Source organism: Gossypium hirsutum, chromosome A12 (genome assembly GCF_007990345.1).
Source record: "Gossypium hirsutum isolate 1008001.06 chromosome A12, Gossypium_hirsutum_v2.1, whole genome shotgun sequence".
Lineage (NCBI taxonomy): Eukaryota > Viridiplantae > Streptophyta > Magnoliopsida > Malvales > Malvaceae > Gossypium > Gossypium hirsutum.
The window spans coordinates 80,826,710-80,898,798 of NC_053435.1; the positions used below are offsets into that span (position 1 = coordinate 80,826,710).

Below are 72,089 nucleotides of genomic sequence, written 5' to 3' on the forward strand. Positions count from 1 at the left end.
CTTTTGTCCAAAAACTATTTTAGTGAAAAATGTTGATAACTAAGTTTATAACACATTCACTTCCTTTCAATTAAACCCTATACATGCCATATAAACCTTAAAATGCACAATAAAATTTACCGAAGTAATCTGGATAGTGTGCCCTAATGTGTTGATCCGATCTACCGATTTCACGTCAATCTACAAAGAACATTTAACACACAAGAGTAAGCTTATGAAAGCTTAGTAAGCTCATAGGCATAGAAAAATAAATCTTACCGAATATTAGTTTTCCAAAATTCAAATCATATGGACATTTCAAGTAAGTTACTTTAATCATGTAAGTCATAATCTTATTTAAAAAAATTTTACTTAATTGAGCTCAATAATAATAATGATAACATTACATACATTTCTTTTTCCACACGTTACATTTACGACTTACCAATTTGTCCATTCAAGGAACGACTTACGAATTTGAGTACATCATGATTTGAAGCCCGAAGTCTAGCTGAAGCACATAAGTGCTAAACGGAAGCCCGTAGGCTAACTAAAGCAAACAAGTGTTAAACGGAAGCCTGAAGGCTCATTGAAGCACACAAGTGCTAAATGGAAGCCCGAAGGCTAACTGAAGCTCATCAGAGCTGAACTGAAACCCCAAAAGGCTTAACTAAAACTCATATGAGTTAACGGAAACTTGTAAGAGCTAAACGGAAAACAAACACGAGAAATCGTAACAAATGCTGAATCTCAGTTTACTTGGGTAATTTACTGTCAATTCATTTTTTTCACTGAACGATCGTACTCATTTCTTGCGTTCCGTTCCTCCGAAATACTCAGTTTAATTTCGTAAATTTTGTACATAATTTACTTATTTTCAACAATTAACATACATAAATATTAATCACCATTCATAAAATAATATTGAAATTTAATAATTTAACCGTACGAACTTACCTGGGAAAATTCGCAAAAGTCATTCAAGTTCAGGGACCAATCGGCTATTTTCTCTTTTCCACAATTTACTTCGGGTTCTTGATCTATAATTGTAAAATCATTCATTTATTAACATTCATTCCAATTTTACTCTACTTTATAGTTTATACCCTTTAATTCCTGAAATTACACTTTTGCCCCAAATTTTACAATTTTTACAATTTTTACAATTTAGTCCCTGCTCAATTAACCCATCAATTGAGCTAAATTTTCGCAATTAACACTTTATTTATTCATTCTAAGCTACTACAAAACCTTTGAAAATCAAAATTTCAATACCAAATCTTAATTCACAACTTTTTCACAATTAGGTCCTAAAATCAATTTCTATCAAAATCACTTAATAAAATCATCATATAATAAAATAAGAACTTCAATTCCATAATAATTCACCATAATCATACTGCACTTATTCATGGTAACTTTTAAAGTCACCCATAAAATCAAAAACTAATGAATTAGATAATTGGACCTAATTATAAAAGTCACAAAAACATAAAAATTACTAAGAAAAAGTAAAAATTGAACTCACATATGTCAAAATATGAAAAAATAGCAACTTTCAGACCTCCCATGGCATTTTTGCTAAATAAAAATGATGATATCTCTAGATTTTTTCAATTTTCTCTTTATTTTATATGTTTAATTTGCAAAATTTCCAATTTTGCCCTTATTTCTCCTTGTCTTTTTCCTAATTTTCTTGCCCAAACCGTCCAGCCTATACAATTTGGGTCTAATTTCCTTTTAAATTCCTCCTTATTAGTCACTTAAGCTATTTAATCACTTTACCAAATTTTGCACTATTTTCAATTTAGTCCTTTTTAATTAATTGACTAACAAAACATTAAAATTTTCTAGCAAAACTTTAATACTAACTCAATAACACTCCATAAATATTTATAAAAATATTTATGGCTCGGTTTATGAATCTGAGGTCTCGATACCCCGTTTTTAACCCGATTTACCTAATTAATTCTTTTAAATCGCAAAATTCACTAATTATAAAAAATACTTCTATAATCACACTTGACTCATAGGTATTAATTTATTAAATTTTCAACTCACTTTTTGAATTTAGTGATTTTGAATCACTGTTTCCGACACCACTAAAAATTGGGATGTTACATTAGCATTTCATACTGCAATAGTTCATTTTCAGTGAAGTCGGAATAGTGGTTTCGGGACCACAAATCTGAGTCCGAAAAGAAAAAAGTATTTTAATATTATTTTATGGTCTAAATTATGTTAGAAATATCGTATAAAAATTTCCTTAAGAAAATTTTATAGATTACATGTTTAATTGATAAAAGGACCAAATTGCATGAAATGCAAAAGTTGAGTTCTAGTAGCTATAAGTATCAAACAACTATGGAATTAAAAATTAGAGGTCCTTATATGGTAAAAGGACCATTAAGAGGAGTTAATAGATAAGTATGATGATTCATCCATGGAAAATTAAGAAAAAAAAGGATAAATTTGGAAAAATAAAAAATAAAGATGATAAATAATAAAATAAAACAAAATATCATTTATCATCTTTCCTAAAATCAAAATACATGGAAACCTTAGCTAAAAGAAGAGAACTCAAGCAAGCTTACTTGACTTAATTAGGTAAGTAATTTTGTCCCACTTTTAGTAATTTTTATGTTTCCGAGATCGTAATAGCTTAATTTAGCTATCTCGGGAATTAATTTGCAAAGTTATCAAAGTATTAAATTTTTCCATGGATGAATATGTATGAATTATGAAATTTATGGTAGAAAATGAAAGGTTGCTAATAGATAAACAACTTTTGTAAAGTGAATTTTGATGAAATTGTGATTTAGGGAGTAAATTGAAAAGTTGTAAAATTCATGGAAAAAATTTGAATTTTATGAAATACATGGGCTGCTATTGTGACATGTAAAAATTTACTAGGCTTGGAACAAGTATTAAATTGCATGAATTTCATTTTCCGGGCCTAAGGATAAAATCATAATTAAATAAAAGTATAGGGGCAAAATGGTAATTTTGCCTAAGATGTGAATTAGATTGAATTGAATATGATTATATTAAATTGAGTTAATTTTACTCGTATAGATCCGAATAGACCAAATACGGAATTGGATGGAGGAAAGGAAAAAGTACCAGATTAGTATATTACAATTAACGAACAGTTGTCAAGGTAAGTTCGTGTAACTAATTTTTTTATATTTACATGTTTGAATTGAATGGTGTATATGTGAATGGTGTAAATTTCATATATATGAAATTGATGACAGATTCTATAATGTTTGACAAATATAAAGTCCCGTTTTCTATAAATGAAATTTGATGGGTACTGGGTTCCTGTATTGGTTGTGGTCCTGCATATGTTGCGGACACACCACAGCTCGAAAGAGCGTCCCATTATTAGCCCTCTCAAGCTTCCCGTTATATGGTTCCTACAAGCTTCCCGTTAATAGCTCTTTAGAGCATCTCCGATCGATTGTAATCCTGCATGTGTTGTGGACACACCGCAGCTATTATGAGCGTCCCATTATATGGCTCTTCATGAGCTTCCTGATTAAAGGCTCTTTGTGAGCTTCCTGATTAATGACTGGAGTTTCCCGATATGGCCCTCTTGAACTACTCGATATATGGCTATCCAGAGCTTCCCGTTAATGGTTCTTCGGAGCTACCCGCTTTTGACTCGCATAAGCTTCCCAATTATGGCTCTTATGAGCTTTCTGATACACAGCCCGGATAAGCTTCTCGTTACATGGCTCATGTGAGCTTCCCGTTATAAGGCTCGAGAGAGGGCTTCCCAATTATGTGCTTTAATGAGTACTCCTGAATAAGAATTAACGGATGACTGATTCATACACTTCGTGTGTATTACTGTGTATCCATCGATATTTCAAATGGTTCAACGACCAAAGTTTTGATATAGGTTAAGGTGAAATTTTAATGAGATACTTCATATATACACATGAAAACACATAGAAATTTGACATTTGATGAGCTCATCCCTGATTCTTGATATTCACATGAAATACATGACTAACATGTTGATGAAGTTGTGTGTTTAGGCTATTAGCCAAATTGCTTGGTGGCATTTTGTGTGCTTACCTTAAATATAAATGAATGGCAAGTTTATTTCCTTTTATACGAACTTACTAAGCTTTAAAAGCTTACTCTCTTTTATTTCCTCTATTTTATAGTACTCGGAAGCTCATAAAGGTTGGAAGCTGGTCAGAGCCACATCACACTATCCCTTGGACTCTTCGGTATATAAAGCAAACTCATTTTGGTTATAATGGCACGTATAGGTTAAATTGGCCAATGATGACATGTACCTGCTTGGTTGAAACTAGCCATTGGTATGGCTTGTGTTTGGTAAATTTTGATATGTATATATATGACCTTAATATGTTTGATTTGTGAGTATGAAATGGTTAAATGATGAAAATCATATGATTGATTGGATTGAGTTAGCATATTTGGAAAAATATACATATATGTGAATTGGGTCAATCAGGTAAGTTTGAAAATATGGACACATGTGATGATATGTCATACATAAGACTTGGTTTTGGATTAATTTGAATGTTTTATGTTGGTTTAGGAATATGTTAAAATGTCATTGTAGGTGGAAGACAAATTGGATGAGAAAAGTGGCCTTGAAAATGGTTTATTTTCGTCCACAAGGGCAAAGACACGGGCGTGTGTCTCAGCTGTGTGTGACACACAGCCTGGCACACTGGCGTGTAATCTGGCCGTGTGTCCTCTGCATCTTAAAAATTTTAAAACAGAATGCTCAAAATTGATCACACGGCTTGGCACACAGGTGTGTGGCTTGGCCGTGTGACCCCTACATCTATTTAATGCAAATTTTCATGTTCACACAGCCTAGCACACGGGTATGTGACTTGGCCGTGTGACACAATTCAGAGAGTTACATAGGTACTAACACGAGCTGGGACGTGGCCGTGTGCCCTATTTTGAATGCCCACACGGCCTAGAACATGGGCGTGTTACATGGCCGTGTGAGCCACACGGCCTGACCATACGAGCGTGTGTCCCCTACACCTTGGAAAATTTTTAGATTTTCTCTTAGTACCCGGTTTAGTCCCTATTTGTTTCTAATGTATGTTTTGGGACTCAATGGCTCAAATAAGGGACGTTAAGAATATTATCTGACATGATTGTTAAATAATATGATAAATATGAATTTTGTAACACCCCAAATAGTTGGTGTTCGACTTTTGTAACTTTTTGACACAAATGTGTATTTACTTCAGTGGTTAATTATTCTAGTTGTGTGTGAGAGGTCCCAAGTTCAAGTCAAGACTTGGGAAATTTTTGGTAATTTTTATAAATAAAGCCTTAACCTGGCCTAAAGGGCTTAAGTTTAATAGTTAGTAAAAGGTTATCAGAATGAGCCTACTGGTCTAATGGTTAACTAGAATGTTGTTGTGTTGGAGGTCTTGTGTTTGATTCTCTGTGATGGCAAGGAGTAGTATTTTTGCTTTAAGGTTGGCCAGAGCCGTGCTGAACTAGGATTCTAAGTGGTAGAGGTGTAGTGGAAGTTGAGAGAGTGATTGGGTTGCAGTGGATAACTGAGAAGTGGGTGGTGTGATACTGTGGGTAGTGTGTTTGAGTAAATCAGTTTTTCAAATTCTCTCTTCAGAAAAATTGATGCTTCTTCCTCCTTATTATTGTTCTTTTCTTTCTCTGGCATTTTCTCTTCCCCACTTGCTGCCAAAATTCCTTTGAAATTCCTTTCGCTTTTTGCTTTCATTCCGTTTCTTTTTCCTTTGCGACGTAAATCGCTAGCGGGTGGCAAGTAGTATATTGGTTGGTATTGTTCTTAGAAGATGGTTTTCATTTTTTGTGAGTCTAAATTTCTGATTTTTGACAGTAGCGTATCATGTGGAGTAAGGCTTTCATTGTATTGTTTCATAATGAATCAATTCGAAGTGTTGGGGTAAGTTGTAATCGCTCTATGGTTGAGTATTCTGGTTTCGGGTTTGGTTATAGTTCAATTGTTAAATAATTAATTGAGTGGAAATTGGTTGAATATAGGTTCAAGAAGGCTCGGGGATCGATTCAGCTTTAATCGAAACCAAGTGTGTACTCGATTGCATAGAAAACAAGATTTTAGCAAAAGCCGAAAACCTCACTATCAACGCCACACGGGCGTGTGGTCGCCAGTGTGGTAGGCCGTATGATGGACACGGGCGTGTGATCGACAACGTCAGGCCGTACGAGCAAGACACGGCCGTGTGATGGCCAGGTAGGCCATGTGCGACACACGAGCTAAACTAATTTGGGCCGTATAGGCCAACGGGCGCATGGGAATTTGGGTCAGGCCGTGTGATCCACACGGGCCAAGGCCAATCTGGGCGTGTGGGCCCTCATTGATTGCTAAGGTTGCATGGGTCACCCAAGTCGACTGTGAACCTACTGTAGGGTCGGTAAGCATTACTTAGACCATTATCTGTGTGAAATTGACTATGTGAATTATTTACTGAGCATGTTATGAACATGTAAACTAAACGGTATGTGTATCTGTTAGATCTGTGATAGCATGTCATTCCATCGTATGTTGCATTGCATTGGGGTGGGTGATTATATTTGGAGGAAGTGTACTGAAAGGCTCTTAAGCCTAATATACTGGCAGCTCAACTGCAAATTACTATTTTGTGTCGCATTCGATACTACCTGGAATGTAAGGATCGGTGGGTTGATTTAATCCCCACATGGAGTGTAGGGTTGGACGGAGATCGTATGTAGAGGCTAGTTGGGTAGGGCTTTGTTACTAAATATTGCATGACTGCAACTGATATTGTGATGCATTAGGCCTAGGCTCAAACTGTTACTGATACTGAACAGGGCTTAGGCCTAGGACTGTTTTGATTGTGCACTGTGATTTGCTATTGTTTGTTTTTCTGTGGGATTACACACTGAGTTTACGTAAACTCACCCTTTTGTTTAAATGTTCACAGCTAATCCCTAGATCTAGATGGATCGGTGCGACGGAGAACTCGACGGTGACCACGGTTTTGGACTGTTATAGATTTAAATATGATTCTTGGTTTTATTTCTGTTTTATTTTTATTGATTAAACTTTTGGGTTGTAAATTGGACTTTTGGACTTTTGGTGGTCTTGGGGCTTTGTTTTCTTTACTTTGTGGAATTTAAACTGCTAGTCAAAGGAAACCTTAGTTTTCAAAAGAAACAAATGTTTTATCAAGAAGAAATACACGAATACTTCAACTGTTTTAAAAGCTTCCACAATGAATAACATTTTTAAACCACCGACTGAATGAGTAACACGATTTAGAAGCTAATAAAGAAAAGTATTTAAATGGATAATGGTTTTATCGAGATGGCACAGTTTTTCAAGCACCTTATCATGTGGCATCGCTAGATTCAGCCATAACGTCTAGGCTAGTTTGGAGTGTTACAAATTTGATCTGTTAATTTTGGTAATGCTCTGTAACCCTGTTCTGACGATAAATACGGGTTAAGAGTGTTACACTTACACTACCAACACTGGCTACAAAAGTTACCTGAGGTATCAAATTACTTTGCTTCATTTGATCTCTTCCAAAAAATCCAAGCAAGCTTGTAAAACGACTGCAAGCATATTTCATTTTCTTCGATGGAAGAGAGGAAAATAATTTAGTCAAATTTCATTTACTGAAATCCTACAACTCTGAATCAACCTTTTTCTTTTCTTTGCAAATATCTTTCATCATTTGTGCTCTTTTTGATAACACAAAAAATTCTTTCAATTCAAAAGCTCCCATAAGCATCTAAAGTTCTTTGTTTAAACCTCCCTCAAAACAAGTACACATGTCAGCCTCTATTGAAACTATTTCATGGGTGTATTTACTGGGCCAAATGAATTCTCTCATATTCAGCTATTGTCTTGTGGCGCTCTTTTAATTCAAAAAATTCTTTATTTTTCTTTTCTAAATATTGCTGACTGGTGTATTTCTTTCAGAACTCAGCCTGGAAGAATTCCCAATTCAATCGGTCTTTCGATACTAGTACCGTCAACGTTACCCACCACTAATATGCCTCTTCTTTCAGTAACGAAACAATGCACCTTAAATAGTCTTCAGTAGAGCCCAATAGTTCATCCAATACCATCAGTTTGTTTTCTAACCAATAGTTAGCTCTAACAGGATCGTCATCTATTTTACCGCAGAATTTCTCAACCCCACATTTATGAATTTTATCAATAAGGGCATATGAACTTTTACCTAATTCAAACCTTGGGAGATAAGGGATATCTAGAAAGGTACAAATTAGGATGGAAGTTGTTGAGCCACAAGATTGGATCGCATAAAATCAATGAACCACTCGATCATCATATAGAAGAAGGCATCACATGCCTCACTTTCTTACCCCTCAAAGGCAGGCACACCCTGAACAGCCTCATGCCCTGAGACCAGACATTACTGTCAACTTCATCTAAAACAGCTCGGTTGGATTCGAATTACATCTTTTATCTATAGGAAAAATAATCAAATTGAATTAAGAGGCATCACACTATCACAAGTTATAAGGTGGCATGTATTTTTAGACTCAATACATGCTACATTCAGTCTGAGAATCGATTTAAACCATAGCTCTAATACCACTAAACATAGCACTCCTAACCAAGTCTGATCACCAGACTCGAGCTAAAAGATGGCACAACTAATAACAGAATATATAAAATTTGAAAACACATTTAAACTTAGGAAATTACATACAAACATCACAGATAATCATGTTTCACATCAATCATAATCAAATCAGGTCTCAAACAGGCTTACGAAAGCCCCTAAATCAAATCGAACATATGCAAGGACTTAACTGTAAACTAAAAAAAGTATAAAAATCTTAGAAAATAAAGGTCACACAATCGTGTGTCCAGGCCATGTGATAGACTGTGACCGTCGTGTCGTCAAGCCATGTAACTAATTAAAATCGTGTAGAAAAGAGTCATACGATTGTGTCATCAGACCATGTAACTAATCGAAGCCGTGTGGACCTAGATGCAAAACTTTTAACTTAAAGTCACACAGCCATGTTCCAGGACTATGTACTAAATTAAATACCGTATGAACAACACCACAAAGGCGTGTGGCCTGCCCGTGTAACTTTCTAGAACCATGTGGACCAAAAATCAACTTCTTTCAGAGGTCACATGGCCGTGTCACTAGCCCGTGTAGAGAAACACGATTGTTTGTCAGACCATGTACAGCATAAAATGACTTTACATGCAAGTTACCTAACTCAAGTCATTCCCAAACCCCAACCAATGCTTATACTCAATGATATACCTATTCAAACATGTCAAAACACACTTTAAAACATGGCTTAACCTTCTAACCAATATGCCTCAATGGCACTATTTCAACATCAAAACTTTTCATGCATTGAACCTAAATTTTATACCAACACATAGAATTTAAATTACATCCATTAACCTTACAACATAAACCAATTATGCCTAACATAACCAATACAAACATCCATTTCATTCAAACCAATGCACCTAAATATATACCTAACATCAATGCATACTTTCCATTTACACCATTACCATATCAAGCATTATAAACTTAACCATTAGAGCATGATCAAAGCACCATATACATACACACTTATATATATACAAGGCTATCAACTAGCCTAAATTTAACTCTAACATTCAAGTTGTAATGCCCTACATTTTATAGAATTGTCTCTGTAATTATTTGAATTGAGTATATGCTTTAGTGGTTATGTGTTCTTGGTGTATGTGAAAGGTCCCAAGTTCAAGCCTTAGTCTTGGAAAATTTTGGTATTTTGATGAATAAAGCTTTACTCTTGTTCAGTAGGCTTAGGTTTAAATGCTAGTAAGACTATATCAGAATGGGCCTGCTGGTCTAGTGGTTAAGTGGAATGTTAAGTGTCTGGAGATCTGGAGTTCGAATCCCTGCGCGAGCAAGAGATTTATTTTGTTGCTTGTACCGTGTGAGAGTTTGAGATGGACTCTAATACTGATAGTGAAGAGGTTGATAGAGAAAATTAAAGAGACTGGATAGAGAAAATTAAAGAGACTGGGATAGGGAAGTTATCAGATTTCAGTTCTTTTTCCCAAAAGTTGTGCTTCTGCCGTTTTTCCTCTGCAAAATTCTCCCTTTCCACTCTCTTTTCTTTTTCTCTCCCAACTGAAAATCCCCTATTTCTACCAATTTTACTTCTCTTTAATACTAGTTTTTGGGTCATTTTCCTTCATCATTACTCATTTCTGTATTTGGACAAACTCGATAAGTAAAGGGATGCTTTTGGTCTCATTTTTTATTATTGGGATGTTAATAGACTGTTTTCTGTTTAGGATATAACCAAGGTGCTGTGGATTGCTAAAACGGTACTTAGGTCAGCGAGGAACTACCGTTGATCGTTAGAGGTTCTGGAGTGCTTGTGGTTGCGTTAGCTTCAAAACAATACCAGGTGTGTACTCCGATTGCACAGAAAATGAGATTCGACGAAAGCCGAAAAGCATTCTGTCGATGCCGCACAGGCATGTGGTCGCTCATGTGGTGGGTCGTGTGGAAGTACACGGGCGTGTGGTCAACAAACCAGGCCGTACGCACGCAACATGGACGCAACGGACACGGCCGTGTGAAGGCTGATAGGCCGTGTATGAGAGACGGGGTCGATCAATTGGGCCGTGTGGGCCACTTGAGCATGTGGGTCCATACGGGTGATCCACATAGGCGTGTGGGAATTTGGGCCAGGCTGTGTGATCCACATGGTCAAGGCCAATTTGGGCCATGTGGGCCACACGGGCAGGCCACATAGGTGTGTAAGCTCATTTTTCTAAATTGTTCTGAAAGGTTACACGGGTCGCCCAAGACGACTGTGACCTATTTTAGGGTCAATAAGAAATACTTAGATCCCTGTTTTATGATATGATATTGTGTTATAAGTATATATTCATGTTCTGATTTGATTATGAGTACATATCTGTTAATCTGCATTACAACATGCCATTCTCGTATGATGCATTGCATTGGGGTGGGATTGATGAAGTGAAGAAAGAACTGAAAGGCTTCGTAAGCCCGTTATTTGGCAGCTAAGCTGCGTATTTATGATATGTGTCGTATTACGGTACTCTATGGTGTGTAGGGTTGAATGTGTTGATTTTATCCCCATATTTGGTGTGTAGAGATGGGTGGGTCGATTTTATCCCCACATGGTGTGTTGGGTTGAATGGAGATGGTGTGCAGGGTTGGTAGGCATATTTTTGATATTCTGATCTGATATGCATATTATGTCTGAGAAGGGCTAAGGCCTTAAGTTTTATCTGATTTTGTTTCCGAGTAGGCCAAGGGCCACACTGATTCTATAAAGGGCTCAGGCCCGGATTATAATTGTATTCTGCTTTTTGATTATGCATGTGGGACTGTGGGGATGTACACACTGAGTTTATGAAAACTCACCCTTTATTTGTTTATCTGGTCAGGTAATCTCCAGCAGTAGGCGGATCGGTGCAGTGAGGACTCAACGGTGACCACGACCACAAACATTTTGGTTTATAAACTTTCTACTTTTGTTTACTCTTTATTTGTTCGGGAATTTTGATGTACTTTGGACTTAGACTTCTAGTTTTTTTAATTTGGGTTTTTGAGTTATGAACTTGGGTTATAAATTGCAACGTCGAAATATGGTTTTCCTTAAATAAACTAAGAGTTTTCGTAAATAGAAACTATTTTTTAAAATAATAGAAATGAATGGGTTTCGAAAGCTTTCGCGATAAAGAAATGTTTTCAAAACAATTCGACTATCACACGTTTTTCGACTAAGTGAAAGATTACAATTGGAACGGTTTTATAAAACGGTACGATTTGTTTAAAACACTCTCATGTGACATCGTTGGATTTGGCCATAACGTCCAGGCCGGGTTTTGGGTGTTACAAAAGTAGCCATTTACACACACATATCAAAGTAACTATTTCATGCCTCATACTTGCATAAACACATATAACCAAAACACCTATTTACATGCAACTTATAACATATCCTAAAATGTTCAAAAATCTACCGAGCCATTAACGGATAGTGTGAGCTCTGACTTGATTCCAACTGATTGTACAGTTTCTGATAATTTACAAGAAATCAAACAAAGTAAAAGCAAGCATACACAAAGCTTAGTAAGTTCATACAGAATTTAACATAACTTACTGGACATTATTACAACTTAAGAATTGAACAAATATAAATAGATACAAAACACGGTATCCTTTAATACCCTAAGAAAATCTACAAATCTAACCAAGTTAATTCTTTCACAATTAAAACGTAAAACATGATTCATGCTTTTATACCATATACAAAAAAAACAGATATGGTTCATATAATACTCATTCACTTTGTAATTAAATCGTACTAACATTTCCATTTCATAAGCCCTGTTTAAGCCCAATGAACTATAGCAAAATGGGTCTGCTCACATGAGCTGTGGGTCGGGATGCTAACTTTACACAATGTTACGAGCTGTGAAGAATCCACAACAAATGTAGGACAGTAGCCATTAATAAAACATCTAAGACCTGTAATTGAAACTGAAATAACCCTAATGAAATGTCATTTGTATCCTAGTCATTCACTAAGTTCATACGGGCCTCAATTCATATTTATACCTTCCATTCCTTTGAACATCAACATATACGCATGAACTCAACTGTATGCATTTTCTTTTTCATTCACAATCATCAATTATACCATTCCTCACAGTTTAGTCCATCCAATATTCAAAATTATTGCACTATAGGTATTCAACTATAAGTTATACATATACATACTAAATCAAAAAGGCAATTTACAAAATAGTTTAAGCGTTATGCGAACTTACCTACTCAAAAATAGCAGCAAACACGACACCAAGGACTATTCAATAGTTTTTTCCTTTTTCATGTTTATCTATTGGTTGATCCATTTCTTGATCTATATAATAGTTTAATTAAATTATCAACTTCACATACTTATAAATTATAAATATATGCATATGACTTTTTATTTAACATTTTACAGTATTTTCCTAAACTTTTACATTCTATTCAATTTAGTCCTTCAAACCAAAACTATCACATCTTTTATATTTAAACCCCATTTTTTGAACCAATTACATCCTCATAAAAATTTTAGAACCAAAATTTACAAAAATTCCATGCTAATATTAGAACATTTCCATTTTACTCCCTAATCCCAAAACTAACAACTATCTCTTTACAAATTAATTCTATTTCATAACAAAGTTCCAAACTCTACCATTTAACATCCAAATAAACTTCAAAACAACAATGGTAACTTTTAAAATCTTTGGCAGTTTACAATCTAATCCCCGAGCTAGCTAGATTAAGCTACAACGATCTCAAAACATAAAATTTACGAAAAATGGGCTTAAAATCAACTTACATGGAAGGACCGAATAATCAAGAATGCTAGAAGCTTTTTATTTCTTCTTCAATGGTGGTTTTCTGTGGGGAATAAGAAATGAGGAAGATGGTGATGTTTTTTTCTTATTTTATGTTTTAATTAAATTTAACATTTATTTTAACTAATATTTTAACATAGGAAATATCTTAAAATAAGCATCAACCGTCCATATTCATTAACGAGGGGTAATTTTCCACATAAACCTTTAAAAAACACTAATTAAACCTTTTAACTAATGAAAGTCTATAGCAATTAGCTTTTACGATTTAGTCCTTTTACTTAATTAACCAACCAAACATCAAAATCACTAGACCAAACTTTAAAATGACACTCTAATAAACTCATAAATATTAATTAATAATATCTACAGACTCACTCGTAGAAATTTTGGTCCAAAAACCACTATTTTCAACACCATTAAAAAACGGATTGTTACAGCTCCCCTAGCAATGAGGGCTTTGCTAGATCGAGTAAGGGAGAATGTCACGCCCCGTGAGTGAGAAAGCCCTCATCAAGCCTGGAACCAAGCAAACACAAGACAACCCAGCCACGAGGTTCTCGGAGTGCCTCAGAAGACTCTAGAAGTCCAAAGAAGGGATCGAATCTGTGTAAAATGTTTAGAAAGTTCTAAAACACTCCACCATTATATAGCATTTAATAAGTTAGGTGGGAAAGTTCTAGAATTAGATCTTGACTATCCATTGATATCAATTGTAACTGTTGGATTGTTTGGGGATTGCCTATATAAATAGAGGTTTTTCTCCCTCATTTGGACATTCATGCTAGCTTTGAGTAATAGAGATACTTCCACATTCTCCCAACTCTCTCGCATTTTTCTAAGCTCTTTTCTTTGTTTACTTGCTTAAGCTAAGTGCGCCAAGCCTCTTTCAAATGAGGATTAAAGGTTGACTTAAGCTCATGGGCGAAAGATCTGAGTCTAAGGCCGCACACAACCAAAGCTAAAGTCTCAGCACGTGACACTTACACATTGTATAATATCCAAAAATCATAAACAACACTTGTTTTATTAAAAAATTAAAAACTTCAAGTGCAAAATTAATATAAAAACCCAAAATTAAACATAATTATCACATAGGATTCCACCCATAATACGTGCCTCAGCTTATGTTCAACATTTATGGATTTCACTGATAAAGATAATAATTATAATAGAATTTAGCTATGGCTATTTCAAGCTTTCAAATTTTAAAAATAAAAATATTGGAAGGATTGATAACAAATTTTGTAAGCAAATATTGAAAATTCGTCAGTGTAATAACAAATAAAAAGATAATAGAAATTTAAAGGATGTTATGCTAAGTATTAAAAACTTGGAAGGGGCTTAATTAAAAATATTCCCATAGTGGCTTCTATCAATTTAATTGTTCTGGCTTTGTTTTGGTATCTTCTGAAAAGAAATTGAAAATTAACTCAAGTTCATATAATTAACTCAAATAATTTTGTTATTCCCAACCTATTTTATACAAGAAGGGAAAAAACATTTATGGCAAATATTCTTTACAATTTTTTTTATCCAAGAAATTTGCCATACATTTTTTAAGGATTAATACATTATTTCATACTCAAGTTTGACATATTTTTTCTAAAATAATATTTGCATTTGGAAATTTTTATACATTTTGGTACTTAAAGATAACATACAATGTTAATTTATAATTCAAATTTTAAGGTTGATTTGATGATGATTCATAAGTAACTAATAATATTAGCATTTAACTTTCACCAAATCAACATTAAAATTCAAAAAAAAAATCACAATCATCAAACTATATGTAACAGATCAAACACAAAATTAAACAAATTAACACTAAATTTATTTTGTTAAGAAAATCATGAAAATTCAAACATAATCATATTAGCAATTAACTTTCATAAAATCAACCCTAAAATCTGAATTAAACATTAAATAGTTAACACAATTACCTTTGGATATCAAAATGGATAATTTTTGTCAAATATAGGGACCATATTAAACCAAAAAAGCACAATTATTATATTAAAAAAAGTGTTACACTTAAGTACCAAATGATATCTTAAGCCTTTTCTCTTTGCTTTCTTGAAAGCTTAGCGTAATGAGCAAATGTTTGATGCGCAACATCAATAATTATTGATATAAGATTTGGTTAAGAAGTTGGAACCAGTTCACACGGAGTACCGAATGTTGCTAGTGGTGGTTAGGAGTGTTCTAAGATTTAGTGTAGGTATTCAAAGCTTGGTATGGATTTCACTAAACAGGTGCCCTATTGTGAATGTCGATAATAAAATTATAGAGTGCTCTATCAAGATGTGATAGTATGTGATGTGGCTACACTATGTTGAGTCATCGATAGAGTTCCGAGGACTTTATAAGATATGACAGGAGAAATATCTAGATAGACTTTAATGTGATTTGGTGATAGCCCACGGATAAGCATGTGGTAAACTTCCATTAGATTAATCCTATAAGAAAGCTCTTTCATTTTCAAAGTGATTGACATGACAAAATTCCATAGGTAAAGTAGTTATATAAGTATTATTTATATAAATTTTATGATTTAATAATTAGTTACATTAGTTTTGTACTACATTTTTTCTATTTGATGTTTTAATTATTTGGTAAGATGATGTTTTTCATTTTCTTGCATATAGACTGAGATCTTATTTTATTGATAAAAATTATAATGCTTCGTTTGGGAACATGGACTTTATGTATTATGTAAATTTTTAAAAGGTAAGAATGAAATACATATATTATAGATAAATTTATTAAAATTAATATAATATACTTTGGCTCAAAAAATATAATATATATTAAAATAAGTGTAACACCCCTTACCCATATTCAACGCCGGAATAGGGTACGAGGCATTACCAGACTTATACACATGCAATCATACAAAACCGAGACGTAATTTCCACCCAAATTTAAAAATTTTCATATACATTCATATCGTCCCTAAAACGAGCCTACAATGCCCAAAACATGCATTAGAGGTTGTTCGGGACTAAACCGAGAACTTTAGAAAATTTCACAACACTTAGAAAAATTTTCATGTTTTAAGAGCCATACATGGGACACGTCCGTGTGGGCAGGCCGTGTGGTCACACACGCCCTTGTCCCTACCCCGTGTAACTCTCTGTTTGTCACCCAAGAATAAATTGAAGACACACGGCCAAGTCACACGCCCGTGTGCTAGACCATGCGGTCGATTTAATTTTCATAACTTTTCATAAAATAGGTACAGACTTCACATGCCCAGGGCACACGCCCGTGCCTGAGGCCGTGTCATCCACATAGTTGAGACACACGCCTGTGTCTCTTCCCGTATGCTCAATTCTAAGCATTCTTTTTTGCAACAATTAAGGTGCAGGGGACACACGGTCGTAACACACACCCATGGGGCAAGCCGTGTGTCACACACGACCTATACACACGAGCGTGTGTTTACCCATGTGGACAAAAACAAGGCTATTTGCCAAGCCATTTTGTCCCCCTTTTATGTACACACCTACACAACAAAACATAACACCAATCTAAGCAATTACATTCAACCAATTCAGCCACAATCAAGACATCCACACATCATTCACTTGCTACCATTTACCATATACAATCATCACATGTTTATCAACTTAAACCATGCAAATTTCCACATCCATGAAAACATCACCATATGCATATATACTTAAACTAATATTAGCCAATTTCTGTAATGACCCGGTAGTCACGGGTATCGAAAAGTGTATTTTCGGGTCTTTATTTTTGAAAAACGAATTCATAAATATTTATTAAAAATATTTATGAAGTTAATTGTGTGGTTAATTAGGTTTTGGATAGGTGAATTTGTTTAAATTAGGAGTAATTGGGTATAAGGACTAGATTGAATATAGGGTAAAAGTTGAATTATAGAATAGAGAAAATTAAAGGGACTAAATATGCAATTAAACCATAAATTGACATGTGTGGGGTAAAAATAATTTCCATATGTATAAATAATATATATATTAGTAATTATTATATATTTACTTATAATTTAAGTAAATATTATTTTATTATTATATTATTATATTTTATTAATTAAATAAATTAAATTAAATTACGACAATTGTGTGGTAATAATAATGTAAATGTGTAATAAGTACACAAGTACATTTGTAATACATATATGTATTTAATTATTATTTACGAAATATATATTATAATATAATAATATAACTAAAAATAATAATACAACTAAACATAAAACAAATAAACTAAAAGAAATAAAAGATAGAAAAAGAAACAGAGTGAAACGAAATAGGAAAGAAAGAAAGGACAAAAGAAAGAAAAGGGAAATTTAGGGTTTCAAGTTCAAAGGTTTAATTGGTAAGTCAATTTAGCCCATTTTCTTGAGAATTTGATGTTTTTGGAATCCTAAAGACAAATACTATTTGATTTATGTTGAAATTTTGAAAGATAATAGATTTTTAGATGTTATTCATGTTGAACAATTTGAAGAATTAGGGGTTAAATTGATAGAATTTCAAGTTAGAAATGAGAAAAGGATTGAATTGTAGAATAAATCATAAGTTTTGAATAGTAGGGACTAAATTGAAAGAATTTCAAAATTAGGTTTTTATGGTGAAATTAGAGAGTTGAAATTAGTTTAAAATGGGAATTGAATGAAAATATGAGATTTGTTTTGGAAAAATAAAGTTAGTCTAAATTTAGAGATTAAATTGAAATTTGAGTTAAAGTTGAATATGAATTGAAATATTCAATGTGAAATTGTCTGTATTGATGATTTTTTTAAATTTCCGTAGCTAACGTTGTGCCGGAGACCTTGGCTAAGAAAGGAAAAGAGAAAGTCAATGAGGAGTGATTCAGAAATTACGGTTTGTATTTCTATAATCCGAATTTAATAATTAATTATTGAATTATTACTTAATATGTATGGTAAGTGCATTGAAGTGAGTGATATTGATTTGTGATATTGAATTAAATTGAATGGAATTGATTTCATGTACATATGTGAATATTTGAATTGGAATGAATATTGGTTGAAATTGAAAAGTGAATTTAACTATTAACTGTTGTATTTTGATTAAATATTATGGTAAGTAATTAAGGTGAGAATTATTTGTATTGTGTTTTACAATTGAAATGGATTGATTGGGAATGTAATGAAATAGATATGAATATGTGATTATTGTGGAATTTGAATATTTGTTATTGAAAATTGAATTGAATTGTATCGAATTATAAATTTACGTGATTAATTAAAATGTGTATTGATTGGAAACTGAAAAGTGAATTGAATACCCCATTAACTATATCGCGTTGAGTCGGAAATAGTTGGCATGCCATAGGATTGGAAGTGTTCAAGGATACTTCGACCTTAAGTCGATGAGGCACTGTAAGTGTCGTATTATTACTTTAGATAATTCCGATGAGGTATTGAGTACCGTACTATTTTACTTCGACTTGGCCGATGAGGCACTGAGTGTCGTACTGGTGTGTTTTGGTTGGATTTGTGTATCCATCAAAGTCCGAGTCTTGTTAATAGGGATAAACTAATGACAATGAATGATATTGAATATGGATTGGAATGGACAATGAAATGAAATATGCAATTGAAATTCATGGAATTGCATGAATCAGGGATTCATGAAATGGATATTGGTTTGAAATTGAATGGTGTATCCTATTGAGAAAAGCTATTGAATAGCAATTATGAAATTGAAATAGTATGATATGAGAATTGAACGTGTTATGAATGATGCATTTATGAAATTGATTATTTGTTGAATAATTTTGTTTATATGTGATTATATAAATAAATATTATAAATTATTGTTTAATAAATATTTGGATTATAGAAATACCACTGAGTTATACTCAGCGTACGATTTGTTTTCGTGCGTAGGTTAGGTAAAGTCAGATCGTTGAATCAGCATCCAAAACCAATCCCGAACTCAAAGTGGTGAATTACATTTCCTTTTTGGTAAATGCCATGTACCTAGGTTGTTTGTGTATGTCATTTTGAGAAATGGTTCTAAATGATGTTATAATATGATAATGTTTAAAAAACATATGAACTAATGTGTTATGTATTATTGCTATCAAATGATATGTTTTGGTTCACATAAGTATGAATATAGAATTAGTTATTGGTATACTATTAGATTGATTTAGATAATACAAGTAGAGTATCTATGAATGTACATTGGTTAGTTTATTAAGTTGATGATTGAACATGATTTAGGTATATTTATATATGTTTTGAGCCTCGAGGGCTCATGAAAGGGACGTTATAATTAAATTGCGATATGTATGCTAAATAATTATGTGATTGCCCGTATTTGTTCTGAACTTTCTGGTAATGCCTTGTAACCCGTTCCGGCGACAGATAAGGGTTAGGGGTGTTACAATTTCAATTGCTATTTACAAAATGAATTATCAACCAATATAGGCCAACACATTAGGCCAATTCAATTATGACACATAACAAAATAACCAAGTCCCTATACATGCTATAACTCAAAATGTCAAATTCATTGGTACTCAAAATAATCAGTTGATAGTGTGAGTGGATCTCCGATAGTCTCCGATCCCCAAGCTAGCTTGGTGACTCTATAAAACAAGGGAAAGAAAAGGGAAGTAAGCTATATAGCTTAGTAAGTTCTCATGCAAATAATAGGTGTCATAACAAAACATTTAACATACAATTAACATGATGATAATTGGCATAAATATTATTAAGATCTCATAATCATAACTTAATCATAACCCTACTGAGGGTTCATCACATAACGAGCTCATCACATATGAGTTTTATGTACATACCTGAGTCATCTCGAATTGGATTTACACACAATTCATTTTTGACATACCCGTTAACTTACCCGTTAAACCACTTGGAATACTAAAGGATACTTGGGAATTCTGTACACACGGTATCATACCAATGCCATATCCCAGATATGGTCTTACATGTAATCTCGTATCGATGCCAATAGCCCAGCTATGGTCTTACACGAAGTCTCATATCGATGCCATATCCCAGATATGGTCTTACACGCAGTCTTATATTGATGTCATATCCCAGATATGGTCTTACACATAGTCTTTGTAACCCTAATATCATGACATTTGTATCCTATCTATTCCTAAGGTTCAACCGAGATTTTACGCTTGTCGAAACTTTGTCAAATATGTTCATGAGTCAATCACAATTCATACAATAATTGTAATATCCTGATTTTGGGCCTAGTCGGAATAGTGGTTTCGTGACCACAAAATCCGAGATAGAAATAATTATTTTATGATTATTTTAAGGTCTATGATATGATTGCATGATTGTGTGAAAATTTCATGATGAAATTCTATGCCTAAAGTGCTTAAATTGAAAGTAGGGACTAAATCGAATAAGTTGCAAAACTTGCATTCTAGAAGTTTTTAGTATGAAATTGTTTTGGAATATTAATGAGGAGGTATTAAATATCAATTTGACCAATTTTAAGTTCATGGACAAAATTAGGACATGGAAGGAATTTTTGGAAAGTTTAGCAGTAAGCGTATTTTGGTCATTTAGTTATTAAAATGAATTAAAAACAAAATTAAAAGCCAATTTTTGTCCATCTTCTTCATTAGGCGGAAATTTCAAGGGTTCTCCATAGCTAGGGTTTGTTTCAAGCTTCCAAGCTCCATAGTAAGTGATTTCAAGCCCCGTTTTTAATGATTTTTACGTTTTTGGAGTCCCGGTAGCTCAATTAAGCTTATGCTAGCAATAATTCAACCTAGGGTTCATATTTGGAAAAATACCCATAGGTGAAATTTGTGTATTTTGGTGTTTTATGATAGAATATGAGGTTTTAAATTATGTTAGACAACTTGTGCTACTCGGTTTTAAGTGAAAACGAGCAAAAGGGCTTAATCGGTAAAAATACCTAATAGTCATAAGTACATGTTAGAGTGAGAATTTGATGTTGCCATAGAAGGGAAAAATGATCAGCATGTTACAAAACATAAGAATAAGGAATAAAGTTTAATTCTCGAGCCTAGGGGCAAAAGTGTAAATATGCAAAAGTTTAGGGGCAAAATTGTAATTTTTCCAAAATATGATTTTGGGTCAATTTGAATAATGTGAGTCCTAATTAGACTATATTTTAAATGATAGAGCAAGGAAAACTGAAATTCGGGCTAAAATGGGGAAATACTAAGTTGTGGACGAAATGGTAAAAGTAGCCATTTTCGCATACGAGGTAAGTTCATGTGTAAATGTAGTAACATAATTGTTGTTTTAAGGAATTTAATGTTGTTTATATGATATGATGCTTATTATTATCATGAAACGTTATGTTCTGTGGTTATTGTTGAATAATATGTAATTATGTGAATTACTTGATGAGTATGAACTATCACCGAGTATCGGTTCCGATATTCCGTGGAAGACGGCAAAGATGTGAGATCGAGGAAAAAAGCCCGTTTGAACCTTAGGAATAGATTAGGATACAAGTGACATGTCACTAGGATGGTTGAGCATCCGAACTCGTTGAGTTGAGTCCGAGTTCACTTATGGATGCGAATGTCCGAACTCGTTGAGTTGAGTCCGAGTTCGAGAGATGTAACTAGGCATCCGAGCTCGTTGAGTTGAGTCCGAGTTCACTTATGGATGCGAACGCCCGAGCTCGTTGAGTTGAGTCTGAGTTCACTTATGGGCGGGTTACATGGTAGCTTGACTACATATGTGGCACTTATGTGCAAACTTTCCATGTATCCGAATTATATTCCGATGTGTTCAACGGGTAAAGTTCTACTGAAATGGAGGAATACTCAAGACGAAAGGGACGTATTGGTAAGTGTTGTGAAATGGATACTTTGAACAGGTATGTACTTAACCCTCGGGTTAAAAAATCGATATAACAACAATATGGTAAAATGATAAATGAAAATGTGATATGAATGTCTTGGTGATGATTATGCAAATGATGTTTTATGTTTGCTTATATGGTTATGTTACTTGCTATTTGCATGTGAACTTATTAAGCATTTATGCTTACTCCCTCCTTTTCATTCCTTGTAGTTTTGACAAGCCAGCTCGGAAATCGGGAACGGTCGAAGGCTCGCTCACACTATCCATATACCATCTTGGCATAATGGCTTGTATATTTTGAGTATGGCATGTATAGCATTATAATCATTTTGTATATATGGTCTTATGATATGGTTATTGAGTGGTATGGAAATGCTTGGTAATGATTAGCCATTGGAATGGCTAATCATGATCATATTTGGTGTTATGTATGCTAAATTGCTAGCTAATCCATGGAAACCATGAAATAGGTAAAATTTACTATAAAATAGATTCAGACAGCACCAGTGACGTGAGTTTGAAAAATCACTAAAAATAGTAGAGATACAATTAGATGATGAGTAATATATGTAATTGAAGAATTATGAGTCTATTTTCATATGGATGGAACAAAACAGGTATATGAGTTATATTTTATGAGATGTTTAAATTTTGTGAAACAGGGCCAGAGCGATTTCTGAATCCCCTGTTCTGAATTTGTAAATTCACCATAAATTTTACAAAGATAATTAGAAGTCATGCTTTATATTTACAGATTCCTTATTGAGTCTAGTTTTATTAGAGACAAACGGCATAGTCATTGAAGCTCTGTAGAGGGAGATATCTGATTCGTAATACACAGAGGTCAGAGTAGTCAAACCCTGAAACAGGGGAGACTTTAACTAATAAACTGTACTAATTGGCCTGACAAAAAAATTCTAGAAAAAAATTAGTAGATAGATATATGAGTCTAGTTTCAGGAAAAATTTACGGAATTGGATTTCGAGTTTCGTAACTCGAGATATGATTTTTAAAGCGACTGTGATGCAGTTAGCCAGCTTGTCTGAAAATTTTAAAATGAATTGTATAAGCTGTTTAAGTAATGAATTAAGTCTATTAACACCTCGTGTTCGACTCCGGAAATGGTCTCGGGTACGGGGCGTTACAATAATAAAGCATTCAAAATATAATTAAATCAATGCATTATTTACATAAGAACTTACCTCGATACAAAATAGTAGAAATAGGACCTACTCGTCAAACACCTTGTTTTTCCTCCAATCTAGGTCCAAACCTTGTTTCTCTTGATAATCGAGCTTGATAATCAATGCATTATTTACATAAGAACTTACCTCGATACAAAATAGTAGAAATAGGACCTACTCGTCAAACACTTTGTTTTTCCTCCAATCTAGGTCCAAACCTTGTTTCTCTTGATAATCGAGCTTGAAAAGTTTTGACCAAGCATGAAGAAAATGGACTAAATTTTGCTTTTATTGTACTTATTTTGTCTTTAATTGAAAAATTACCAAAATGCCCTTTTTATAAAACATGAAATTTCTCCTACCCCATGTCCATTTTTGTCCACTAACTTAACAAATGGTCTAATTTCCATCTAAGGACCTTCAATTTAAAATTTCATATCAATTAGACACCTCTAGATATAGAACTCAAGTTTTGAACTTTTTATAATTTAGTCCTTTTTGCTAAATTGAGTGCTCAAACGTCAAAATTTTTGAATGAAATTTTCACAAAATCATTCCATAAAACTGTAGACCATGAAAATGTAATAAAAACAAATTTTTCTACATCGGATTCGTGATCCTAAAACCACTGTTCCAACTAGGCCCAAAATCAAGCTGTTACAATAAGTATAAAACATGGATTTGTCAAATCCAAAAACATTTTAAGAATTTGGGATTCATTATTAAATAGGCATCTAACAGACCCATAAATTTGAGAAATTGTCATAAATATTATAATTCTAAATAATTTATTACTCAATTTACATTATCTTTTAAATCCAAATCTAAATTTAAGAATCTTTATTCTCAAATGCTACCTAAATATAAATATCAAATATAAGTATGTATCCAATGATTTGATTAAATAATATTTTTTTCCTTTTTACAGAAGAGATAAGTGGATCATGATATTGTATAATTTAAATTTTAGTTTTCAATTCTTTCCCAAAAGAATCATCATTCTTTTTTCAGCGTATTAGCTATGAATTTTGGAGAATGCTATTGTAATCTTGACTGTTTTTCTCGGAACATTGGAGTTGAAAACAATGCACCAGTGTGCAGTGTTTTTGGTGGCTGGAATCCATTGAAGGTTTGTTCTTGGGTTGTTTGCAATTTACTAGTGGATCTTGTCGTTGTGCTAGTTTTAAAATTTACTCTGGATTTTTTTTTTTTTGGTAGAGGGAGGCGAATTGACTCCTAGTACAAGAGCTTCCATAGTACTTTTACCACTTAAAGCCCCATGTTAGAGTAAAAATATGTTTTGTGCTCTATTAATGCAACTCGAAGATGCTTTGTGATAATAGTATTTTAGCCTCATTGCTGGCAATCTGGCAATATTGATTACCTTGGTTAGAAAGCTTACCTTCTAGAGTTGCTTTTTCTTGCACGACCGAGGTGCGTACGAACAAAGAGTGAAAGGTATCAACATTTTTCCCCAAGGTTTTTAATGTGGGAGGCAGTGTTGTATTGCTTATTTAGCTAATTCAGATACCCTATTTCTTAGCATATATGCTTTATATTATATTATATTATAGTTGTCTTCGCATACCAAATAAGTGAACATTACTGGCATCCACGATATATCGAGTCATGCTTCAATGCCGACATAATGACTCTTTGATCCTTTATTTCGATCCTATATAGAAATTATGACAGGTTTCTGAACCAGTAGCTGCAAAGGGGAAAATACAGTAATTAGGTACTCGGTGAAGACGACTAGAAGAGTGATTCTACTGTAAAATCTGTAAATGATGATGCATCTTATTGAGCCAAATCCGAACTCGAAATAAACTTGAATTTGTTTACGAGGAAAGAACTTTCTCAATTCTCAATAGTTCCTGCTGTCACTAAATAAATATACAATTAATCCTGTCTTCTGTCAATGGCAAATTCATGCAGTAAATACGATATTCGAATCTTAATATTCGCAACCTCTTTTCTCGTATTAAAACTGCAATCTATTTGTTCTAAAAGGAAAATACGGGTATAAATAGTGATACCTGCAAGCTGCAGATATGAAAACTATTGCATTGAAACTACTACGGAAAGACGTATACAACGAGGGGGATCAATGAGCCTACACTACATTAATGGTATGATCTAATTGCAGTTGTACAGGCCATGAAGAGCCACAAAATACACTAGGCACTTACACTCAATGGCAGCAATTTCTCTTTTTCTTTTTTAAGGTGATGATCTAGAAACTAGAAAGTCATAAATGGCTTGGCCTCCTTTTACCTGTGTCTGTTCTCAACTTCTTCACAGGATTGGCCCAACCAACACTCCCACTACTACCATTTGACAGATGAGCAGGTTGGTTGGGCCAAGGCTGATGGGTGGTCTGTTGGGTCGGTCTCACATCCTTAGAGACTGACCCTGCTGTTGGACTCCTGATGTTGCGAACTATACTCGGGGATGAAATGGGGCCAACAGATCCAGTCCTAGGCTTTACCATAGACTTTTCCCTGTCTTTCCTCTTCTTCTTGCAAGTAACCAGCTCACCCGGATGAGTTGGAAGAGAATCACCTTGTTGATATGGTTCCCTGGTACTTCCACTCCCAAGCCTCGATTCCTTTTGGGGCAACTGCACTCTAATCCTTGTTTCCTCACCAGTATGGGTGGGTCCACGTTGTTGTAATGACTTTTGAGTCAAGCCTGAATCAGATTCTACGTCCGTCATCTGCTTCTGTCTCTTGCCAACAGCTACCTGTCTAGAGGAGGGACCCGAGGTGGAGGTAGATGCTGGACTAAAGAAAGATAATGAATTTCTAGCTTCCTGGAAATCTGTATCTGTAAATACCATCTTCAACAAGTCGAAAAACAGATCGTGTACTTTCTTTGCTTCAGATCTGACCTGTGAATCCCAAGTACATTTACAGAAGAAGAAAAAAGATCAGGAAGTTGACCAAATTAAACCCTAAACACAGTATAAGTAGGTTAAATTCGATGAAAAGCTCTCAAACTATTTGATTCCAGAATGACTATCCACGGCAAAAGTCAAAAGAGTGATGCAAAGGTGAGTTAGTGTGAACACGTAAAGACACCAAAAAATGCCAAGATATGATAAGAGATTATACCTCATGTGAAAACCCGTAAAAATGCATGGCACTCTTTAAAACTAGCTGCACGTCTGAAATAAGCTCCATAACTCCACCGTACTCTAATCTGTCAACACGCTGATCAATCTTCCGGAAATCCAACTGATTGCTTCCACTTCCACCTGCATAACCAGAGTTTTCAATTCTCTTCCACAAGTCCGTCAAAAGTGGTACTATATGTTGACCCTCCTTATCTATTCTCCTCTGAAGCTTGCTAATCACATTTTTGCACTGGAAAGACGAGAATTTTCTAGTCAATAAAGGCCAAAGGTGAAAACTGCTCACTTCTCAAAAGGGAAGATATTTTAATATGCAATCCTTCATATTCATTACATGCAAACCATGAAAAATATAATGACTTCAAGATTAAACACACAAAGACCAATTCCAAAAAAGAAAACAAAAAGCAGATGGACATGGACAAACAAACAAACAACCAGGTAGAGCAAATGATTAAACATATTATATAACAAATAGAACTTCCAAAACCCGAAAAGAAGATTCCCAACCTCATAAAATACACTCCAGTTATCCAAATGCCTAACATGGCAAAACCTAAACCAATTTGTGGATGAGAGAACAGGCCAAGATGAAATCTGTTTATACTGCAGAGCATTTGAAGCAATTACAAAAGATCCAATCCGAACGAAGAAAGCTAAGTAATTCAGGAGGACCAGAGATATGGAGACTGATGAGAGCATGCTACAAGAAACACCATCAGGCAATTCATAAAACTAAAGCAAGGTTTCCAAAGTATCACCTATGACCAGGAAAAAAACCCATGATGGCTACATATTTAAGGTAAGAAACAGATATACAAACCAGACACAAAATTACAGTCACTTCAAGTATACCTTTCTTTGGATGACATCAGACATCATAGCACCAAAATTTGAAGACCCACATGTATTAACCAGTTTACTGTCCCAGCTCTCTCTGGAGGGTTTGCCAGCATCTTCTGAAGGAGCAGACATAGAATTCATTCGACCAGGCTTCACTGATGCATGCAACTTTGATGTATTAGCTATTTTTCTTGGCGGTAAGTTCCTCCTACTTTTTGAAGACGAATCATTTGGATCATGCCTGAACGCATTGCGCTCACATGTTGGTTTTCTTTCAGTATCAGTCCTCAGTTGTGATTGGTATTTTTGGTCCAGCTGGAAAGGCAACAGAGATGAGCCTCCACGCTGGAGAAGAGGCACTCCAGTGGCCGATTTCTCCTCTACTCTTTCCACAGTTTGACGAGGTCGAACCCGAATACTGCGCTTTCGTTTTATCTTGGGTTGGACAACTTGTTCGTCTTCGCCTTCATCGCGATCATGATTCCAACTTTCAGATTGCTGGTGGTCCATGTGAGAATCTCCCGATCCTGCAATTTCACCTTCCTCCAAATCATCGGACTGCCAAAATAAACAAAACATGAGAAAACAGCAGAATTCAACAAATGCCACAATAACAAATCATTATAGGAAAAGAGACATGCCAGTCTTCTTGCAGCAGAACCAGGCCTAGCATCTAATGCAGAGAGAGATCCAAATTTCTGAGGAGATATTGGAGAGACCATCTGTGTTGGTCTACGACTATCCAATGATGATCCTGAAGAACCACCTTCTTCAAGTAAGTGGTTGTTTCTAATGTGTTCTGAAGCCTGGGCATCCTCATACCCATCATCACCAAGTGCACCATCTTCTTCTGACTGGTCATTATTTACAGGTGGAGCCCCAACAGCACCACTAAATTCATCATCTTCAAATTCACCAATTTCTCCCTCTTCTTCATTCACAGAATAGCCATTTCTCTCATCAGAACTTGCCTCAGAAAATTCCCCAGTTTCATCTATTTCCTTATAGCTGGGAATTTTTTTCTTAGGTCGTCCCATTTTTCTCTCAGTATCTGTTTCTTTGGATTCAGTACCGCCACCAGCAGTAAATAAAATGTTCTTTGATGGCTTTTTTGATAAAGTAGCTACAGCAGCATTTACTTCTCTTACACTGGCTCGAAGCCACTTAGGTACCTGTTCATGACAAGTCATCTCCTCAGTCCAATCCAGTTCTTCATCCATTTGATCAAACAGCTCAACTTCTTCCTCACTTCTTGCTATCATGCGATTTACCTGATGCAATGAGGGAACATCATGGACAGTTTCTTGATACCTCTCCTCATCATGCAACAATGTTTCCAAAGTCATGCGTCTCTCTTCATGTGTTGTTCTCTGGTCAAAACGTCCAGCATTGATTACTTCATCGGCCATGTCAATTTTATACTGTTGAATGTTATTCCTTATGAGGCTCTCAATGGATCCCATATATCTATCCTTACCAGCAAAATCATCCTCAAAATCAACTGTACCTCCACTCCTTAATTCATCCTCCTTCTGCTGACTAGAGATTTTGTCAACAACTGCTTCCATGTAAATTACTTTGACTTCCCTTGTTTGTCCAATTCGGTGAGCTCTAGCAACTGCCTGTTCCTCATTTTTAGGATTTGGATCAGGATCATAGATCACTACAGTGTCAGCAGATTGAAGATTTAGACCACGTCCAGCAGCACGAATACTTAGTAAGAATATGAAGCACTCAGAGTGCGGGCTATTGAAGTCAACAATAGCTGATTCTCGATCTTCCAAACTAGTTGTTCCATCAATACGTCTGTAGATAAGCCTCCTCCACTGCAAGTATTCCTCCAAGATATCCAGAAGCTTCGTCATGGTACTAAATAGTAATACCCGATGCCCGGTTCTCTGCAGTTTTATTAGGATTCTGTCTAGGATCCACAATTTCCCACAAGATCTTACAAGGAAATCTTTGGAGAAGTCATTGAAATATGGGTAATTAAGCAAAGGATGATTACAAGTCTTCCGAAGCTCCATACACCGGTTATTTAAAGTTTTATACACCTTAGCCTGGTATATTGGATTTTTTTGAACCTTGCGCTTCTCATCTTCTGGATCAACTCGAAGAGTCCCAGTTGATTTTATCCAATCATAAATGGCACTCTGAATAGCTGACATTCTGCATTTTAAAACTATTGAGACCTGTAGTTGGTCAAGGAAAAAACATCATTAGAACCAGCAAACAATAAGTGATTTCTAAAGTAGGACACAAGAACAGCATACCTTTGGAGGAAGTGAACCTTCCACATCTTCAACACGACGTCTAAGCATAAAGGGCTCTAGAATTTGATGAAGCCGATGGATGATGATAACCTTCTTCTCTGTCTCAAGCCAATCATCTTCTGCATTATGTGTAGGTTCCCTTTGAAATGGTTGTGAAAACCAATCATGAAACGCCTTGCGATTATCAAACACTTCAGGAAGGAGAAGATTTAACAATGACCAGAGTTCTTTCAAGTCATTCTGTGGCATAAAAGAAACTCTTATTCAACACATCAAATAAGATAGAAACACAAACACATAAGAAAGTGAGCCTGGAGGGAAGAAAAAGGTAAGAATAGGTTTATCACTTCAACGCATCTAATAAGCCACAATGAAGGGTATAAAGTAAACTGTGAAAAACAGGTTATCTAAACAAGCACACATTTTTTGGCCAAGAAAATTCATGTTGTGAATAATTAGAGCATGGCAGGGAGCCCCGTTAAGTTTTGCCAGCTAAAAGATGTTAAGGAAAGACCGTTAAAATTTCAACCATTACTCAAACAGCATTGTATGACATAGTGAAGTAGCCCCTTTTCATGCTGCACATGGATGTTTAGTGAGGAACCAATTAGAAGAGACATGATTAAAATTCAAATTTTGAAATTTAAGATTTCTAAACTTAGGAGAAACTTGTTATAGAGTTAAGCCTACCCTAAGTGCATAGGTGTCAAGGTGTGCATCTGAGTATGCAATAAAAGTGCTGCCAATAAATAATGGTGGTCATACCATTTCATGTAGATGGCAGCCATAATAGTAATGCGACAAAGTTGTTCAAAGTTTTCAAATCTGTATGCATGTACATACACGTAATTTTTCAATTTCAGAACATGCTAGAGCTGCCTTAACAGACCTGTAATGGTGTCCCAGTAAGCAGTAAACGCCTTTGGCAGCGGTACCTATCAAGATCACGAGCTAAAACAGATTCCCGGTCTTTCATTCGCTGTGCTTCATCAATTATGATGTACTTCCAATCAATTTTAGAAAGTTTTGACCGGTCATACATGATGAATTCATAAGTTGTCACAAGGACATTAAATTTCATTGCCAGAACCTCCTATAAAACAAGAAAACCAGAAGAAAGTTCAGCAAATTTTGACACTTAAAAGAACAACTAAATACAGAAACCTGTAGTTCTTACTTGAGAAAATAATTTTGAACGTTGTTCTTTTCCTCCGACATAATAGATACATGACACAGATGGCAGCCAATTGTGGAGCTCACTCTGCAAGAAAGAACTCAGTCAGTTCTTTCCAAGCATATCAGGAAAATATCATAACAGTCAATAAAAAGCAAAAATAAAACTAACCTTCCAATTTACTAGAACAGCATTTGGGACAATTATAAGATGCGGGCCATAGTTTCCTTTAAATTCCATCAAATAAGCAATCAATGCCATAACCTGTACAATAAGGTAAAACCTAGGAATTAACAACCCTATTTTATCATATGATTATCTGCCAAAACAATAAATGCTCTGACTAATTCCAAAACCCTGCCTAACTCCAAAATAATATAAACTGCAATGTTACTCGAAACTAATATCTTTTAAAGTAACAATACCTGAACAGTTTTCCCAAGACCCATCTCATCAGCCAAGATACCATTTAGTTTATTATTATACAAAGAAAGCATCCACTGCAAACCAACCTACCAAAAAATACACAGATGCCATAAAAATCTTAACTTGCTATAACAAAGTAGTAAACTGACAGATACAAAAATCAAGGAAAGGGTAGGAAGGAAACATAATATTTTAGACATAGCAACCTACAAGCTGATAGTCTCGTAATGTTCCAGCTCGTAGAATTGATGGCTGCCTTATGATCTTTTCATTGACAGCATGAGCAAGATTATAATACCTGTTGATGACCAGGACAGCTGAAGAATGACTAAAAATGACCAAAATTTGGTGGCATATGAGAAAATGTCTTTAGAATAAACAAAAACATAAATGGTAAATTTATATAAACCACATGTGATATAGTTACCGAACTAAAGAGCATGAGAAAAGCTACTGCATAAGGCCCATCTTACTGTCACAAGATTTACACCCATCCCGCTCAATCTTTGCAACTGAAGCCTCTTAATAAGTCCTAAGAAATGAACTATTATATGCTTGAAAACATTAACTTACTTGCTAACAGATGAACCTTCCCTGGGTGCATTCATTTCCATAAACCGATTTCTTATCATTACTTCCTCCCCAGCACAAGCTGCAGCAACCCTAACTTCTTCTTCTGATAGGCCCTTTAGTCAAGAAGTACAAAAAAAAAAAAAAGAAAGTAAATAACAGGGAATCCACCTAGTTTCATGGTGATTAAGAAAGGAAATTATATTTTTAGGCTCAGAATTCAGTCCAAAAAAATTAAAGGAACTGAGAAAGGGGGAACACCCTAAAAGACAACTAGGAGTGAGTACAAGGGAGAGAGAGTTCAAGAAACCCTGCCTGCAACCGTGCAGCAACAGCAGCAGCATTTGCTGCATCAGCTACTTCCTGCTGATTCTTGGCAGCTGTAATCTTACTTCCCAGTTTTTGAAGATATTCTTCAGTCTGAGTCAAGAATGATGAAAGAACTTCATATCTCTCTGCAGCATCTCCAGGGATATTTGTCTGCTGCTCAATCAACATCTCCCGGTACCTTTCAACATCATTATTTTTCAAGGCTTCCATCCTTTTATTTCTATCATCATCTTTCCTCTTTGAAAACTCTCGTAACATTCTTTCATGGTACTTGGCAACTCCCCTATTACGAGCAGTTCGTGCATCACGGATAGCCCAATGAGCTTCCAGGAGCTTCTTACGCCACTGAAAGATGGATTTCAACTGCTTCTCTCTTAAGGCCTTCTGAGTGGATTGTACATGTCTCGCCAGCTCAATACGCTGACGCTCACATAGGCGGACAAATTTTCTGTACGGTCTGTCAGGCATCGCCATTATCTCTTGTTGCTGCTGGTCAACTTCATCCCTTAAACGAGCCTGCAGATCTTTAAGTCGCAGCTTTTTTTCTTCAATTTGCAGTCGCAGAACAAGATCCGGCCTAATCCTTTTTGTCTCCATATTTACTGCTAGTAAGTTACCAATCTTCCTCAAATTCTCTGATCGTTTCTTGCTGAGGACTTCCATGCCTTCCTCAAAGAGGAGATCTTTGACATCATACGCCAAAGTTAAATTATTATTGCTGTTAGGCATTGCAGAGCCATATGATTCATGTTTCCTAGTGAAGAAGGGGAAATCAAAGAGTGGACCATGATACTTTCTGGCAGAGGCAGGATCCTTTAGCTGGGGGGCAGAGTTTGCCTGCACGGGTTTCTTAACTTGCCCTCCATCAGATGCCGCAACTTGTGGTGAAACAGCCTTTCCCCTGTCTGCACTAAAATCACTTCTAACTGGAGCTTTCGGAAGACCACGTTCTACTTCTTGGTCTGACTTGACAGAAAAGACAGAACTTTGCTGCTCTTCTTTTCCAGCAGGTAATATAGATGGATCCTTGGCCATAGCCGACGCACCTTGCATATGAGCTGTTGATTCAGTTGCTCTATCATCTCCCACATAAGCTTCATCTTTAGTAATATTCTGTCCTTTGGTAGATTGCTCAGCCTGTGCAACCTTCTCCTTTGACTCCACCTGCTTCGCTTGATCTTCTATATTCTTTCCACCATCTCTGTCCTGGTTATTTCCACCTAAAGGAGGTAACTGCATCTGCTGCACCTCAAGTGGTGGGGGAACAATGGCTCGAAGAAGCTCTTGTGGAAGTGTACGTTCTCCTTTCTGTTAATGACCACAAAACCAGCATGATCCAGCATCACGCAATCAGCAGAAAGGCAAAATACATAAATGGTCTGAGAAAGAAGGATAGGATATGGAGAGAGAGATTAGTATACCTTCAGGCGCCTAAATGCTAGTATTTGTGCTTTGAGAACATGAAGTTGTTGTTTAGTGAAACCAAAACGCTGCTGTGGCATCTGGGTAGCAGCTCCCCCTTGTGATGGTACATTGTTAACAGATCCCCCATCATTACCAGGTGCAGCAGGCTGAAGAGAAGATCGATTGAAGTGTTTCATATGCTGCATTTGCACTGTTTCTATGCCACCTGATGAATTTTTTGCTGGCAAGGATGGATCAATACTCTGGCTAACATTTGCAGATACTTGTGGAGGATGCATAGGAGGCATCCCATTTCCATGCCCAACTGACTGTCTGGGAAGCACTTGATTATCTAGGCCATGAATTGCTAACTGCTGCATTGAAACATTGTTAGCACTGTTAATCACCCCAACACTGGAAGTTGACCCAATAGTGTTTGGTGGAGCCATCGGCCTAGTTTTGGCAAAGCCAGACATGCCAGATATATCGTTTGATGAGTTACCACGGGGAGAACTCTCACTTGGAACTGATGGAGAAGTGATTTGCTGCTTGGCCACAGGTATTGGTGATGACTGAGTACCCATATTCCTTTCATTTATTTTTTGCTGGGCAGCCATCCTACTCTGCATTAGTGGAATGAGCTGTGCCATCAAGTTGGCGTTTGCAGGTTGCAACAGATCAATATTACGCTCAAGTGCCCACGCCTGCAACTGTGCAGCCATAGCAACTTGATTGTTTCCCATGTTTTGAACAGTCTGCGGAGATTGTTGTGTCTGCATGGCCCTTAAAACATTCCCAGGCATTAATTGTCCAATAACTGTTGCCTGGGCAGGTGGCTTGTGCTCAGAAGCAGACCTTGATCCTTGCTCCATCTGCTTTTCAGCACAACCAAGCTGCTCAGATGCGTTCTTAGAGGATGATGCCTGAGCCTGATTAGCAGCCTGCATGGAGATAAGTTCCTGCATTTTTAAGTTTCCAGTTCGCATGTCCTGATCCTTAACAGATGCAGAGCCCAACATCGCCATCTTAGCTTGCTGCTGTGCCAAAAGTGCCTTCTGTTGCTGAGAAGCCTGGTAAGCAAACTGATAATAAGCTTGCTGAGCAGAACTCGTCATTTGTTGCTCAACACCTTGACTCCTATTCTGGCTGTCCTGCACAGAAGCATGCTGTTGAGGCAGATCAAAGAACCTCCTGGACATTTGCGGCGGTTGCATGGAGCCTGGAGATGAAGGAAAATTGCTACCTCCCATCAGACCTTGCAGGCCACTGGCTTGATATGCTAGGTTAGCTTCATTTCCTTCGGGTTTTCTAAGTAATTGTTGTTGTAATGACTGCAAGAACAAATACAAACACAAAAATATAACGCTTGAACTTCTCAAACTGACACATAGTGCTAACTGGTACCAGTCGTATTAATGACTCAAAGATACGAGGGTTGACTAAACTAGATACTTCAAACAAGTAATTCAAAAAAAAAAAAAAGGAAACTTATGGATCTTTCAAAAGGAGTAGAATAAAACTTAACAAGATTTTCACTTGCATCTCCACAAAGGATTTTGAAGACCTAAGAGCTGATTACAGTCGTTCCCCGGACTCCTAAGGAGCTCAGATAACCCCCCCCGGGGGACACAATTGAATTACCAAATAACTAATCAACCTTATGTAAGACATCAGAGATTGTATTTATTGCACCAAATTAAAGCCCCCAAAACCCGCCAAATTCAACAATTCACCGCTGCCCATTTACCAAAAACAGACTTGAGTTCACAAAATCAAGTTCAATTCAATCATTTTCCATTAGCTATATCTAAAATTCAATAAACCCTTTACCTGCCTAGACGCAATTTGCTGCTGTTGTTTCTGACTTTGTTGTTGTTGCTGCTGCTGCTGCTGCTGTACCGAATCAAAACCCAAGTGTGGGGTCGAAACGGCCGACGACGAAGAAGATGGCGAAGCTGCGGACGATGTAGATGCCGCCCGACCCACCGGGCCCACACCTGGGTTCCGGCTGAGCCCACCTCCACCACCACTACCAGAATGCATAAAAAACTAACCCCCAATTTTCTTTTCACAAAAAATTCCCCCGCGAATCCAAATTATTACAACAAAAAATTAAAAAAGAAAAAACCCCACCACTTCCACAAACCCGAATCCCTCCAAAAACCCTTTTTTTATTTAATAAAACCCCTTTTTTACCCTCCGATCTCAACGTTCAAAATTAGAAATTAAAGAAAATTAACTAAAAACAAATCAAATATTCAGGTTTATTTTTTGTTCTCTCTCTCTCTCTCTCTCTCTCTCTCTCTAAGAATCCGAAAATTACGGTATAGAGAGAGATAGATCTTGATGATTTAATCGAGAGCGAACTTGACGGAAACTGTGGAATAAAAATTAAAACTCGGTGATTCGACTCACTGCCCCCACTCACCACGAATCTCTCTCTCTATCTCAGGGTTTTCACGCAATTTTGCAAAAAAATTCCCCTTTCGGGTCAAACCCTAGTGAGGTTATTTTTCTTCAAAATATTTTGTTTCTATTTTTTTTCTCTTCTTTGCCTTTTGGTGCTTAGTGCTTTACCTTTAAGGTGGGCTCCACTGTGGCTGGCTATGGTTAGAAATTTACGGGAAGGGTATGACATGTAAATTTCTACCCTTGGTTTTTATTGATATTTACAGGAACACCCTCAATATGCCCAGAAAATATCTGACGCAACAGATTTGGAAAAAAAGAAAAGGACTTTTTTATCCCTTTAACTTTATAAAAAAAATTATTTTAACTCTCTATTTAATTTTTTTTATCTTTTTAACCCTTAAACTTACATTTTTTTCTCAAATCACCTCAAAATAAGTGAAAAAGTTAATATATTTTCACTTTGTTGACGTACTATACACATTAATAACGTCAGCATTTAATCATTTTTTTTAAATTAAACTCATTGAAATTATTTAAAAAGTATAAAAAATTTTAAAAATTTAATTAAATTTTGGCATGTCATCCACGTGTATACTATATCAGTAAAATTAACAAACATTAATTTGACAAAAATGCAATTTTAAGGACTAAAAAAGGTAAAAAAAATTAAATAGATGCCTAAAATGACCTTTTTTTTTGTGTGTGTAAAGTATGAGGGTCAAAAAAGTTATCATGCCAAAAAAATAATGCATTATGTCAAAATTAACCCTTAACGTTTACATTTTTTATCAATTTGGCTCTTATTCTTTTTTTGGTATAATGTCAAATTTTACCCTTAATGTTTACATCTTTTATCAATTTAGCCCTTATTATTTTTTAAAATTACTTATGCTAAATTACACTCGAGATCCCTAAATTATTAGTAAGTTTACAATTTAGTCACTCAACTCCAAAAAGTTACGAAACAGTTATTGAATTATTCAAAAGAAGTCACTAAATTATTTGAAATTTTTTATTTAAATTATTGGGTTGTTAAATTTTTTTTTTAAGTCTTACTAGTGAGCTCCAAGGTAAGGGGGAGCATTCTTTCAAGTCGAGTAAAAAATTATCGAGTTGAGGAGTCATATTTTATCATCCTAACTCGATTTGAAATTTTTTTGAATAGAGTCGAGTGAAATGAAAGTCAAGTCGAGTTGAATCAAATGAAATTATTCAAGTTAAATTAAAATCTTATTATAATATAGCTAATTCCATGTTAGAGCACATAAATTTGAAAACATATATGTTTGGAAACTTTTAAAAAACAAAATAAGAAAAAAAAATATTTTAATATGATAAACTTGAATAGCTAATTTACTAATTTAAGTCCCAAAATTATTATTTTAGAAAATTTTTAACTTTTTATATATTTTTTAGAATTTTTATAATATTTAAAAATATATAAATTTGGATTTTTTATAAGTATTTTGAACTTTAAATTTTATTTAAAATTTTTTGAAAATTATTTTGAGTTTTTAAATTTTTTGTTGAAAGAGACCAATTTGCTCATTTTCAAGATTGATAGGAACCAAATGGGTATTTATACCAATTTGTTATTTGTGTTATTCAAATCGTCCGCGTTATTTGAATTATAAAATTCAACTCGACTCAAACTTAAAACTCAATTTACTTATTGGAGTTTACTCGAAAAAACTAAATAACTCGAATAACTCAATTTGATTAACTCGAAATTAAAAAAAAACAATTTTTTAAAGTCAATTCGAGTTTTACTCACCTCTACTCCAATGGATGATTCGATGATCAGTACGGTGGATTAGAGAATAAAGTTGTTTGGATTTTGGTTCATAGATTTGTGATGTTCAAAGTTATTTCATGGAAGAAGAAAAAAACATAACTATGAAAGAGAAGGGAAAGAAGAGCTTTCAATTAATATAGAGGGTGCAAATGAAGAATGTCATACAACAATAATTTTAACAACCTAGTGACTTAAATGAAAATTTTTTGATAATTTAGTAACCATTTTGTAATTTTTTGAAATTAAGAGACCACAACTAGAGGTGTTCATGGGCCGGGCAAGGTTCAACTAAAAAATCATGCCCATTTATTGGGCCCGGGCCGGGATTAAAAAATGAGCCTAAAATTTTATCGAAGCCCGACCCAAATAAAAAATACTAAAACCTGAGCCCAACCCGGCCCGCCTGTATTAATTTTTTATATTATTTTTATATATATATAAGACATCAAAAATACTAAAAACATCAAAATAAATATTTCCCAACAAATTGAAAATAAATTTTAAAAAATATGTAGACTTAAATAACACTAAGAAAGATGCAACATAGCAAGCAAATACCTCTAAAATAATAATAAAAATTAACAAATGCCTTTAAAATAATAACAAAATTAACAATATACAATATCCAAACAATAATAACAAAATGGTAGCAAAATAGGGAGGAAACAACAAGAAAATAACATTCAAAAATAAAAAAATACAGATTTGATTGTCCTTTAGTGAATTCGGACCGGGCCCGAGCTAAAAATACCTTACCCAAGGCCCAGCCCACTTTTTAAACGGGCCTTATTTTTTTGTTCAATCCCATTTTTCAGGCCTATATTTTTGCCCAAACCCTCCCACATTTTGAGCGGGCCTTCGGGCATGAACACCTTTAACCACAACGTAAACTTACAAATAATTTAGTGACATTGAGTGAAATTTACCCAATAATTATATTAGTGAAAGTTTCCACCAATAACAGCTTCACACGTATGACATATTTATTTCATTAATCATATCCATTTCGTAGTTTCTGAGCATGAAAAATGTTTGCAAATAATTAGGAGGAATTATCACAATCGAATTCATAATTAAATTATATTTGAAAATACAAAATTAAAATTAAAATAAATTTTGAAGAAAAATCACAATTTATTTACACACAATAAAACTCAAATATAAAATCTCAATATTCCTTACTTCAGCCTTGCTATTATGAATTTCATAAGATAATATAATAAAAATATATAATTTAAGTAATTTTTTTAAAATTTAATAAAGTGATATATTTTTAAAATAATTACATAATATGTAAGCCCCTTTGGATGACAGTGCTGTGTTGCGGTAAAAATTTTTACCTCACGACTACAGTAATTAATTTTACTGTCATTGCTATTTTTAATTTTACCGAAAATAAACACACCACTCATCTAAATGGGGCTTAATTTTGTTCATAAACTTTCATTAATCTATCCTAAAAGTTTTAGAAAAAAAATTATCCTAAAATTGATATCAGATATTCAAAATCGATAATCTATGATTAAGATAATATAATTTTATTGTTAAAAAAAGATAATGTAAATTTATTTTGTTTTAAATATAAAAATATATATTAAATATATAATGCTAATTTTTATTTATCAAGTCAAATAAAAAAGATTTTAAAATTCGTTTATTAAATCAACTAATCAATAAAAAATATATTGAATTCATTTAAATTTGTGAGGGAGCTGGTAAGCTTTTTTAATAAATCATTATTATTATTATTATTATTATTATTATTATATAATTAACAATATTATTGTTTATATGTTTACTTTATTTATAATCTAATTAATCCTATTTATGTTTAATTATTTTATATCTCAAAAAAATATGTTATGTATAAATTATATAAGCATACTTCAAAAATAAAATATATTTTTTTATGATGTCTAGTTGCAATTGAGTTCAGAGGTATTTCGTTGCTCAACTAGGTTTAGAATTTGAGTGCCATTGTGAATTCATAAGTATCGAGACGAATCTAGAAACCTTTTTAGAGGGGTCGAAATTTAATTATAATTTTTTAATAAGTCAAAATTTAATTTTATATTTATTAATTGATAATTTCATCATTTTTGAAGGGAACTAAATTTTTTTGGTTAAATGAATGGATCTTTTGGTTAAATGATTTAAATTGCACTTTTAACTTCCCGTAAATTTTAATAAATCAATTTAATTTTTTAAGTTCCTTTGTTAAATGAAATGATTGTATTTTGACTCCTAAAAAATATTAATAAATGAATTTAAAATATTCTACCATAAATTTTTTAAATTTTATCCGCCCTCCAACAAAAAATTTTGGCTTTACCCTTCCATATTAGTTTTTCCTTTCGGTAGGAGGATAAATAAATAAAAATTGGAAAATAAAATTAAGGGAAAGTTTAAGAAGTATTAAAGAGAGCCACGTGACAACCTATTTTTTGTGCTTTTTATTATAACAGATGTATCTGATATTAAACCATGATATTCAAAGATGGACACCAAGTGTTTGGTGTTTGTTTCAATTAGTTTTAGATTCCTTGTTAGTTTAGTACAATAGCGAAAGGAGGGGCCCACCTCCTCTCTCAAATAGAAACTGACACTTTAGTTCTCAAATTGTATAAAATTTCAAGTTCATATATGATAAAATTATAGTTTGGCCTTCTAAAAATGCTAGAATTTTGATTCAATTCTTTTGAAAACTATAAAACTATCAATATACAAGCCAATATAATAGTGAAATTACATTTTAACTTTCATAAAAATATAAAACTTAATCTCGCCCTCTTAAAAAATAAAATATATATTTTTGATGTAGTCTAGTTGCAAATTGAGTTCAGAGGTGTTTGGTTGTTCAACTAGGTATAGAATTTGAGTGTCATTGTGAATTCATAATTGTTGAGACGAATCTAGAAACTTTTTTAGAGGGATCGAAATTTAATTATAATTTCTTAAGAAGTCAAAATTTAATTTTATATTTATTAATTGATAATTTTGTCATTTTTAAGGGAATTAAAATTTTTCCCCCTTTTTAAAGGGTCAAAATATAATTTTATCATTATATTAAATTATAATTTTATTAATTTAGAGGAGACTAAACAAGCAATTTTTTATTAGAAAGAGGGCTAAAGCCATTCACTGCAGATTAAATTCACACTTGATAAGTGTTGAAAATATCAAATTTTGTACTTCGAGATGTTCAGATGTTTAAATCAACAAATAGAGGAGATAGATTTTGAAAGTAAATGCAAGATGGTAAAAATGAAGAGAGTGAAAAATGTTCAAGGTTAGAACTATTCTTAAATATTTATACTTAACGTTCGAACAAACCAATATGTGATTATTTGTTGTTTATTCGATAATATTGGTGTATTGGCATGCCGGAATATTTAATGGATCATTTATTGTCCCAATTCAATTGCTCTAGATCCTTCTTGCAAGGTTATCGAGTCTTGACAAATTACTTTTTGTATTGTGATTCAAACATTAATTGATATTTGGAATTACCTTCTTGCAAACATAGAAACACAGGTGAAGTGAGAGCAAAGAAATGAACGGATCTTTTAGTTAAATAATTAAAATTGCACTTTTAGCTTTCCGTAAATTTTAATAAATCAATTTATAATTTTTAAGTTCACTTGTCAAATGAAAGCATTGTATTTTGACTCTTCATAAGATTTAATAAATGAATTTAAAATATTCTAACATAATTTTATTTTAAAATTTTATCCACCCTCCAACAAAAATTTCTTGGCTTTACCCTTTCATATTAGTTTTTCCTTTCGGTAGGTGGATAAATACAAAAAAAAATAATTGAAAGAAAAAAAAACATTAAATGAAAGTTTGAGAAGTACTAAATACAGTCACGTAACAAGCCATATTATGTGCTTTTTATTGTAATAGAGATGTTTCTGATATTAAACTGTGACATTCAAATATGGTCATCAAGTGTTTGGTGTCAGTTTCATTTAGTTTTAGATTCCTTATTGGTTTAGTATAAGAGAGAATGAGAGGGCAAGCACGGGCATGCCCCTTCTCCCCTCACATGGAAAATTAATGCTTTAGTCCCTAATTTGTATTAAATCTTAAGTTAATATATAATGCAATTATAGTTTGGCCTTCAAAAAATGATAGAATTTTAATTTAGTCTTTTTTGAAAACTATCAATATATAAGCCAATACAATAGTAAAATTGCATTTTAACTCTCATAAAAATATATAACTTAATCTTGCCCCCTTAATAATTTTTTGGTTTCGCCCTTGATTTAATACCAAAGTGATCTTTAAAAAAATTGAATCTTAGAGAAAAAAACAAGTCTAATAAGTTAATGTATTTGCATTATATTATATTGAAATTTTTCATTACATTACAATTTAAATTAATATATTTTCCCATCAATATAATAATTCCAAAATATGGACTATTTTTGCTTCAAAATTAGTATATTTTCATCTACAATCCTTACTTCTCAAGTCGTATTCTCCCTAAATGTAATGACCTCATTTTATGTTTAAAATAAGTTTTTCAAAACCGAACAAGTGATCTAATCAATCAGACAATTGATTCATCAAATTGACTAGTTCAATTTAATAAATCATTAGAAAATTAACGATCATTGAACTGCAACAAAGAACGGAAAATAAAGCCTTTGATTAGTGCAGATGATGCAAATATAGAAGACCATACATCAACAATCTTGACAGCCCACTGACTAAATAGAAACTTTCAAATAGTTCACTGATTATTTTACAACTTTTTAAAATAGAGTAACCACAATGTAAAGTTACTAATAATATCAATTTCTAATTATATCAATTTCGTAATTTTCCTGAATAAAAAATGTTTGCAAATATTTAAGAATAATTATGGCAATAAAATTTATAATTAAACTAAAATTAAATAAAATATATTTATAATAAAAAAATTAAAGAGGATTTCACAAATTATTCATACAAAATAAAACTCAAATATAAAATCTCAATCTTCATTACATCATCCTTGTTATTACAAGTTTGTTAAGATAATATTATAAAAATATATAATTTAAGTATTATTTTAATTTAATAAAAGTGACATATTATTTAAAATAATTACATAATATTTAATTTTGTTTATAGAAGTTCATTAATCTATCTCAAAAAATTTGGAAAAAATCTTTATCCTAAAATTGATATCAAGTATTCATAATCGATAATCTATAATTAAGACAATGTAACTTTGACATGTGTAGAAAAATATATTAAACATATCATGTCACGTGTTTATTTATTAAGTCGAATGAATAAGATTTTAAGACTAATTTATTAAATTAATCAAACATTAATAACACATGTTTAATTTATTTAAATTTATGAGAAAGCTCGTAAGCTTTTTAATAAATCATTTTTATTGTTTGATTATTATATAATTAACAATATTATTATTTACATGTTTACTTTATTTATAACATAATTCTTCATATTTATGTTTAATTATTTTATATCTAAAAATATATATTGTATGAAAATTATACCATAATCATGATTAAGCATATTTCAAAAATAACATATATTTTATAATGAGGTTTAGTTGTAAGTCTAGAAGTGATTGGTTGTTTGACCAGGCCTAGAATTTGAGTGTCATCGTGAGTTCATAAGTGTCTAGATGAATCTATAAATTTTTTAGAGGGGTCAAAATTTACGTATAATTTTCTGAGAGGTCAAAATATAATTTTATTATTTATTAATTTTATAATTCCATCAAATTTTAAGGGAATTTAAAAGAAAAATTTTCCCATTTTTAAAAGGTCGAAGTACAATTTTATCATTATATTATTTTATAATTCTATTATTTTAGAGGAGACTAAACAAACAATTTTTTATTAGAGGGAGGCTAAAGCCCCTCAGTCCCCCTTAAATTCACCTTTGATAAGCATTGAAAATATCAAATTTTGTACTCCGAAATGTTTAGTTGTTTAAATCAACAAAGGGTGGGGATAAAATTTGAAAGCAAAATCAAGATGGTAAAAATGAAGAGAGTGAAAATGCCCAATGTGAGAACCATACTTAGATATTTACCTAATGTTCAGACAAACTAATATGTGATTATTTGTTGTCTATTTGACAATATTGGTGTGCTGTCATGCCGATCTATTTAATGAATCGTTTATTGGCCCAATTCAATTGCTCTAGATCCTTCTTGCAAGGTTATTGAGTTTCAACAAATTACTTGCTATGTCAAGTGACGCGATTCTCTAATTGACGGTTGGTGTCAAATAGATAATAATAAACATTAATTAATATTTGGAATGACCTTCTTACAGACATAAAAACACAGGTGAAAACATAGGTAGAGAAAGGAATGGGTCTTTTGGTTAAATGATTTAAATTGCACTTTTAACTTTCCACAAATTTTAATAAACCAATTTAATTTTCTAAGTTTCTTTGTTAAATGAAATTGTTATATTTTGACTCCTCATAACAAATAATAAATAAATTAAAAATATTATAACATAAACTTTTTAAATTTTATCTGTGCTCCAACAAATTTTTTTTTGGCTTTACCATTTCATATTAGTTTTTTCTTTCGGTAGGTGGATAAATTCAAAACAAATCCGAAAAAAAAAACCATTAAGGGAAAGTTTAAGAAGTATTAAAAAGAGCCACGTGACAAGCCATCTTTTGTGTTTTTTATTGTAACAGATGCCTCTGATATAAAATTGTGACATTCAAAGGTGGCCACCAAGTGTTTGGTGTTTGTTTCAATTAGTATTGGTTTAATACAAGAGAAACCCCCTCAAATAGAAATTGATGCTCTAGTCTCTGATCTGTATAAAATCTTAAGTTAATATATTATGAAATTATAGTTTGGCCTTCAAAAAATGTTAGTATTTTGATTTAGTCTTTTTGAAAACTATTAATATATAAGCCAATACAATAGTAAAATTACATTTTAACTCTCATAAAAATATATAACATAATCTCTCTCTCCTTAAAAAAATTTTAGTTTCGCCCTTGGTTTAGTACCAAAATGACCTTTAAAAAAATGAATCTTGGAGAAAAAAAACTAGTTTAATAAGTTAATGTATTTGTGTTATACTATATTGAAAATTTTCATTACATTACGATTTAAATTAATATTTTTTTCCATCAATATAATAAGTCTAAAACATTGATTATTTTTGCTTCAAAATTAGTATATTTTCATCATACAATGCTTACTTCTCAAGTCGTATCCCCCAATATAATGACCTCATTTTATGTTTTAAAACAAGCTTTTTCAGAACTGAACAAGTGATCGAATCGGTCAAGCCATTGATACATCGATCCGACTTGTAACACCCTAAACCCGGCCTGGACGTTATGGCCGAATCTGGCGAAGTCATATGAGAGTATTTTAGAAAAATGTATTGACTTTCAAATCTTTCCATTTATTAGCTTTTACTTGGTTCAGGAATCCGAGTTCTAATTGATTTGATTCAAACCATCTCTTTTACGCGGAAGCTTTTGAAACCCAAATAATTAATTTTGAATAAAATCGTTTTTATTTACGAAACCTTAGTTTTTAGGAAAACCGTGTTTTGATGAGTTGTAGTTTAAATAATCACAAAACCATAATAAGTCCCGAATGAAAGCCAAACAGTCCAAGTCCAAAATTACATCAAAAGCTTCAAATAAATAATTAAAGATTGAATGTAGTCGGAAAAACAATCTAAATATTTACGTGTGGCCACCCACGAGTCCTCCGCCTCACCGATCCGTCAAGTCTGGGGATTACCTACACAGATTAAACAAAAAAAGGGTGATTTTTAGTAACCCAGTGTGTAATCCCCACAAAAAAACATGCATACAACCATTCATCAGATCATAATCAAAATCAGTCTAGGCCGGAGCCCCTTACAGAAATCAGTGTAGGCCTTGGCCCACTCAAATGCAAAATCAGACATATGTATTAAGGACTTGGCCCATCCCAGATACAGTATGCAGAATAGAACAGATTAAACAGAGTCCTACCTACCAGCCTCTACACACCAACTCCGTCCAACCCATGTGGGGATAAAATCGACCCATCCATCCCTACACACCATGATGTACAAAGTGCGGCACATAATCAGATAATTGCAGCTGTGCTGCCAGATATCATGCTTGGGAGCCTTTCAGAACACTTCCTCCATATACATTAACCCAACCCCGATGCAATGCAGCATACAATACATGACATACAAATATGCAATTAACAAATCATACATACAAATCGATGTGCATGCTAAGGCACGTATATAACATAATCAAATCACGAAATCAGAGGTCAAGTAACTCTCACCGACCCTTTAATAGGTCCCAGTCGACTTGGGCGACCCAAGCAACCATTCAAAGTATTTCAGAAAATTGGGCTCACACGCCCATCTGGGTCCACACTCCCGTGTGGCTCACATGGCCTAAATTGGCTTTGGTCGTATGGATCACATGGCCTGGCCCAAAATTCCACACGGGTCGTGTGGGCTCACACGACCGTGTGGCCCACACGGCCTCGCCTGTCCTCACACAGCCGTGTCATGCGCCCGTGTCATGCGTACACTGTAACACTCCCTACCCGTATTCGTCACCGGAATAGGGTACGAGGCATTAACAGAGTTACAAATTTATTTATCTGACATTTTATTTAATCTAGCATTCATATTTGGGATCAATCAAAATCAAACATATTGCCCCCTAAACATGCTTATTTTACTTGTATCAACGTATCAAAGATAATCACATATTTACATGTCATGATAAATATCATTCTCTTACCGTTTCTTCATAAACATAAATCAGTTAACTCATTATATCAATATTTCATGTACCATCAACTCATATTTCCTTATATAACATAATTAGGTTTCACGAACTTATATGGCTAAATTGCAAAAATACCAAGATTCAGGGGTATTTCGGTAATTTTCTATTTTCCTTGATTTTTCAACCAATCTTGATCTAAATAAATAATTTCATTCAATTTATTAATTTAGACAATAAAATAATTCATTTCACTCAATTTGGTCATTTTTTATATTTTTATAAAATTGCCCCTAAAGTTTTACTTTTATTCAATTTAGCCCGTGAGTCTAAAACATGCAAATTAACCACTTTAATGTAATCCATGCTAACTAAATATTCATATATATTTTCCTCATCCTCCTGTCCATTCCATATCCTTAATGTATATATAATTCCACTATTTTCTCAAATGTTCACATCAAGTTGTCCACTTGAGTCATAGTCACTAAATTATTTATATCTTGAGCTACAAAATTCTAAGTTAAGAACTGCTTGATGTTTCTAAAATTAAACTCAAATATCTTTCCATCATAAAATTTTCAGAATTTATAATTTAGCAAATAAGTACAGTAAAATCTTCAAACTTACCCCTATTCTGCTGTTTAACAGCTTCGACCTTTCCTTACTAAAAATTAATTATCTTTTAGTACAGAATTTGGATGATGTTTCTGTTTGTTTCTCTTGAAAATAGACTCATTAAAGATTTAAACATGTAAATTTAACCTTCTAATTATTTTTCATCAATTTTATATAATTTTCCAAAGTCAAAACAAAGGAACCCAAAATTATTCTGACCTTGTCTCATAAAATTTATTATATCTCACAATTTATAATTCCATTGCTTACACTATTTCTTCTATGAAAAACTAGATTCAATAGAATTTAATTTCATATTTTATTCAACCTCTAATTCTATTTCCATAATTTTTGGTGATTTTTCAAAATTTAACTACTGCTGCTGTCCAAAACTGTTTTAGTGCAACATATTGATTACCAAGTTTATAACACCCTTATTTCCATTCTCTACAATATTTCCTATCATTTTCTCTTATTTACCTTCATTAATATATCAAGAACATAGAGCCTTATATAAGAAAACTCTACCTTAACATCATTTTCATTCTTTTGATATTACCTTACATGAGAAACTCTACTTAAAATATATTGAAGTCTTAAAGTTTTTACCTTGTCCTATTGATTTCAATCTTTAACTTGATTTTTCTCTCTACTCCAGCTTCTATTTCTTGAATCCAACATGATATTCTAACCCCCTTTAGACTCCTTAACATTTTTCTCTCTTGGTAGCTATGGAAATTCTTTTGATTTGTAGGTGAAAATGGTGAATTTTTGGTGGAAGGACTAAATTGTAAAGAAAGCAAAACTTTCTTTCTTCTCTTCTCTTCTAACGTGAAATGCATGGAAAGATGATGGATGGTGTGTGTGTGTGTTTTTTTTTACACACACATATATATATACAAAATAAAATAATAAAATAATCATAAATATCTTATTAAAATATTAATAAAATAATATTTATCTAATTAATTAATTTAAAATATCATAACATAATCATTACATTCTAGAATTCTCTCTCTTACTAATTGGTCATTTTTCCCTTCATAATCTTTTAAAATTCCATTATTGAGTCATCACTTAATTTAAAAAAATTACGATTTAGTCCCTCATAATTCTTCACTTATTCGATTTGGTCCTAATTCATCCATTTCCTTAGTTTCTAGATTATTCGACCCCTAAAATATTTTCACTATTGGTCCTTTAACTTTTTCATATTTACACTTTAACCCCTCAAATTTTGAGTATTTACTCTTGGTAACAAAACTTTTCTCACTTTTACAATTTAGTCTTTTCTTGAATTAATAATATAATATATCATAATATACTTCTCAATGTTGACATAATAAAATTTCCCTTTTTGTTACTTTATTTCCTTACTTAACTATTTCAAGGATAATATCTTACTTTCTTACTGTAGTAATTTTCGGAGTATTACACACACGGCCTAGTTCATCGACCACACGCCCGTGTGCTGCCACACAACCTACCACACGCCCGTGTGGCGTCAATAGGTTCATTTTTCGGCTGTCACCGATTCTCATTTTCTGTGTTTCCAGGCACACACCTGGTTTCAATTGAAGTTAAAACGATTCCGAGTACTCCAGAACCTACAAATTAATATTCCATCACCTACAAATTAATGTCACTACCGAACTTAAACGAGACTACTACGAGATGCTCAACCCAAAATTCCAAAACTTTACCTTCGATCATGAAATAGAAATTCCACACACTACAATGGCGATAGAGGAACTTTAGCCCCTTGGATAACCCCTAATCACAGAACGAAAACCCCTCAATCCAAATTCAGAAAAGAAAAAGTTAGGATTAAACGAAGACCAAACTTACTGAACATGTGAAACTGCATTGAGCAAACAAAATGAATTGGATACGAAGTTAAGAAGAGGAAAAGAAAGGCAGATTATGGCAAAAAGAAAATGGAGGGGAAACCCAGGGAAATTTTGGCAGAGTTAGGGGAAAACAAAAAGTCAGAAACCAAAAGAGAAAAATTAGGAAAAAATGAGTTTAACCCAATCCACTACTCCCATAATATCCTCTCAACAATTGCCCACTATCAAAATTTCACCTCCCCTCAAACTCCTCTACACGCCTAATACAACCAAAAGCAAAAATATCACACTCATCATTTCCATTAAAATTCAAACACATGACCCATAAATGCACTTACACTAGCTTAGCCATCAGACCAGCAAGCCCATTCTGATATAAGCTTACCAACAATTAAATATAAGCCTATAGAATCAGGTTAAGACTTTATTCATAAAAAAGCCAAAATTTACCCAAGTCATGACTTGAACTTAGGACCTCTCACACATACCCAAAACTCTTAACCACTGAAGCAAATATACAATTGTGTGTAATATTTTATCAGAACATAAATTTAAAACTTGGGGCGTTACACGACTGATTCAAATTATTCGATTAAATAAATCATTAGAAAATTAATGATCATTGAACTGCAATAAAAAATAAAAAAGAGAGCTTTCGATTTGTGCAAATGATACAAATATAGAAGACTATACATCAACAATTCTAACAACTCACTGACTTAAATAGTAACTATCAAATAGTTCAATGATCATTTTTTTAATTTTTTTAAGTAGAGTGACCACAATGTAAACTTACTAATAATATAGTGATATTGAATGGTTCACCCATAATAATATCAGTAAAGATTTACACTAATAACAGCTTTACAAGTGTGACATTTTTTTGAGGTTACATATTTACTTTTTAATCATATCAATTTCATAATTTCTCTTAATAAAAAATGTTTGCAAATATTTAAGAATAATTATCACAATCAAATTTATAATTAAACTAAATTCAAAAAAATATATATTTATAATAAAATTTAAAGAGAATTTCACAAATTATTCATACAAAATAAAACTCAAGTATAAAATCTCAATCATCGTTACTTCATCCTTGTTATTACGAGTTTGCTAAGATAATATTATAAAAGTATATAATTTAAGTATTATTTTAATTTAATAATTAATAATATTATTTATATGTTTACTTTATTTATAATATAATTCTTCTTATTTATGTTTAATTATTTTATATCTAAAAAAATATGTTATATATAAATTATACCATAGTCATGATCAAGTATACTTAAAAAATAACATATATTTTTTATGTGATTTAGTTGTAAGTCCAGAAGTGATTAGTTGTTAGAATTTGTCATTATGAGTTCATAAGCGCCAGGACCAATTTATAAATTTTTTTAGATGGGTCAAAATTTAATTATAATTTTCTGAGAGGTTAAAACATAATTTTATCATTTATTAATTTATAATTTTATCAATTTTTAAAGGAATTAAAAATAATTTTTTCTCATTTTTAAGAAGCCAAAGTATAATTTTATCATTATATTTGTAGCGACGTAAAAAATTTAGCTTAACTTGGTCGCTAATTGTGGCGATTTATTGAAAACATTGAAAACTGAAGTTTGATTTTGTAATAAAAAAAGGGAGTCGCTACCGATCCTTTTTATAGGTGTAATCGGACACCTAATAAATTTATTTTTAAAATAAAAAGGAGGCCGAGTTTAGGTCTACATCAAAATCCAGAGAAAAATTAGGGTTCGGAAGTCGGTTACGCGCGAGGAAGGTATTAGCACCCTCGCAACGCCCAAAATTGGTATCTTGTAAAATACGTGTTGTCTTGATTTTCAAAAATACGAGTTCAATGTAACATTTAGTCGTGATCTAGTTGAAACACGAGAATTATCAATTCTTTTGATTTTTGAGAAGGTCATACCGTTTTAACACAAACCAATTGATGTTCACCCAACATAGCGATGAAATCGATGACTTAATGTTTATATCGGTACATTGCCTTATTTATTAAAATTAATTAGAAGATGAATAAGAATATTATTTTTATTTAAAACAATAGAAACATATAACAATATTGTAATAAAATGAAATTTACGAATATATGAAGCAGATGATAAAATAAAATATTCACGATGTACTTGATTTATATATAATAATAACATTAAACACAAAATAAAACAAGGAATATATACAAACATATAATAATAAATGAAGTGACGTAAACATAATATTAAAAATACTAATAGTGCTATATATATATTAAAGTATGTGTAATGATAAGAGTGAAAAATGTATACGTCGTAATACTAAAATACATACGTAATATATACCTACATAATATATAAAATGAACATATGCAAGATACTTTATAAATACTAATAACATGAAAATTATATACATTATCCATACTACACAAGTATATACATATATTTTAAAATAAATACATAATTAGAATAAAATAATAAGTATAATAATAAATATAATGACATATGAAAATGATACTATTTATAAAAAATATATATATGCGTATAATAAAATATATATACTAATACTAATAATAAATATACTAGGAATAAAAATAAATAAAATAATAGTATATATACGATGTGGTATTAAAAAGATATATATATGTAATAGTATTCAAGAAGATATGAAAAATAAAAATATACAAATAATATGGTATTAGAGTTAAATACATAACATATATAAAAACGTAATATTTAAAGATACATACACACAATATATATAAAAATGTTAAAATATTTCTATAGTATATACATATTAAAAATGTCTATACGTAATATGGGATTTAAAATATATATATAATAATAAGTGATGAATAAATATAATGGAAATAGTGCATATAAAAGTAAAAAGGGAGAAAATATAATATATAAACAAAAACTAGGTATAATAATGATGTAAAGAAAAAAAACAATAATATGTTAAAAATAAATAGTAAATATAATAATGTACAATAGTAAAAAGTATGTCTGTACGTATATAATAAAATATATATTAATAATAACAGTAATAATGAGGAAAATATAAGCATATATACACGAAGTAATATAAAAAATATATAATTAATAATATTAAAATATACATGATAATATATAAAAGATGATATTAGAAAACATATGTACATAATATAGTTATCAAAACATATATATATATTAGACATAATGTTATGAAACAATTATTAATAATATTGCATAAACATATACATATATATATTAAAGATATATATACACATAATATATAAAAAATATATACAATATATACATATATTGGAAATGATAATAGTATATAAAAAAACCATTCGTACGCTACATAAATACATTCACGTACATATATACATATGTAATAATAGTGTTAGAAATATACAATATAGTATTAGAAATATACATACAATAGTATAAAAAATGTATATCTAATGATACTAAAATATATGCATAATAATAAATGTAAAATGTATACACGATATAGTTATAAAAAATATATATATACACGTTAATATAGAATTTAGAATATACTTAATATATTAAAAGAGCATGCATATAATATAGTATTAAGACAAATAATAATAAAAACTATTAATAATAATATATAATATATATATACACGTACATCTATCAAGTAGAAAGAATGATAATGAAATGTTAATGAATAAAACTATAATAATCATCACAGTATCAATATTGTAATTAATATTTAAATTGAGATAAAATAATGAGAAAAGTAAAAAGGATGTAATTGAACAGTAAAATGAAATTTTGAGGCGATTTCGAAATAAAAAATAAAAGGTAAGGGTTTATTTGAATGCCTGTGAGGTATAAGGGGACCAAAAGCACAATACTCCCAAGCCCCTAAAACTATGTCGTATCAGCGAGGACTCGTTTGAATTCCAAACAAAATTATGGGGCCAATTTTAAAAAACCACAAGAACTTAATTGCACAACATGGAAAGAGCGGAAGGATCTGTAACGCAATTAACCCCAAAAATGAAAACACGAGGATCCTTCTAATGGGTCGGGTAGGGTCGGTTCGACTCAGAGCCAAAACGACGTCGTTTTATTAAAAAGGGGACCAAAACGCACCGTTTTGGTCCCTATAAAGACAAAAAAATTTTAAAAAAAATAATTTGGACGGGTAAAAAAAAGAAAAAAATGAGAGAAAAGGGAGAGGGAAAGGGAGAAAGGAAAGGGAGAAGGGATTTCCAGCCAGGAGGGCCACCGTTCCGATCGTCGGACCGTCACCGGCCCCGGCGCCAGCCACCGTGTACGGTGGCTGGAGTTTCGAAAAAGGTATTTTTTTTCCTTTTTTATATTTTTATTTAATATATATATGTATGATTTATGTTTGGAATAAAGACTATATATATACACAGATTCGAAAAAAATGAAAAGAAAAATAAGTAGACCTTGATTCCTTTTTTGATATATCTTGCTGCGACTTTGGTATCTATATCAAAGCCCTTTGGTGTTATTTGCTTTTGTATATTTGGTTGTTGAAGTCTGATTAAGATAGCCGAATGTTCTTTTTTATTTTGTGCTTTTTTAACTGCCGAGAGACTTTTACAATTTTTGATTCGGGTTTTATAACCTTTTTTTCTCTATTTTCCTATTATTTCTGTCTTGTCTGCCTTACTGATTGCAAGGGATGGGCACGGTGGAGCAGGTGAGTCAGAGGGCATGAGGGCGTAAAGGGGTGGTTGAGGGCAGAAGGCAAGTGGGGAGGGAAGTGGGAGCTAGGGTTTGTGATGGCTGTTGGGCTAGGTTTAGTGGGGTTTTGAATTGAGTTTGGGGTATTGGGTTTAGGTTAGTCTAGGCTTTAGTGGGTTTAAAATGCTGTAAACGGGCTTGGGTTTTATGTATGGGTTTTGGGTTATTTGTATTCGGGCCCGGGTAATTTGGGGTGGTGAGCTGATGGGTTAGTTGGGTTTAATTTGTATTGGGTTTGTGGGTTTAGGGATTGGGTTATAAATGGGCCCATGTAATCTTGATATACCAGGCCCAAAATTGGCCTACAACAATATTAACTTATAATTCTATTATTTTAGAGGAAATTAAACAAACAATTTTTTATTAGAGAGGAGGCTATAGCCCCTCAGTGCCCCTTCACCCTTGATAAGTGTTGAAATTATCAAATTTTGTACTTCGAAATATTCAATTGTTTAAATCAACAAAGGGTGAGGATAAAATTTGAAAGCAAATTCAAGATGGTAAAAATGAAGAGAGCAAAAAATGCCTAAGGTGAGAACCGTACTTAGATATTTATACTTAAGGTCCAGACAAACTAATATGTGATTATTTGTCATCTATTTGATAATATTGGTTTGTTAGCATGTCGGTCTATTTAATGGATCATTTATTGGCCCAACTCAATTGCTCTAGATCCTTCTTGTAATGTTATTAAATGTCAACAAATTACTTATTGTGTCAAGTGACGTGATTTTCTAATCGACTGTTGGTGCCAAATATATAATAGTAAACATTAATTGAAATATGGAATGAGCTTCTTACAAACATAGAAATACAGGTGAGAAGAAAGGCAAAGAAAGGAATGGATCTTTTGGTTAAATGATTTAAATTGCACTTTTACTCCCCGTAAATTTTAATAAATCAATTTTATTTTTTAAATTCCTTTGTTAAATGAAATGATTGTATTTTGACTCCTAAAAAATATGAATAAATGAATTTAAAATATTCTAACATAAGATTTTTTAATTTTATCCGCCTTCCAACAAAAAAATTTTGGCTTTACCCTTCCATATTAGTTTTTCCTTTCGGTAGGTGGATAAATAAATAAAAATTAGAAAAAAATAAAGGAAAGTTTGAGAAGTATGAAAGAGAGCCATGTGACAACCCATCTTTTGTGCTTTTTATTATAACAGATGTCTCTTATATTAAACCATGACATTCAAATATGGACACCAAGTATTTGGTGTTTGTTTCAATTAGTTTTAGATTCCTTGTTAGTTTAGTACGATAGCAAAAGAAAGGGCCCCACCCCCTCTCTCAAATAGAAAATAACGCTTTAGTCATCAAATTGTATAAAATCTCAAGTTTATATATGATAAAATTATAGTTTGGCCTTCTAAAAATGCTAGAATTTTGATTCAGTTCTTTTGAAAACTATCAATATACAAGTCAATACAATAATGAAATTGCATTTTAGCTCTCATAAAAATATATAACTTAATCTCGCCCCCTTAAAAGATAAAACATATATTTTTAATGTAGTCTAGTTGCAAATTGAGTTCGGAGGTGTTTGGTTGTTCAACTATGTCTAGAATTTGAGTGTCATTGTGAATTCATAAGTGTTGAGACGAATTTAGAAACTTTTTTAGAGGGGTCGAAATTTAATTATAATTTTTTAAGAAGTCAAAATTTAATTTTATATTTATTAATTGATAATTTCATCATTTTTTTAAGGGAACTAATTTTTTTTCCGTTTTTAAAGGGTTAAAATATAATTTTATTACTGTATTAATTTAGAGGAGACTAAACAAGCAATTTTCTATTACAAAGAGGGCTAAAGCCCTTCCCCTTTAAATTCACACTTGATAAGTGTTGAAAATATCAAATTTTGTACTTCGAGATGTTCAGATGTTTAAATCAACAAATAGAGGAGATAGATTTTGAAAGTAAATGCAAGATGGTAAAAATGAAGAGAGTGAAAAATGTTCAAGGTTAGAACTATTCTTAAATATTTATATTTAATGTTCGGACGAACCAATATGTGATTATTTGTTGTTTATTCGACAATATTGGTGTATTGGCATGCTGAAATATTTAATGGATCGTTTATTGGCCCAACTCAATTGCTCTAGATCCTTCTTGCAAGGTTATCGAGTCTTGACAAATTACTTTTTGTCTTGTGATTCAAGCATTAATTGATATTTGGAATTACCTTCTTACAAACATCGAAACACAGGTGAAGAGAGATGCAAAGAAATGAACGGATCTTTTAGTTAAATGATTTAAATTGCACTTTTAACTTTCAGTAAATTTTAATAAATCAATTTATAATTTTTAAGTTCATTTGTTAAATGAAAGCATTGTATTTTGACTCTTCATAAAATTTAATAAATGGATTTAAAATATTCTAACATAATTGTTTTTTTTTAATTTTGTCCACCTTCCAACAAAAATTTCTTGGCTTTACCCTTTCATATTAGTTTTTCCTTTCGAAAGGTGGATAAATATAACAAAAATTAAAAAAAAAACACACACACATTAAATGAAAGTTTGAAAAGTGTTAAATACAGTCACGTGACAAACCATATTTTGTGCTTTTTATTGTAACAGAGATACCTCTGATATTAAACTGTGACTTTCGAATATGGCCACCAAGTGTTCGGTGTCTGTTTCAATTAGTTTTTGATTCCTTATTGGTTTAGTCCAAGAGAGAAGGAGAGGGCAAGCAGTCCCATGCCCTTCCCCCCTCAAATGGAAAATTGGTGCTTTAGTCCCTAATTTGTTTAAAATCTTAAGTTAATATATAATGCAATTATAGTTTGGCCTTCAAAAAATGATATAATTTTAATTTTAGTCTTTTGAGAAAACTATCCATATATAAGCCAATACAATGGTGAAATTACATTTTAACTCTCATAAAAATGTATAACTTAATCTTACTCACTTAATAATTTTTTTGGCTTCGCCCTTAGTTTAGTACCAAAGTGATCTTTAAAAAAATTGAATCTTAGAGAAAAAAACAAGTCTAATAAGTTAACATATTTGTATTATATTATATTAAAAATTTTCATTACATTACAATTTAAATTAATATATTTTTCCATCGATATAATATGTCCAAAATATTGACTATTTTTGCTTGAGAATTAGTATATTTTTATCATACAATGTTTACTTCTCAAGTCGTATTCCCTCCAAATATAATGACTTCATTTTATGTTTAAAACAAATTTTTAAGAACTGAACAAGTGATCGAATCAATCAGGCCACTGATTCATCAATTCGACTAGTTCAAATGGTCCGATTAAATAAATTATTAGAAAATTAATGATTATTGAACTACGATAAAGAAGGGAAAAGAGAGCTTTCGATTGGCATAGATGATGCAAATATAGAAGACCATGCATCAACAATTTTGACAACTCACTGACTAAATATAAACTTTCAAATAGTTCAATGATCATTTTGCAACTTTTTAAAGTAGAGTAGCCACAATATAAACTTACTAATAATTTAAGGTTACATATTCACTTCTTAATCATATCAATTTCGTAATTTCTCTAAATAAAAAAAATATTTGCAAATATTTAGGAGTAATTATTACAATCGAATTTATCCTTAAACTAAAATCAAATAAAATATATTTATAATAAAAAATTTAAAAATGATTTCACATATTATTCATACAAAATAAAACTTAAATATAAAATATATTTGTTAAGATAATATTATAAAATTATATAATTTAAGTAATATTTAATTTAATAAAAGTGACATATTATTTAAAATAATTACATAATATTTAATTTTGTTTATAGACGTTCATTACTTTATCTCAAAAAATTTGGGAAAAATCTTTTTCCTAAAATTGATATCAAATATTCATAATAGATAATCTATAATTAAGATAATGTAATTTTTTTTAAATAAACACTTTAACATGTTTAGAAAAATATATTAAACATATCATGCCACATGTTTATTTATTAAGTCAAATGGATAAGAGTTTAGAACTAATTTATCAAATGAATCCAACATTAATAAGACATGTTTAATTCATTTAAATTTATGGGTGTGCTCGTAAGCTTATTATATAATTAATAATATTATTGTTTACATGTTTACTTTATTTATAATATAATTCTTTCATACTTATGTTTACTTATTTTATATCTAAAAATATATGTTATATATAAATTATATCATAGTCGTGATTAAGCATATTTCAAAAATAACATATATTTTATGATAATATTTAGTTGTAAGTCCTGAAGTGATTGGTTGTTCAACCAGACCTAGAACTTAAGTGTCATCGTGAGTTCATAAGTGTCCGAATGAATATATAAATTTTTTTAGAGGGGTCAAAATTTACTTATAATTATTTGAGAGGTCAAAGTACAATTTCATCATTATATTAATTTATAATTCTATTATTTTTAGAGGAGACTAAACAAACAATTTTCTATTAGAGGGAGGCTAAAGCCCCTCAGTGTCCCTTAAATTATCCTTTGATAAGCGTTGAAAATATCAAATTTTGTACTCTAAAATTTTCAATTCTTTAAATCAACAAAGGGTGGGGATAAAATTTGAAAGCAAATTCAAGATGGTAAAAATGAAGAGAGTGAAAATGCCTAAGGTGAGACCCGTACTTAGATACTTATACCTAACATTCAGACAAACTAATATGTGATTATTTATTGTCTATTTGACAATATTGGTGTGCTATCATCCGGTCTATTTAATGAATCGTTTATTGGCCCAACTCAATTACTCTAGATCCTTCTTGCAAGGTTATTGAGTCTCAACAAATTACTTGTTGTGTCAAGTGACGCGATTCTTTAATCAATGGTTGGTGCCAAATAAATAATAATAAACATTAATTAATATTTGGAATGACCTTCTTACAGACATAAAAACATAGGTAAAAACAGAGGTAAAGAAGGGAATGAGTCTTTTGATTAAATGATTTAAATTGCACTTTTAATGTTTCGTAAATTTTAATAAATCAATTTAATTTTTTAAGTTTCTTTGTTAAATGGAATTATTATATTTTGACTAATCGTAAAAAATAATAAATGAATTAAAAATATTATAACGTAAACCTTTTTAATTTTATTCGCCCTCCAACAAAATTTTTTGGCTTTTTTTTCCTTTCGGTAGGTGGATAAATACAAAAAAAAAATTAAAGGGAAGTTTAAGAAGTATTAAAGAGGGCCACGTGACAAGTCATCTTTTGTGCTTTTTATTGTAACAGATGCCTCTGATATTAAACTGTAACATTCAAATAAGGCCACCAAGTGTTTGGTGTTTGTTTCAATTAGTTTTAGATTCCTTATTGGTTTAATACTAGAGGAATCCCCTCAAATAAAAACCTGATGCTTTAGTCCCTGATTTGTATAAAATCTTAAGTTTATATATTATGAAATTATAGTTTGGCCTTCAAAAAGATGCTAGTATTTTGATTTAGCCTTTCTGAGAACTATCAATATATAAGCCAATATAATAGTGAAATTACATTTTAACTCTCATAAAAATATTTAACTTAATCTCGCCCTCCTTAAAATTTTGTTGATTTCGCCCTTTGTTTTGTACCAAAATGACCTTTAAAAAAAATCGAATCTTAGAGAGAGAAAAAAAAACAAGCTTCATAAGTTAATGTATACCATATTGAAAATTTTCATTACATTACGATTTAAATTAATATTTTTTTTCCATCAATGTAATAAGTCTAAAAAATTTATTATTTTTATTTCAGAATTAATATATTTTCATCGTACAATGCTTACTTCTCAAGTTATATTCCCCCCAATATAATAACCTCATTTTAATTTTAAAACAAGTTTTTTCCTAACCGAATAAGTGATCGAATTAGATAGGCCATCGATGTAACACCCCAAACCCGACCTAGACGTGCCACATGATAGTAAGTTGTTACGATAAAATCGTTTTCATTCGTTTACTCCTGTTAATTCCAAATTTGCTTATTAACTAATTGGTTGTCTTAAAACTCAATTCGTTGCGGAAGCTTAAGAAATCTTTTAATTTATGGAAATTGAGTTACTTTGGTATATCCGTTCATTGTAGGAAAACCCCTTTTTTATTTTAGAGAAAATCGTTTGTTCGTTAAGTTTTGCAGTTTAAAAACTCATAAACAATTTAAAATCCAACATAAAGTCAAACAGTCCAAAAGTCTAGCTCACATCAAAGATTAACCCAGAAAATAGTTAAGAATTAAAAATACCAAGGTTGAAGTTAAAACAGATTAAAATACGCTGGCCACTGTCGAGTCCTCCGCTGAACCGATCCGTCAAGTCTGTGGATTACCTGTGCACATTAAACAAAGAGGGTGAGTTGACGTTAACTCAATGTGTAATCCCACCGAAATCAAACAATAGTATACATTCATACACAGTCTGGGCCTAAGCCCTTTTTAGTATCAGTGGCAGTTGGGCTTAGCCCATTTCAGTATCAGTACCGGTATCAATTATGCACTAGGGCCGTAGCCCATTACAGTAACAGTCATGCACACAGTAATCAGTAACAAAGTTCTACCCAACCAACCTCTACACACCATATCCGTCCAACCCTACACTCCATGTGGGGATTAAATTAACCCACTCATCCCTACACTCCAGGTAGTACCAAATGCGGACAAAACAGTATATTGCAGCTGAATTGCCAAATAATAGGCTTAAAAGTCTTTCAGTACACTTCCTCCATATATCATCATCCCAACCCAATGCAATGCATACATACAATATATCATGCTATCATGCAACCATCAGTCATGCGTATACATATATTTTTCAGTAATCAGTAATCATGCATTATTATTCATGCATCACATACATTTAGATCATACATTTAGGGGTCTAGATAATGCTTACCGACCCTACAGTGGGTTCACAGTCGACTTGGGCGATCCATGCAACCTTAAAAGTCATTTCGGTAAAATGGGTTGACAAGCCCGTGTGGATCACACAGGCTGTCCCAGAATTCCACATGCCTATGTGGACTACCCGTATGGGCTCACACATCCGTGTGGCCCACACGACCCAAATCAGTCCAGCCCGTGTGTCGCACACGGCCTGCCTAGCCATCACACGTCGTGTCATGTGCGCACGGCCTGGCCTCGTCGAACACACGCCCGTGTTAGGGCACACGGCCTACCACGAGCGACCACACGCCCGTGTGACGTCGACAGTGAGGTTTTTGACTTTCGCCAAAACCTCGTTTTCTGTGCAATCGAGTACACACCTGGTTCATTTTCGATGTCGAAACTCTCCATAGGCCTGGAAACCTATCAAAGAACATTCAGAACTGATTTAGCAGTCTAATTTACTAAGTTTCAACAATCCTTAACAATATTAATTAGACTTACCGCCAAAGAAGACCCTCTATAAACACCGTTAAATATAGAACCACGAAATTCACTGATCCGAACTTCCTCCTACACCATTAATCCACAGATGAAAACATCACTACTCATTCGTCAAAAGATTCGTAATAGAAAAGAAGAGGGTAACTTACCAACAACACCCGGAAGACGCGAAGACGACGTGATAAACAAAACAGGAAAAGAAAACCGAGATGGTTAAAATCACAAAGGAGAAATCGATAGGGAAAGGGGAAAAATTTCGGCAGAACACAAAAAGAAAATGAATGAAGATGAAAATTGGCAGAGACTTTCGGCAGGAGAGAAGAAAATACTTGGATAACTCCCAAATCCCCTATTTTGCTCCCACTAGACTACATTCATCTCAACCACTTCAGTATTACAGCAAAACCAAACTCTTTTAGTCCACAGAGCAACATAAATTCCCTTGCTCGCGCAGGGATTCGAACACAAAACCTTTAACCATCTAATACTCTACTTAACCACCAAACCAACAGGTCTATTCTGATGTGTTTTTACAAACAATTACTTAAAAGCCTACTAACCAGAGATAAGGCTTTGATTTAGAAGAAAACAAAATTTTGCCAAAAAACTTGGCTTGAACTTAAGACCTCTCACACAAACCAAGAACAAATAACCACTGAAGTAGACACCCAATTGTGTCAAAATTCACAAAAGCCGAAATTAAAAAAATTTGAGGCGTTACAATCGATTCATTGGTCCAACTGGTTAAATTAAATAAATGATTAGAAAATTAATTATTATTGAACTGCGATAAATAAGGGAAAAGAGATATTTCAATTTGTGCAAATGATACAAGTATAGAAGACCATAAATCAACAATTCTAACAGCCCACTGACTTAAATAGTAACTTTTAAATAGTTCAATGATCATTTTGTAATTTTTTAAAGTAGAGTGACCATAATGTAAATTTACTTATAATTTAGTGACATTGAATAATTCACCCATAATAATATCAGTAAAGATTTCCACTAATAATGACTTTACACATGTGAAATTTTTTTAAGGTTATATATTTATTTCTTAATCATATCATTTTCGTAGCTTCTCTGAATAAAAAAATGTTTGCAAATATTTAAGAATAATTATTGCAACCAAATTTATAATTAAACTAAATTTAAATAAAATATATTTATAATAAAATTTAAAGAGAATTTCACAAATTATTCATACAAAATAAAACTCAAGTATAAAATCTAAATCTTCATTACTTCATCCTTGTTATTACGAGTTTGTTAAGATAATATTATAAAAATATATAATTTAAGTATTATTTTAATTTAATAATTAATAATATTATTATTTATATGTTTACTTTATTTATAATATAATTCTTCATATTTACGTTTAATTTTTTATATCTAAAAAATTATGTTATATATAAATTATACCATAGTAATGATTAAGCGTACTTAAAAAATAACGTATATATTTTTTGATGTGATTTAATTGTAAGTCCAAAAGTGATTGGTTGTTCAACTAGGCTTAGGATATGAGTGTCATTGTGAGTTCATAAGTGTCAAGATGAATTTATAAATTTTTTTAGAAAGGTCAAAATTTAATTATAATTTTTTGAGAAGTCAAAACATAATTTTACCATTTATTAAGTTATAATTCTTTTATTTTAGAGGAGACTAAATAAACAATTTTCTATTAGAGGGGAGACTAAAGCCTCTCATTGCCCTTTAAATTCACCATTGATAAGCATTGAAATTATCAAATTGTGTACCCCGAAATGTTCATTTGTTTAAATCAACAAATTGAAGATGGTAAAAATGAAGAGAGTGAAAATACCCAAGGCTAGAACTGTACTTAAATATTTATACTTAACGTTTAAACAAACTAATATGTGATTATTTGTTTTCTGTTTGACAATATCGGTGTGCTAGGACGTTGGTCTATTTAATGGCTCATTTATTGGCCCAACTCAATTGCTCTAGATCCTTCCTGCAAGGTTATCTAGTCTCAACAAATTGCTTGTTGTGTCAAGTGATGCGATTCTCTAATCGACTGTTGATGCCAAATAGATAATATTAAGCATTAATTGATATTTGGAATGACCTTACAAACATAGAAACATAGGTGAGAAGAGAGGCAAACAAATGGAGGGATCTTTTAGTTAAATGATTTAAATTGTACCTTTAACTTTTCGTAAATTTTAATAAATCAATTTAATTTTTTAAGTTCCTTTGTTAAACGAAATTATCATATTTTGACTCATCAGAAATTAATAAATGAATTTAAAATATTCTAAGATATATATTTTTTAATTTTATCTACTCTCCAACAATTTTTTTTTGTTTTACCCTTTCAAATTAGTTTTTCCTTTCAATAGGTGGATATATACAAAAAAAAATCAGAAAAAATAAAAACATTAAGGGAAAGTTTAAGAAGTATTAAAGAGAGCCACATGACAAGCCATCTTTTGTGTTTTTTATTGTAACAAATGCCTCTAATATTAAAACATGACATTCAAATATGGTCACCAAGTGTTTGGTGTTTGTTTCAATTAGTTTTAGATTCCTTGTTGGTTTAGTTCAACAGCGAATGGGGGGGCTCTGCCCTCTCTTTCAAATAGAAAATTGATACTTTAGTTCTCAAATTGTATAAAATTTTAAGTTAATATATGATAAAATTATAGTTTAGCCTTCAAAAAACGTTAGAATTTTGATTCAGTCATTTTGAAAACTATTTGTATATTAGTTAATACAATGGTGAAATTGCATTTTAGCTCTAATAAAATTATATAACTTAATCTAGCCTCCTTAAAATTTTTTTGACTTCGCCTTTAGTTTAGTACAAAAAATATCTTTAAAAAATTGAATCTTAGAGAAAAAAAAAGTTTAATAAGTTAATGAACTTGTATTATATTATATTGATTTTTTTCATTACATTACAATTTAAATTAATATTTTTTCTATTAATATAATAAGTCCAAAACATTTACTATTTTGGCTTCAAAATTAGTATATTTTCATTGTATAATGCTTACTTCTCAAGTCGCATCCCCCTAATATTATGACCTCATTTTGTATTTAAAACAAGTTTTTCAGAATTGAACAAGTGATTGAATCAGTCAGGTCACCAATTCATTGATCTGACTGATTCAAATGGTTCGGTTAAATAAACCTTAAAAATTAATGATCATTGAATTGTGGAAGAGAATATGAAAGGCAGCTTTCGGTTGGTGCAAATGATATGAATATAGAAGACCATACATCAACAATTTTAATAGCCTATTGACTTAAATAGAAAACTTTTAAATAGTTCAATGATCATTTTGTAACTTTTTAAAGTAGAGTGACCACGGTGTAAACTTATTAATAATTTAGTAACATTAAGTGTAATTTACCCATAATAATATCAGTAAAATTTTCCACTAATAACTCGTTTATTCGTTTAGAGCTTTTTAATAAATTGTTTTTATTATTTGATTATTATATAAATTAACAATATTATCTTTTATATGTTTACTTTATTTATAATATAATTATTAATATTAATGTTTAATTATTTTATATTTAAAAATATGTTATGTATAAATTATACTATAGCTATGATTAAGCATACTTCAAAAGTAATATATATATATATTATTTTGCTTAGTTGCAAATTGAGTTTTGAGGTGGTTAATTCTTCAACTAGGCCTAAAATATGTGTCATCGTGAGTTTATAAGCACTAAGGCGAATCTATAAAAAATTTTAGAGGAGGTAGAAATTTATGTATAAAATTTTAAGAGGTTAAAACATAATTTTTTATCATTATTTATGTTATTTTAGAGAGGACTAAACAGACAATTTTTATGGTGAGGGACTTGCCTCCTTAAATGTTAAATTTTGTACTTCAAATACATTTAGGCTATGTTTGGTTGGAGTAAATGGAATAGAGTTATAATAGAATAGAGATTTAATGAAATAGAACTGTAATCAGTATTTCAATTGTTTGGTTCAATGGAATGAAATAGAATTATAATAGTATTATTGTGTTTGGTTGAATAGAATAAATGTTGTAATAGCATAAGGAAAAATGTTTAAATGACCAAATTACCCTTAACAGAATTTTTTATTAGCTAAATGATTATTGTTATTGTCATTAAATTTTAATAAGATTATTATTAAATATAATTTAATAAAAAATAAATAAATAAATAAATTTAGTCTTATTTTAACATAATTATTATTATATAATTTAATAACATTATTAATATAATTATTAATAATATTTAATATAATATTATTATTAAAAATATTTCAATGCCTAATATATTTGCTTCAATCTAGCCTCTCACCGCTTCTCTTACAAACAAATCACAATTATGAATATAAAAATGGGTTTTACATCCTCTAATAACATTTTATTTTAATAGAAGGTAAATTTTTTATATTTTATTTTATCCTTTATAATAGCATGATAATAACAATTAATTATAAAATATAATCTTTAATAAATTAATTATTTATAGCAATGTTTGGTAAGATAAATGCCTTCAAATTTTACATGTAACATTAGTTTTTTTCATATGTTAAATAAATAAAAAAATCAAAACTCACGAAAAAGAATAAATGCTAATGATGCATTTTCTTAGGCTTCCATTCTTTAATGCTTTAGCTAGTTTGAATAAATGCTAAAACCAGAAGGGAAAAAGCAGAATGAAAAAGAAAAAAATAGCTGTCAAATTTTACTTCAATTAATACGACTTAAGACTACAACAATCTTTTTTTTTTTGGGTGAAAAAACAATAATAACTAACTAATTGCAGTCGAATGATCTGAAAAGTTAAAAGAACCCCTAGACTACAACAATCTTTTCTTTTACAGTCAATCATGTTTTTTGGTTTCTTCAATGTAAGAGCAGCATATTCAATATTGGTCTTTAATGCAAAAGCGCAAATCATGTATTATATGAAAACTGCCTCCATTAAGCAGCTGGCAGCTGGCAGCTGGCAGCAGATATCTAAGTAATTCTTCAGTTGCACTAAACAAAGACATAAAGCATTAAGGTTCTTTTACATTTCCCCATGCTCAAGCACGTTGAATACTAGACTACAACAAAAACTAATAAACATGAAATGGCAAGAAGGAAAGTGCATCACCACTGTCAATGGAGATTCCCATTATATTTGTAGTTTCTAAAGGTCACTTTCTCAATACAGGAAAATGCTTAGGACATGTACCATTCTTGTGATTTCATGCCAACCCAGCTCCACCAAATCTCTAAACTTGTATCTACAATAGGTATACTGGAGAAGTACTCACATGCATCTCCGATTATGCACTGATCAGCCATCAAGTTGAATTTTTATCAGTATTGCCTTCTTGCTGTGCATTAGAAGAATATTCCTTTTTCTCCCTGATCTGCTGGATACCTTCTTGATATCCTTCTATGAAACTCTCAAGAGCATCTCTATATGCAGAAGCCCTTGTCATCCCTGAACCTCTGTAAAGCAGGCCTCAAAGTCTCCATCCCTCCTCTTGCAGCAATCGCTATTAAATCATTTCTATAGACAACATCAAAACAAAGTAAAATTCAAGAAGATAAACTATAATACCAGGAAAATAAGAGAGAAAAAAGGGTGAGAGGAGAGCAATTTGGCCTAAAAAATTTTAGTTGAAAAAGAGAAGCTGTACCAACAAGGTAAATGATGACAAAATAAGTAGAAAATTATAATGAGTTAAAAATTTTCTTTCTAAAATCAATTAAAGAAATATATTAAGATGTTCAGAAAATAGAATGTTGGCAGATGGCACATCATGCTATCATTCTTCAGAGTGATATCAAAAAGAAGAAAAAAAGGTACCTAGGTAGCATAACCGTATGATAGTCACAGTAATGGCTCTAGAAAATGAAACCCAGATAATTAAGACTGCTAGGAGATAAACAGTAATTTAATATCTTCCTTAATAACTGAACCTTGGCCTGGTGAAGAAGGGATTCACCAAAAATATGCCAATGGAAGCGAAAAATATAAGACTTGAACACAGGTGCCAACAACATAATAAAACAAAATGCAATCACAGATGACACTGAGCAGCAAGGGGAAAAAGAAATCAAAGAATAAATTCCATGCTACCTCCAGACAAGTTCTACTAAAAAGGGAGATTGAAATGAAAACCTAACTGAACTCAAGCATTACGAGACTTTGTTCCTTGACCTCCATAAGATGTCTCAAGCACGAATCTAACTGTTTATTGCACATATAATATGCCGCATATTTTGCAAGTCATGCTATATACTTCTTGATTCATTACAGACAACTTATACATCAGAACATTTCAAGATAAGAAACCACAAAGTAAAGTTCCTCACCAACATCCTACAGGGTCGAAGGTTCTATCTCTGTACTCCTACTCTTATCTCCATTGGATTTACCTTCAGTACCATCATCCTTCTTATAATCTTTTGGTCTAAGATCAGGACCAATATCCCTTACCCAAGTTGCAGCATAAAGCCTAGAGGCCTCCTTCAAGACCTAATGAAGGATGACAGGGTTTTACTAATTATATACTAAAAGTAAATGCCTCTTGTTCCCTAATGCATGGGCAAATAATAGGCTCTTGAGCATTATTTGACATTCAAGTGGTTAAGTTAACCATCAAGTAAGCAGAACAGTACATAAAAGTCATTTGATCATTTCAATATCCCAATGATCTAATTTCCACCCTGATCACCAGCTAGCATCTGTGAGATTTCAAATTTCCATTATGCTTCTTTAAAATTAATTAAATGGAACAAAAGCAAAAAAATGTATTATAGAAAGGAAGTGGCAAAATCATCATATTTGAGTAGAAATTGCTAATAGTTCAAACGTAAAGTACTTCCAAACATACGTTCCTGATTTAAAGTAAAAAAAACCATGCATTTTTTTCTTCCAAAAAAAGGCTTCAGAATTCTAAAATGTTTTGCTTACAGCAATAGCAACGACGCAAAAAAAAAAAAAAAAAACTAACCAAGCTCACTATAATGTTTTACTATGACGGAGAAATGAAAAAGCCATGCTCTTTAAACTGGAAGTAATATCTAAACTACAATCCAGTACTAATATAGCTTCTCCATCACATAAACCATCCAAAAATATAATTATATAAAGGAAGGGGTGAAACCCAGAATCTAACAGCATTCATCATTAAAGCCCAGAAATCAATAAGCAAAAAAAACTCTTACTGCGGAAGAGAAATTGGAAAAGAGAAGTACCAAGTAGCGCTCGTGCCAAGTCAATTTGCGGCGCTTTTTTATGTGGGGAGGACCAGGCAATGAAGAAAGGAAAACTATTTTTTGAGATCGTATCAGACGTAGTCATACAGCTACCTGCACACAAATTTTACCTTCATTTTAGGTTGACATAAGAAATACCCAATTTGATTAAGCTAATGAATTATCTTTGTTGTTCCACGGTCTAAATATTTAGGGGAAGCAGGCTATTAACAGGTTTCGGCGGTACTGAGGCCAGAGGGCTTTTGATTTATTTGATTTTCTTTTTCTAACCTTTTCAAGGTTTTCAGGCCCTAGCTCGGATTTGGGAATGTAAGCTGTTTGGTCCTGCTTAGATCAAAGATAAAAAACCAAAATTAAAGCATGAAAAATAAACAAAATTCAAACAAAGAAGAAAAAGAGGTAATGCTTTCTTCTTACTAAACTAAACTTTAGGAACGAAGAAAATGAAAAACAAAGTAAAAGAATTGCAGACAGTTGGTGAGGGACAATGGTGGTGTTTAGGGCTTTGTAAATGGAGAGAATAGTGAACATTGAGGCTGTAGTTGAAACTGCAGAAAGGAGATGATGACGAAACAATGAGGGCAAAAATGAAAAAAAATAATCTTTCAGCATTCCTACCGTGCTCTGAATGGCAATTAAGAGGGTGAGGCAAAAAAAGGCTGAATTCAGCCTCTATTCAGTGGTTAGTGAGAATAGAAAACTAAACAGCAACATCGTAATAGACCTTTCATTCAACCAAACAAGATTTATGGTGGGCATATGGAATTGAATTGTAATGGCTATGCTATTATATTAAATCAAACAGGTTGTTAGATGTTTAAATCTAAAAAAAAAACATATTTAAATTTTGAAAGTAAGTTGAAGATGGTAGAAATAAAGAGAGTGAAAAATATCCTCATACTTAGATATTTATACTTAATATTCGTGCTAACTGACATATAATTATTTATTGTCTATTTGACAATGTTAGATCATATTTGGTTTGATATAATAACTATGTGATTACAATTCTACTCAATGGGTCCAATACAAACAGCTATTTAATTGAATGGAATAAGATTCAATAGGTTCAATACAAACAGCTATTTGATTGAGTGGAATAAGGGCTAGTTCTGTATTATTTTTTAAAAGTACTTCGAATTCCAAAATCACTTCTGGAAGAAAAGCTGTGCAGGACAAGTTGTTTTTGGCTGAATTTTTTAACTTTTCAAATCCTGAAAAAAAAAAGCTAAAATTTTTAACTTTTCCTCTTCTAAAAATATTTTTAGTACTTAATTACTTTTTCACCCTCTAATAATATAGTACTTTCTCTTTTTTTTATTAGTACTTAATTATAAATATGTTAAAATTATTAATTAAAAATAAAAAAATATTTTTAAAATATTAATTACAAATATTTAATAGTTATGTTTAAATATGTAAAATATAGTTTATATATTCTAATTAAATTTTATAAATAATTAATATTTATTACTTAAAAATATTTAAAATTTATATGTTATATATCAAAATATTAACAAGAAATTATAATAATTTTTTTATATTTTTACTAAAATATAATAATATTAATTAATTTAAATATTATTTAAATTCATATTTGTTACTTAATAATAACGTAAACATTTTATTTCTCAAAAATTATTTTTGACAATGATGCTAAACACCATAACACTTTTCAAAAGCATTACTAAACTAACCCTAAAAATATTACAATTATAATAAAAAATACTAAATACCATCATACTTTTCAAAAACAATTTTCGAAAATATTACCAAATTAGCCTAATAGTATTACCGTTATATTCCATTACAGCCTAATGCAGGGAATAATGAGCATTTCTATTCCCTCTCCTCTCCGCCGAATGCTCATTCGTTGTCTAAGAAAATCAATTTTACCCCCTCAATTTCTCACCTAAAAAATGCTCAGACTCAGCCTGACCGACAGCCACTCCCTTCCTTCCTTCAACTCCGGTAGAGGGAAAAACAGGCAGGTAGCCAAGCAAGCATATGAATGTTTGAGCGATGTTGCGTCTTCCTTCCCACAATCAACGCTTCCATCTCCTCCTTCGCAATCTCTCCTCTTTTGCCTCCAAAACTACCATTTTCATGACCTCCAAACAATTCCTCCCTTCTCCTCTGCTGCCTCAAACCCTTTCTCCTAAACACTTCTCCAACCCCTCTAAACGCCTCCTTCCCTCTCTTTCTTCCAAACCCATCCCCAAAAACCATTCTTTCTCGCTCAGGACTAATGAGTTTTCTTCTCGTCCTTCTCCCAGTGTTTCTTATTTTCTGCAAATACAGGAAAAAGGTTGTTGCTTGATTGTTTATTCAGTTCTTTTTCTATTTATGCTAATTTTGTTATATAAGCAGTTGTTTCCTATTTTCTGGTATTATCTGATTGACTCTGTCATTGATTTTATTATTTGGTTGGTTGTCTTATTTTATAATGTTTGATTTTGGAATTTTAATCAACTTTCGTATTTGTGATTTCAAATAGTCAAAGGATCCTCCTATTGGCTTCTTTGTCACCACACCAGTTTTTAAGTCCAAGTATCACTATAATTTCCCAATTGTTAGTTCCTAAACCATGGAAGACACACTGGTTATTGTGTTGATGTGGTTCGTCTTATACGATAGCTCGCGATTTGTAACAGAGTTTTACAAGAGGTAGATCCTTACTTTGTCCTTTGATTCCATTTCATTGAAATAATTTTGATTGGATAGACACAAACTTTCTTGTTTAGGACTTGGTTTATCATCATAATATAATTAAATATTGATACTTTTATGCCTTTGGCTGTCACTGAAATGTGGATTTAAGTTCTTTCTAAGTTTGGGAATTTGGTTCTTGTTTGGATTGTCCTGGCAAATATGACTAAATTTCATTTTGTTTTAGTCTTGCTATTCTAGAAATCATTTAATAACAAAAGATGGAAATGGGGGATAAAAAAAGAGTGGTTTTATAAACTTGTTTCATATTGTTGAAGCTGATTGACATGACCTGAAAAATTAGAATTTTAAAAATCAAAATTGTTGATGAATAATGAGATGTCACCAAATTTTCTGTTCTTGACTCCCTCTCTAAAAGATTTCTTATGTTGCATCCTTGCTGATTACCTTAAATAATTGCAAATGATGTTTTGAAACATACTTTAGGTTGCATACTGCATCTTGCAAATTTGATGGTTGCCTTTTTAAGTTAATGATGCTGTGGAAGGTCGGAATTGTGTTTCCAATGTTGTTAATATGGGCTTGCCAAAACTAAACTGTTCTTTTTATTTGGTCCTTGTTGAAAATAAATAAATGGCACTTATGCATTTCCCTGATAGCTAGTGCAGCAGTTAATTTTGATGGTAGTTTGGCTTCAACAACCAATGTTTCTGTTATGATTAAGCTGGTAAAAGACCTGTTAAAACTGTGTATCACAACTCTTGCTATTGTCTTTTTTTCTTTTTTTTTGAAAAACTATGGTTTGGGAAGATGAAGAGAAGAGTTGATATGATGCACCTAAGCCATAAACCCTCTACCCTATATAATCTCAAATAGAATTTGAAGAAGAAATAGGAAACATTGCTTTTGCCCCGTCATCGTTCACTTGCCAAGTGTGATATTTTACAGTACAGCCTAAACGTAAATTTGTGCAAATTGGCCAACTAGTTCTGTGTTTGTTTATGTCAAGCCATCC

At 32.0% G+C, this 72,089-nt stretch overlaps 1 protein-coding gene and 1 long non-coding RNA gene across 8 annotated transcripts; both read right to left on the minus strand.

Moving 5' to 3' along the window:
• Positions 1-24,817: 24,817 nt before the first annotated feature.
• On the minus strand, positions 24,818-36,162 carry LOC107944568 (ATP-dependent helicase BRM). Of its 6 annotated transcripts, XR_005906173.1 has the most exons (16): positions 35,448-36,160; positions 33,635-34,948; positions 32,199-33,521; positions 31,887-31,999; positions 31,524-31,641; positions 31,313-31,399; positions 31,059-31,151; positions 30,891-30,974; positions 30,603-30,806; positions 29,714-29,953; positions 28,082-29,632; positions 27,453-27,998; positions 26,578-26,829; positions 25,887-26,354; positions 25,739-25,848; positions 24,818-25,172 (listed from the first exon to the last, which is right to left on the minus strand). XR_005906173.1 is itself a non-coding variant. In XM_041082797.1 (15 exons), the coding sequence occupies exons 1-15, from the start codon at positions 35,658-35,660 to the stop codon at positions 25,126-25,128; spliced, it is 6,771 nt and encodes a 2,256-aa protein (XP_040938731.1). In that variant the 5' UTR covers positions 35,661-36,162; the 3' UTR covers positions 24,818-25,125. The 6 variants fall into 6 exon arrangements, 5 of the variants coding, with proteins under 5 accessions (XP_040938731.1, XP_040938729.1, XP_040938733.1 ...); XM_041082797.1 differs by having other exon boundaries at positions 25,739-26,354; positions 31,524-31,611; positions 35,448-36,162; XM_041082795.1 differs by having other exon boundaries at positions 25,739-26,354.
• Positions 36,163-66,161: 29,999 nt separating this feature from the next.
• Positions 66,162-69,282, minus strand: LOC121210896 (uncharacterized). Of its 2 annotated transcripts, none has more exons than XR_005906175.1 (4): positions 69,023-69,282; positions 68,675-68,728; positions 68,384-68,497; positions 66,162-66,689 (listed from the first exon to the last, which is right to left on the minus strand). It is a non-coding gene; the product is annotated as an uncharacterized lncRNA (long non-coding RNA). The 2 variants fall into 2 exon arrangements; XR_005906174.1 differs by having other exon boundaries at positions 68,822-69,247.
• Positions 69,283-72,089: the final 2,807 nt, after the last annotated feature.

Excerpts from the sequence above, each read along its gene's own strand:
- LOC107944568 (XM_041082795.1), bottom strand. The coding sequence starts at position 35,660 with ATGCATTCTGGTAGTGGTGGTGGAGGTGGGCTCAGCCGGAACCCAGGT. Across the intron at positions 32,000-32,198 it reads CTGTTGCTGCACGGTTGCAG|GGCCTATCAGAAGAAGAAGT; the intron begins GCAGGGTTTCTT and ends TCTTGACTAAAG. Across the intron at positions 26,355-26,577 it reads TTTACGGGTTTTCACATGAG|GTCAGATCTGAAGCAAAGAA; the intron begins GTATAATCTCTT and ends TGGGATTCACAG.